This window comes from Onychomys torridus, chromosome 9 (assembly GCF_903995425.1).
Source record: "Onychomys torridus chromosome 9, mOncTor1.1, whole genome shotgun sequence".
Taxonomy (NCBI): Eukaryota; Metazoa; Chordata; class Mammalia; order Rodentia; family Cricetidae; genus Onychomys; species Onychomys torridus.
The window spans coordinates 4,277,146-4,333,753 of record NC_050451.1 but is presented as its reverse complement, the minus strand read 5'-3'; the positions used below and the strand labels follow the sequence as shown (position 1 = coordinate 4,333,753).

Here is a 56,608-nt window from a genome sequence, read left to right as displayed (position 1 = left end):
AAGTGGGACAGCTGGGTCTTGTGGTTAGTCATGTTACCACTGAGGGACGGGCAGCCTGATTTCCACAGTTTTTTTGTACAATTTTAAATTGCTATTCACAACGCATAAGGTCTCTAGTTTCTCCACAGCCTTGCCAATATGCACTACTTCGGTGTGTGTGTGTGTGTGTGTGTGTGTGTGTGTGTGTGTGTGTGTGTGAGCATCCGTGTGTGTGAATGCATGATCAAGTGTTGAGTGCATGTGGAGGCCTGAGAGAGGCTTTTTCCTTGGTTGCTCTCCACCATATGTATTGAAGCAGTGTCTCTGGCTGAGCCCAGAGTTCTCTGTTTCAGACAATCTGCTCGGTGCTGGACCACAGGCGTGTCACCACACCTGCGTAGCTTTCTTGTGGTTTTGAGAGTGGCAAGTGATTTCCCTGCTGACTTATCTCTCCAGTCCCCTGTTTTCCATCTTTTTGGTCGTAGACATCCTAGTGGGTGTGAAATGGTATTGTATTATGGTTTTGATTTGCATTTCTCTAGTGACTAGTGATGTCGGATGACGTTTTATGTTCTCACAGTCATTTGAATATCTTCTTTGGATACATTTACATTTAAATCTTTAGCCCACATTTAAATTCTTCTGATTTTCACCAATATTTACTAAGTGGCTGACTACATCCCTGCATGCCAGGGAATGGGAAGGGACACACAAAGCCAGGACTATGCTTGAGGCATGATGCGTTGCCCTGCTCCATTTTCCCAGGCTGTAGAATGGGAAAGGACAGAGCTCCAAAAGGGGAAGATGTGCAGGTTTCAGAGGTTCTGTCTGTGCAATCCACCCTCCCTGAGGTGGGCCTCACCACACCCAGCACTGCTTCGATCAATACCTTGCAGCTAAAAGCTGATCGGGTACGGCAGCTACCCAGGGAAGCAACAGAGCAGGTGTCCTCTGTGCATACACCCTGGAGAGTCAGTTTAATCCACCATCACCAACTAGCCAATCACACAGCCCTTGGCCATCTCCAGGCAGCTATGCAGACCATAGAGTGCTAGAGACTGAGACTAGAAAGACAGAGGGACCCCATACTGCCCTGACCGGCGTCCCTTTGTCTCTCTGAGCCTCAGTTTTCTCATCTGTGAAACTGGAGAATAATTACACCTCCAGTCCCTTGGTTATGAAGCTGAAAGGAGAAGGTGAGCATGCATAGGTCTTCATGTATGTTAGGGCAAAGGAAATGATCCTGACATAGAACTTTTACTTTAAAAAAAAAAAAAAAAGATTTATTTATTATGTATACAGAAGAGGGCACCAGACCTCATTACAGATGGTTGTAAGCCACCATGTGGTTGCTTGGAATTGAACTCAGGACCTCTGAGCCATCTCTCCAGCCCGAACTTTTACTTTTAACCATATAAAAATTTAAAGAGACCAGAAAACTACCATGCCTTATTAAGAAAACAAGGTAAGAGCAGGCAGTGGTGGCACACACCTTTAATCCCAGCACTCGGGAGGCACAGGCAGGCAGATAGATCTCTGAGTTCCAGGCCAGCCTGGTCTACAGAGCTAGCCCAGCCAGGGCTATACAGAGAAACCCTATCTCCCAAAACAAAAACAAAATAATAAAAAAACAAGGTGATAAGGGGGCATGGAAACCCAGGTCTGGTGGAGGCAGCAAGTGGGTGGGGCTACCTTCTTCAGCTACAGCTGCTTCTGTGAGGGTGACCTAAAAGCTCCTCAGAGGCAGCAGCCCTAGCAGAGGCTGCCAGACTATCCCGACAGCCTTCCTGCCTCTGACTTTTTGGTTTCCATCCTGGTGTGACCTTAGCCCTCCCAGCCCACAACAAGGCAAGTAGGACTCTTCTCACTGATCTGCCAAGCTCATGGCCAAGGGGAAACATATTTCCAGATAGGGTGAAAATAGATCCCTCTCCAAATATGCTCATCATAGCTAAGAAAAATAAATAGAACCAAGAGGGAAAAGAGAGCAGGGGCAAGATGCCCATGGTGGGAGGGGAGAGGTCAGGCTAACGCAATAGAAAAGGGTGTGCATGTGTCCGTGAGTGTTAGAGTGTATAAGTGTGTATAGGTGTATGTGACTCAATGAGTTTATGTGTATCTGGATGTCTGAGCATGCGCAACAATAAATGTATGTGTGAGTGTATGTGTGCATGTATGGAGGTGTGTATGTGCTGTATGAGTAGTGTTGCAGGTTGCATATGAGCATGTGAGTGAATATGTGTGTAAAAGGTAAAAGTATGTAAGCCTTTGCAAGAGTGAGCATAAGAGTATATAAGCACTGTATACATGTTTAACTACATGTGTAACGGTCCAGTTGGTGTATGCTCGTATAGGCATGAAAATGTGTGTGATTATATGTGACTGTGCATATGTGATTTTGTGTGTGTGTGTGTGTGTGTGTGTGTGTGTATAAGGATACACATGAGTGTGTACATGAAGTGTAATGGTGTGTATTCATGGTGAGTTTATGTATGTTCTCCTGAGTTGATGTGACAATGTGGGGTGGGGACAGCTACATACACAACGATACAAAAGAGTGAAAATATGTGTGATTGTATTTCTGTGCTCTTGAGTATATGAACATGTGTGAGGATGTATAAATGAGTTTTGTGTATGGGGGAAATGTATGAGTACATTTGTGTGAGTGTTCACTTGAGTTGTGTGGTATGTACTTATAGGCATATGCAAGCAAGTGTAATAAAGACTGTATGAGTATGAGTAAGTTTGAGTTTGAACATGTATATTATTCTCTCTCTCTCTCTCTCTCTCTCTCTCTCTCTCTCTCTCTCTCTCCCTCTGTGTGTGTGTGTGTGTGTGTGTGTCCCAAGTCATATGCTATCAGAGGCTGCCCCAAGGGAAAGGAGAATTCTTCTCTGGGCTTAGTCACTCGTGGCACAGGCACAGACATTTTGAGAAAATATTTCAAAATAAATATGCTTGTATTTGTCATGACAACTTCCTGCTTCACAGTGGCCAACAAGGCTTCCTAGAGTTACAGCCTGGCAGGGGTCCCTTAGAGGCACAGAATATTGGGATCTGAAAGGAATTGAAACTGGGAAGACCTAAGAATATCAGTGGAGAGATTGGGGCCCCAGGCCCCACAGATATTGCAAGCAGAGCTGTGTCTGGAAGCCAGGCTGTTTGCATTCCTATCTGCTGTTCTTGAACCTCCCTCCAGTGTGAACCTTGACTTGTGTGCTTACTATTTATGCACTCAGCAAGTGCACCAATCAGTGTCCCTGAAGTGCTAAGCACCAACCAGACTTCTCTAAGATACATTCAAGGACCCTGGATTCAGGAACTCTCCAGCAGGTGCTGGACAGTGAACCAGTAACTGTCACCAAGTCAATAAGATAATTACAGGTCCAGATAAATGACTTAAAGTCAAGACCGCAGGTGGTGTGATCAGGAGACCTACTTTAGCTGGAGAGTCAGCAAGGCGCTCTGCAGATTGGCAATGGAGCTGAGACAAGGTGGAAGGTGCCAAAGCCCCACAACTGAGTGTCCTGACCCATATCCTGATTGACCTAGTGGAGGAAGTGGAGCTGGTTGAAAGGGCCAAAGGTCAGAAGGCCATGGCCACACCCCTAACTCTATTCAGTGATGGAGAAGCTCTCTTCCCTGTGAGTACTAGAGGGATTCTACCTCAGAGAAAACAGAAGCTAGGGGAATAAGCTCTATGACCTTGCTGGGAGCCAGGAACAACTCTAGGGATTGGTCTGGACCAGCCTTCACAGATACCTCAGAGACCGCAGGTATTACATAATCCACAATCCCTGGCATTTGGTAAGCTTGTGTCAGGTGCAGAACCAATGTTCTGAAAGGATATTACATTTAATCTCGTCAACACATCTTATTAGAAAAGAGTCATTTGTGCCTAGTCACACTGTTAAGAAGACACAGAGATGCTATTCACACACAGACCAGAGCCCTGAGTCAATCCGCCAGTCAATATGGTCTGACCTTCATGTCTCCCTGACATGGTATTCAGGGCCAACCTAGCCCCTTGGGATCACCCTTCTTGTCCTCCCAGCAGCTTGGGCTTCCAGACCTGTCAAGAAATTTTGAATCTTGTCTCGGTTTTTACGGGCCATGGTCATTATCACTGCTCTTGTGTGCCTACTATGTTCTAGAAGTATCTGGAATTTTACATGCCTGAGCACAGTCCTTACTGAGTCCTTCAAGGCCTGGCTTGTGTGTCTCCTCTTACATCTTAAGCAGTAAAGCAGTTAGCTTAAGTTATGTGATTATAGAAAGGGGTCAAGTGACCTGACTCCAGAACCTGACTGTCCCCTATGCCTTCCCAATGGGGTGCTGGCCAAGAGCTCAGCCTGGTTCTTTTCATTCTAGCTTCAAAATGTATGACTCTCTCCCAACACCAGTCTTGACATAGACAGGATTCACATTCTACTGCAACAATGCTAAGACAGAAAATACCTGATCATTGAGGTCATTCTCAAACACTTGAAATCCCAAATGTTGACATGGTGAATACCAAGGGCTCTCCATGTCTGTGCCTTAGGATATGAGAGAAGAAATATAAAATTGCTCAGCTGCATCTTAGAGTAACTTGACTCTGTATGGCCTCAGTTTTCATATTTGTAAAATGAAGTTAACATAATAGTATTCACCTTACAGAACTGGAGTCAAGTAAAACTAAGATAATAATGTTATGCCTGGTGCACTGTAGACTCTTAGTAAAGAACTGTAGATCCTGCTGGGCTGTGGTGGCACACGCCTTTAATCCCAGCACTCAAGAGGCAGAGCCAGATGGATCTCTGTGAGTTCAAGGCCAGCCTGGTCTACAGAGCGAGATCCAGGATAGGCACCAAAACTACACAGAGAAACCCTGTCTCAACAAACAAACAAACAAACAAAACTGTGGATCCTTTGGATGGCTGAAAGTTGGCCTCAAGATTGAGTGGAGTGGGCATGGCGGTGCATGCTTAGGATCCCAGTATTTGGAAGGCAGAGGCAGAAGAGAAGCAAGGTCAAAATCAGTCTGGGCTGTACTATGAGACCCTGTTTCAAAAGACTGAATGGCTGGTGTCGGCCTTCAGACATAGGATAGAGATTTCAGTTTCCTGGTTTTCCAGGATGTTGCTCAGAGGGCCATGGTCCTCAGCCCTATCCTTGAGTTCCTGGTGCTAGGGTTCAGCAGCCCCTGCTCTCTCCTTGGGTACAATAGGGCAGAGGAGCAGTGATGCAGGCCCTAGTTTCTCCAGCAACCCCGCATGAGAAGCAATGGAGTTTCCAGCCAGTTGCACCTGTAGAGCTACAGCTGATGGGGGAGTTTGAGGGGGGGAGTGAGCCCTTGCAGGAAGTCCCCTCCAAAAATGCTGTTGAGAAACATGGCAAGAAAATCCCCTAAGCTGCTGTTCCAGACCTCTGGGCTAATTTTGCACAGGGCCCTCACCTCCTTTGTTCCCTTCAGACTGGATAGTTTCCTCTCTGGGCTGCCTTTCTGCTTCCGAGAGCTTCTTCTTCCTTCTTGTACCGCTCAACTACCGTATCTAAGAACCAACCATCAAAGAGTGGCTTCTCTTCTGTTGGCACCTGGGTGCAAAGGCTGGGCACCCTTGCCATAGACAAAGATAAAGGAAGGGAAGGAGAAGAACGATTTGAGGCAAACAGGGTTGGAGTGGGTACACTCTGGGTGCCAAGCTGGGGAACTGGGCCAGGTGATTGCTGAGGGTCTTGTTAACTAGAAGTCCACAGATCAAAGACTTTTAGAGGTCGGGCACAATTTACCTAATTTCTGGTTCCAATTCCAATTCTTTTTTTTTTTTTTTTTTTTTTTTGAGACAGGGTTTCTACAGGTTTCTACACAGTAGCTTTGCTCCTTTTCCTGGAACTCACTCGGTAGCCCAGGCTGGCCTCAAACTCACAGAGATCCGCCTGGCTCTGCCTCCCGAGTGCTGGAATTAAAGTCGTGTGCCACCACCACCTGGCTTCCCAATTCCAATTCTATATGTCCTTTTGATCCCTCCTGTCTCTGGTCTTAGTGTTCTCAGTGGAGATGCTGATGAGGTGGTCCAAGAGTGCTCTGGGAGCCGGGGGGTGGTGGCGCACACCTTTAATCCCAGCACTCCGGAGGCAGAGCCAGGCGGATCTCTGTGAGTTTGAGGCCAGCCTGGACTACAGAGTGAGTTCCAGGAAAGGTGCCAAAGCTACACAGAGAAATCCTGTCTTGTCTACATCCAGAATGGGAAGCTCTTTCCAAGAATCTGTAGACTTCATCATTCCTGCCCTCTTGATGTCTTTTCTATCCTGCTGACCCATGCTGGAGCCCACAAGTCTTGGGCTCACTTTCTCCTGGTCTCTGTAAGTCTCTGAACCAAGAGCCTGAGTCCCCACTTTCTAGGAGGCATCAATTCCAGCTGTGCAGAACTCCACTTTTGTCTAGATTGAGAAGCCCTCTCCTCTCAGAGAACTAAGAGGCACCTCCTAGCCTGTGCTTCCCTTTGCACCCTTAGATTCCTGGCTTTCCCTGGAGTACCTTGGGTGAGAGCTACAGGTATGCTAGAAGAGCTTGGGGCTGTCTAAGGGCCTGGCCTGCTGGTCCACTTGAACACCACCCTATCTCCCTCTCATGAGTGGATTACAAGTCCAAGGCCTACCTGACTTATAGAATGAGTTCAAGGACAACCAGACAACTTAGTGAGACTTTGTTTCAAAAAACGGACTGTGGTGCTGGGAGAGGTGCTCAGGTGGTAAAGTGCTTGTTATGCAAGCTAAGAACCTGAGTTTGGATGCACAGCATCCCTAGGAAAGCTGGGTGCAAGTTTAACTCCATTGTTGGAGGAAGGAGAGTATGGTGACTCCCTGGAGCTCAATGGCCAGCCAATAGGTGAGCTCAGACTTGAGGAGACATCTTGTCTCAAAAACTAAGGTGGAAAACAACTAAGGATCAACCTCTAGCCTTCACACACACACACACACACACACACACACACACACACACACACACACACACCAAAACAAAGAAACTACCATTATATTTATTGTTAGCCCCATTTTACCATCATGAAACCAGGATGAGAGGATGAAGTTCAGTTGTCCAGGGCCAGCATCAACCTCTTGCCTTCACACACACACCACCACCACCAACAACAACAAAACAAAACAAAGAAACTACCATGCTATTTATTGTTAGCCCCATTTTACCATCATGAAACCAGGATGAGAGTTCAGTTGTCCGGGGCCACATGGCCAGGGGGTACCACTCTGTCCTGCTCTGAAACAGGCTTCTCCCTACAGCCTGACCTTGGTCTGTGCTTCTCCTTGCACTCTTGGATTCCTGGCTTTCTCTCGAGTTCCCTGGGTGGGGACTTCAAGCCTGCTAGAAGAATGTGGAGTTAGGAGCTCCCTCCGTGCCAGTGTCCTGAGTCTCCTCCCATGGGCAAGCTTTAGGGCTCACCATTTACCTGCCAGGACCCAAAGGTAGGAAAGCAAACACCATAAATGATCAGGAAGCCATGTGAATATTTTATAGCCAAGGCAGTAAATAATGCAGCTCTTTGGCTATGCCTGACCCATTTCGTCTGCCCCACATTCAGGATGGTCTGTCTGGGTTCTGACATGGATTATTTATTTGTTTGTTTGTTTGTTTATATTCTTTGAGTCAAGTCCTCTCTCTGAAACCCAGCCTGGCCTTGAACTTGCAGCAATCCTCCTGCCTCAGCCTCCTGAGTGCTGAGATTACAGGTTTGGGCCTGCACCCAGCCTGACCTGTCGTTTTTAAGCAATTGCTGTGTTCTTGGCTGAGCTCCTTCATATACACCAGGCTTAAGTAAACCATGAGTTCTGATCCATATGTTTGAATGGCTGAAACAGGTAGGAGAAAAGGCAGCTCTAGTCTTTTCCTGGGAGTGGGCAGAGGGAGCTGCTTTGTTCAGGAGGCTGGTCCACAGCCCTGCAATCCTCAGGTCTCAGAGCAGCTTGACTTCCATCAGCCAAGGGCCCAGGATGGAGACAGGATAAAGGCTGTGAAAGTCCTCTGACACCGTCGTCTAGAGGTACTGTGCCACTCTGGGGCCGTGTCCCCAACCAGGCTATCATAGCCTTGCAGGAACCTGAGACAAGAAGACAGATGATCCTGTCTGCCTTTCCCCATCCTGGGTCAGGCAGTGAGAATGAGGACAGAAATCAGGGCACAGGCACTGTGCGGTGGCACAGCACAAGGACAGCATTACACAAGAAGCCCTGGCCAGAGCCTGGCCTCAATTTTTGGTGGGGTGGGGTGGGGTATAGAAAGGAGGGTGAATAGGTTCCCTACTTTCCTGAGAACTCTCACTGGTGACCCTGGCACCTGGAGCTGTGAAAAGATGGTGAGCTATATCCCTGAAGGACTGGCAAGAGGGGCAGTGATCAGTTTGCATGGTAGCCCACCTAGACATTTCCACCCACTCCTTCCACTAAGCAGTCAGCACAGAGTCGAGACTCAGGAAGAGTGGTGCCCCTTGTTGCTTAGTAACAAGGTCAGTGCAGAGGTCATTGGGAGACATCGTTTAGTGTGGAGATAACAGATATGAACATAGGATCATTTTACTATAACATGACTAAGAGCCAGGAAGGGAATAAGGAAGAGGAGAATGGAAGTCAATGTCATGCAACAAGAATCAGTCATTAATAGATGCTTATAAGAATTCGCTAGTAGTATGGACAGAAATCCTGAGCCCAGGGACAAGGGGACAAGGGCGGTCACAGCTTGGCCCTCACTCGTCAGTGGGGACCAGGAGTATTTCAAAGCAAATTCCAGAGATAAGTCTTGGCAGAGGCACAGGCACTAGGTCCCTGTGCAGGAGGGGGGGGGCGGGGGGGGCTAAGTCTCTATCTACGCCTTTCAGACTTAGGCATCCCTGTTAGGGCCGGGACAGTGTGACCACAGGAGGGCTAGGAACAGGTGGGTGGTAGGCTCCGATGGGCTAAGAAACTCTGGGCATGCTCAAGGGAGGTGGCATGGCAGAGAGATCAGGCAGAAAGGAAGCCAAATGACTGTCCACTGTAGTGTCTATCTCTCTGTCTGCTCCTCTGGACACTAAGTCTTGATGCCACTCAAGCCTTTACAGTTGGGGTATACTCCAATAGGCCAAACTTTCCACACACACCCCCACCGCCCAGTTGTGGACACTGCTTACTCCATCCAGCCCAGTTACCCTGCTCACTTTTTCTCCAGCAGCTTTAGTGAGAAACTAGCCTCACGGTTATAAACTCTGGCCTGATACTCGGCACACATGAAGACGTGAGGCCCCCCTCTGCCTACCTATCAGCTGTGTGACAACAGATGTGTCATTTAGACTTCCTGGGTCTCAGTGTTTCCTACAAGATGAGGCTAATGATGGCACCTACAACACAGGAGTTTCATGAGTGAGTGTCAGCTCAGAGCCTGCCAGGTCTTGGGCACCGTGTGAGTGTGTGTGTGTGTGTGTGTGTGTGTGTGTGTGTGTGTGTGCTGGAATTTTAAAGAGTTATTTCTTTATTATGTATACAGTGTTCTGTCTGCCAGAAGAGGGCACCAGAATTCATTACAGATGGTTGTGAGCCACCATGTGGTTGCTGGGAATTGAACTCAGGACCTTTGGAAGAGCAAACAGTGCTCTTAACCTCTGAGCCATCTCTCCAGCCCCGGAATTATGGTTTTTAGTAGGGATTCTAAACTCACATTCTCCATACCTTCTTCAGAGTCTAGAATTCACCCAGATGCCCAGGGGATCACCAACAAGATCAGGGGACATGTGAGCTGATAGAAAGCATCAAAGCTGAGGATATTAAAGGCCTAGGGCAGAATAAGACAAGGAGAGAGCTCCATGCGGTCCCTGGCCCTGGGCCCAGCAGCACTAAACTGTGGATAGAGTTGGCCAGCCCTGGCCACCTATAATTACCTTTCAGCAGAGTTCTGCAGTGCTGGGCGGGGGCAGCATTTTTCAGGTTTTATTTGGGTGCACAGACTGTGCCCTGAGGCAGTCTTGTGCCAGCTAGCTGCTCCCAGATGGGAACAAAGGTTGTCTTTTATTTTATTTTATTTTTTTGGATGGCTGACCTCTGAAGGCAGGGTTCAAGGTTTGCAAATCATAGTCTGCATAGAGACCCTGCTGCCCTGTTTTTGCAGGGGTTGGGGTTAAGGGGCAGTCCTCTTTGGAGGGAAGCCTGAAAAGCCAGTAAGAAGCACACCAGGGCTGTAGGATACAGCACAAAGCAGCAGAACCAGCAGCAGGGCAGTGAGCTTTCTATCCTAGCTAGCCCCAACTCTACCCCTTTCCTTCTTCCCTCAAATGTACAGGTCTTGGCTCATGCTGGCCAAGTTGTTTTTTTGTTTTTTTTTTTGTTGTTGTTGTTTTTTTTTACAGGTTATCACTAACCCTGGCTGCCCTAATGCCTCAGCTCCCTGAGTGCTGGATTATAGGTATGCATAACATCTAGCCAGCACAAGTTTCACTGGAGTGACTTGGAGCACCTCAAGGGCATTTCTAGAGGTCATGTTTGTACCTGGCCCTTCTCTTGTCCTCCCTCATTGCTTTTCTCATTTGCCCTTCCACACCTTTAATCCCAGAACTCCGGAGGCAGAGGCAGGCAGATCTCTGAGTTTGAGGCCAGCCTGGTCTACAGAGAGTTCCAGGACAGCCAGGGCTATGCAGAGAAACTCTCTCAGAAAACAAAAAAAAACAAAGCAAAACAAAACAATGCACAAACATGTGCACTGTCTTTCCTACCCACTTATGTCAGGGAAGAGAAAGATGAAGACTTGCAAATGTAAATGCTCTATTCCAAAAGCAGTGAAAAAGGCAGAGAGCCCAGGAGGCACATTCTGGGGGCCAAGTATCCTGTTTGTGCTTCTGCCTTTTTTTTTTTTTTTTCTTTTTTTTTTTTCCCCAGAGCTGAGGACCAAACCCAGGGCCTTGTGCTTGCTAGGCAAGCGCTCTACCACTGAGCTAAATCCCCAACACCACTTCTGCGGTTCTGGACACTCACAGACATTAGCACAAATAGGCTTTCGGTACTGTTGCTCCCTCAGTCCCTTGACTACTTACCTGCTTGCAGCACCTGAACCCTTGGCAGAGCTCTGATGTCTCTGGGTCTTCCAAGATAGGGCCTTCCTGCACACCTGCATACAGAGACCCACAGAGATGCAGACTAGCCCCATCCATTTTGACTTCCATGGATAAGACCCTCCCTGGCCAGTTCTATACAGACTCCCAGCATGCCAGGGGAGACAGCGAGCATGCTGAGAAATGTTGCTGGGAAGCCATCATGGGAAGCTGGTCAGTAAAGTACCCACTTGTATACTCAGCCCATATAGGGTGGGAGACAAGTGGGTGGTGGCAATGGGGACAATCAGAAGGAGAGGATGTGACTCTCAGGCTTGGGGCTGGGCTGTAGCTAGGGCATGAACAAAGGCAGCTGGCAGGATACTGGCACCTGGGACCCCAGAGACTCTTACTCAGTTTTAGAGCAGTGGCCAGAAGCTATACTGCTCAATGGTAAAGTGGGTACATAGAGCTGAATTCCACTCCCAGCAAGGAAAGGAAGGGAGAGGAGAGAGATGAAGAGAAAGGGGGACAAAAGGAAGAAGAGAAACTGGAGAAAAAGGAGAGAATTGACAGTGAAGGAAAGGAAGGACCCTCACAGCAGCCCTGGAGCTCCACATTCATGTCGGTGCCCTATCCATGAGTCACCAGTTGGCCTCCTTGCCAGATTCCCAGTAGCCCATCATTAAGGGCTGAGCCAGCTAAGCTCTCTGAGCAAAGGTCAGGAGGGCAAAGACTGAAAAGGGCTCCTTGGACTCATTTGTGTGTGCCCTTTGATGTGGGCAAGTGCCCTCCTGAAGCGGGCTGTACTCAGCCTCGGTGCTTCCTTTGACGAGGCCAACTAGGTATGCAGGCAGGTGGAGGAGTCGGCTCTCAGTTTCCAGTCTTGCTTGGCACACAGGCATTGTCTATGAGGCAGGGCACTCGTCCCAGCTCTAGTGGCCCTAAGCCCATAAAGTATAAAAGCTGGGGTTGGGGATGTAGCTCAGTGGTAGAGCACTTGCCTAGCAAGCGCAAGGCCCTGGGTTCGATCCTCAGCTTAAAAAAAAAAAAAAAAAGCTGTGCCTTCAGTCAAGGGCTCAGTGCACTCACAAGTGCTGGGCTTACCCCTCCCTTTGACCTTTGTCTGGGAAACCCCTTTTCCAGAGTTTCACTTTTCAATCTCTTCAATACATGCCCAGGCCTCTGCATGGCATTCTAGGCCACTGAGGGTGCTCTCCTCGCTGACGTTTGGGGTGAACTACACCCTTTGCCCTGGTATCTGGAATGAGCAATTCCACAGTGACTATACTGCTCTCATGCCTCTGTCAGGGCTGTTTCTTCCACCTGGAGTGTCTTCTCAGCCATACCACTTCTGCCACTAAGGAATTCCTTCCAGATCATCCTGGCTGGTTATCCTTCCAGAGAGTTATCCTTCCACAGAGCCAGTCCAGCTTGGTTAGCCCTAGCATAGAGGCTGGCATTTAGTGGATACTTATTCCTGACTCCAGTGAATGAAGTCTATAATTGGAAAGTTGCTTTGCTTCTTGGGGCCTTAATCTCCCTATCCTATAGGTTTTGATGGGGTCTACATTGGCAGGATTTTCAATAAGCTTCTGCAAGCCTTAGAAATTAGACAAAGTACTTCAGGCCATGTATATTTCCCTGTCTCACTTTAAAACTCACCTTGGGAGCTAGGTGGTTGTGGCGGCGGCGGTGAACGCCTTTAATCCCAGCACTCGGGAGGCTGAGCCAGGTGGCTCTCTGTGAGTTTGAGGTGAGCCTGGTCTACAGAGTGAGATCCAGGACAGGCACCAAAACTACATGGAGAAACCCTGTCTCGAAAAACCAAACAAATCAATCAATCAATCAATCAATCAATCAATCAATCTCACCTTGCTAATAACAAAACTATATGAAAGCAGCCAGCATGCCTTTAATCCCAGCATTTGAGAGGCAGACCTCTGTGAGTTTGAGGCCAGCCTGCTCTGCAGAGAGAGTTCCAGGACAGCCAGAGCTGTTACATAGAGAAACTCTGTCTCAAAAACAAAATAAAACAAGACAAACAAACAAAAAGCCAAAACTCTACAAAAGCACAGTAACAGAGTCAGCAGCGATCCATGGAACACTTAACTCTGATGTAGGTGCTGGGCTAAATAAACCTTTATCCTGTCTGACTTGGGGAGATTTAGGGGGAGCTACAATAGCCCCATCTACAGATAAGGAGGCTGAAACCACAAAGGGAGGATGACTTATCCAAGGTCACATAACTGAGTGCTTGAGCACCCCTATAGAAGAGTAGCACCCCACAGTCCTAGGGAACTCTTGACCTTGGCCATTTCCCTTCAATAAAACCTGTAAGGTTGGGGCAAACCCTCTGCATACTGACTTCTAACTCCTTCAGGAAGCTGAGACTATGGGGTCTGGCTAAGATACCTATAGACAGAGGAACAAGCCAAGGACTCCATAGACAAATGCAGGACCTGGACTTTAGCCTTAGTCCCCTGTAATATCCTGTGTGGCCTCAGGCAAGGGTTTACCCAAGCCTTGCTTTCTTCATCTGTGCCATGAGTGGGAATATCTGATGTACTCCAGGAGCAGGCCCTTAATTAGACAGAAGCTAGGTCTCTTGGCTAGCCATTTGCAATCCCCTCTCCTGAGGACACTGCCTGAGTCACCCCATGGGGCTTGGAGAGGCTCTTTGCCAACGGTACAGAGGCAAGAGGAGCTGCAGGTAGCTGCTCCGGCTCCCATCAGATCCAATGCACAGCTGAGGAGGGGAGAGAGGTAACAGAGAGGGGGCTGTAACCCTGCTCCTCCACACCCTCACTCCATCATCACACCTCATGACCACTGACAGTTGGGACTCTCATGCTGCCGTCATCTTGTAGGGAAGCTGAGCTACCTATCTGAGGTCACATAGTAAGGGGGCGCTGAGGGGTTACATACAGTCCAAGCATGTTCACCTCTGAAGCCAGCAGGTCTTTGTCCTGATACCTGGGAAGTGTGGCCTTCCTAAACTGAGGGGATGTGGCCGGGCCACCTGATCTACAGAATGGCTTTGTGTACACCTTTCTGAGCCTCGGAGTCTTCAGGGCTGCTCTGACTTTGCAGGTTGTCCTGAGCATTGAACAAGCTGAACAACCTGATGTAACATCCACTATCTACTGCTCATCTAACATCTATTCACCATCATTCTCTAGGCTACCCAGGATTTGCTTATTGTGGGAAGCATCCTCGGGCACTCTGAGCATCCTCTGCCCTCATTTCTTCCTGATTATATTCACACTTTATCAGTAATCTGGGGTTGAGGTGGAGCATTAGGCTGGGGCTTGGCACCTGGGCAGGGATGGCGAGAGGCAAATGGACATCTGACCTGGAGGAGGTATCACTAAGCCGGCGCCCACTTAAAACACAGAGGGCTTAGCTAGGAGTTATATCTCAGGCAAAGCAAATGCTGTGTGCAAAGGCCCAGAGGAAAGACTTTGTGGGGTCTGTGTATCCATCTTCCTGGAGTTTGGAGGCTGACAGAGGAGGAAGGAGAGGCTAGGTCACATGGGCGAATGGCAGGTCAGAACTTTGGACCTCACTCTAAGAGGTCCAGGATCAGTCCCAGGGCCAAGGAGTGAGTCCTGAATGCTTTATATGAAGATCACGTAGCTGCTGTGAAGAAATAAGATTGTCAGGGCTGAGGGAGGCAGTCTCTTAAGCAGAGGGGACTGCAAAATGGACAGACAAGAGACCCAAGGCAGTGTGGCAGAGGCAAGGACCGATGAATGAATGGAGAAGTCAGGTTGGGGGTACTGAAGCATGAGGATGATAGAGATTTGTACAAGCTCCCACAGTGAGTGGGGCCTGGGACAAAAGACTGATCAAAGCGTGCCTACTGCTGTCTGGCTGGGGCCTGGGAACCTGCTCCACCAGTGCCTTCTGACTTGGAGAAGGCTCAGCCTAAGGAGGAAAGGTCATCTTGTATTTCTTAGGGCTGTGGCTCTACCATGAATGTGTGGCACCTCCACAGAGGCTGAGACTGGGCTGGCACTGGCCTTCTTGACTCTCTGGGAGAGGGAGAAATACTCCTGGGACTTCTGGAGGACTCCAGTGTCTGATATGGTTGGTGTGGAAGGGGAGGTTTGGAGACACAAGACGGCAGGTGGAGTGCTCCCACAATCTCTATTCCTGCTAATTTTCCCATTCACAGGCACCTGCTGGCACCTCAATCCACATGCATGAACTCACTCTTACTGCAGCCCTAGAGGCCAGCCCTGGGACCCACTGACCCCTCTGTATTCCCTCCTCAACTTTCTGGCCTCCACATAGCACCCCTCCCCCATCCTGGCCAGCAGCAATCCACACCCAGGGATCTATCCTCCCATCCTACCAAGCCAGGAGGCTTGGTCTGGGAACATGAAGGAGCTAGGGCAGACCTCAGCATGAACTTCCTAAGCATCTAGGTTATAAAACCTGAGGACAAATTAAAAGTCTAATTCATCTTTTTCTCAGTGCTTTCAGCTGGGTACCAGATCTCCTTTGCACCTGGAAACTCCTGTGATCCTGGGCCTGGTACCCATGGCTGAGGCCTCATTTCCAAAGCACAACTTAAGAAAGCCTGGTATGGCTGGTATGACTGGATGTCAGAAGCCAGCTGAGTCCCTACCCTATATGTGGCCTACTTGAGAACTTAAATTCTGTACTCCAGTCATTGACCCAAATTCTACCACATATCCAGAAATTATAGCCTTTTCCTGGCACCCCATTTGCCCTGTAGTCATAGGTCCTGGGGTGCCAGCCTGAGTATTGACTGGCTTTGTTGTTTTATTTTTTTTTTACCTCAAGGGCGCACAATTCCTCCTGCCCAAGCCTGTTCAACAACCTGGCTGCCTGCCTAGCCACTGCGGCCAAGATGGCCACAGCCTATGCCCACAAAAGGCTGTGGGCAGAAGTTTGGCCCAGACCTGTGAAGGTGGTGGGTTGGGTGGGTAGCTGGAGGATGGGACTCATCCTACACTGTGGAGGTGCCTCCCTTGCCAACTACTGCCTACCACAAGCTGCTGGGATTGGCAAATGGGGCAAGTCTCTGCCAGGGGAGGTCTGGGGTAGAGGGATGGACAAGCCCAGCTGTTTGTTTCTAGTGCTGGACACTAGCTCTCTGTGGTTAATGTTAATTTAGTCTCGAGGCAGCCCCAGGGACTGTGAATCTTACAGCTGAGGAATATGAGGCTGAGAGAGGGTTGGCACTTGCTCCAGGTCACACAGCCAGCCAAAGTGCTAACTGCATACTGGTTCTTCCCAGCCTGGGGCCTCTGCCCAGGGGCTATGCTTCAGGAGAGGCCCTGGGCAGGAAGTAGTGGGGGTGGGCTCATGAGAAGTAAAGCCTGTCGGCAGAAGGGCCATTTGTGTGGGCCTTGTTGGATGCTAAGAGCTAGATGGGAAGACATTCCAAGAGCAAAAAAACACCTACTGAGCAAAGCAAGGGGGGGGGGGGGCGGGAATGACGGGACGTGAGACTGGGAAGTGGAGAAAGAGCAGGAGCTTGGCAGAATTGCCCCAGGGCTTCTTGTACCTCTGGAGGACTTGACTGTAGGCTGCTGGGTCGGGCTCTGCTGGTCCAACTGGCCCAACCACTTCTCTTGGGCACTACCCACTGCCTCTGCACAGGGCCCTTCCAGGAGATGCCAAGTGAAGTCTGCCAGGGACCCCAATTCCACTTCCCACTCTCAAGGCAAAGATAAATAGGTCCTGAGCTCCAGGCTGCTCTGTTCAGTCTGGAAGAGTAGAGGGCAGAGTCACTTCCTTCTAAAAAGGGATGTGGGTAGACTGCCTGGGGAGATCTGTGCAATTCTACTTTCTTCTTTAAACGGGCCTGTTTCATTTGCTTTAAAGGACACATCCCTTTTTCCATCAAAGCAGCCAACTGGTCTTTGTTTTTTTAGGTTTCTGTAATTCTCCCTGCCTATTGGTCATCTCTAGCTTTGGGTCCTCACCAGGCTAGGTCCTTACCAGCAAGGCAGTGCCCGGGCAGGTGTCAGTGTCTTGGCAGCCTCCAGGTGGCTATGTGACCCAGGAATAGAGCTGGATCTTCTATAGTCTGGGCAGAATCACGTGGAGGGCTGGCACCTCCCCTCCTTGCTGGAAAATACTTCCTTAGGGCAGGGAGGGGCAAGGCAGCAGGCCTGTGCATAGTAGTGCACAGCACCAGTGCAGCAAGGGGAGTGTGTGTGTGTGCAAGGGTGGTGGTGGTATGTTAAAGGTTAGGGGTGGAAGGTGAAGGGTAGGGGTGTGGTATGGTTCGGGGGTGGTGGTAGGTTCCGTTGTAGGTGAGGGCTGTGTGGCCTGAGTCTCTGGAGGGATTGTCTACAGCCCTTGTCCCCTCCAAGGACCTTCTTCCATCCCAGGCTATCTCATCCCCTGTCCTCAGCTTCCTGTCAGCCACCAAATGCTCAAACTAGCCATTGTCTGGAGAGGAACTGAGGCAACCACACAAAAGCAAGCGAGGGACTGGTGAAGCCATCCCCGTGAACTCTGTGGGTAGGCACACTAGTGTGAGCCCCAGCAGAGGCAAATTGAGTTGATTCTGGGCAATCAGTGAAGAAGCCCAGGATGTTCCTTGCAGTCCCCAGCTGTCATTGGTGTCTAGCCCCAGCTCCACGGCCCATCCCTGCCACTCCCAGGTCCCTGTGAAGAACCAGGACAGAGGAGCCAGCTCAGGAGACGGCCTGGCAAGAACTGTGTTAGGATCAGTGCTGGGCTGCACCTACAAGAGCCACAGGAAAGCCTTGTGCTGTTCTATCCCCCAGAACTTTCCCCATTTGTCCCCAGGAGTTCCTCAAGTTTCACCTAACAAATTTATGGAAGAGGAATCTCGGAGAGGATTAGCTCAGCCTTGCTGACTTTGTGTTGACAGTTGGAACCAACCCAGACTGAGCTTGCTCCTCTGGTCTCAGAAGCTCCGTCTCAACCAGCAGATGTCGTTATTTGCATCTGCTTTCCGCAGATGAGGAAGCCTACGCATAGTAAAATCACAGGTCCAGGGCAGAGTGAGGTAATAACTTTTCAACACTCCTCTGCCATATGGCACTACCCATAAGACCTTCCTAGTCTGACTTTGCTTGCCCTTCACCTAGTGCCAGAGGCTGAAACCTCTGTGGCAGCCTTGGTGGCCTGAGGCATAGGCATGTCCCATGCACCCTTCCCATCTCACTACCCCTAACAAAACCCTGCCAGGCTCCGGTATCCCCAGCAGCTGCCCATTCAATATACCATTCCTGCTGCCTGTGTTGTCCCAGAAACTTGAGTCCACTTTCTCTTGAGCAGGTCAGTGCTCTGGGCATGGCGGAGATGGCTGCCCTGGCAGCCAAAACTTCAGGGCTGGAATAATGGCACAGGCAGAAACAGCAAATGGTACTGAGTATAGGACAAGAACTAACTGCTGACCGGGATGAAATGGGGGACCCTGTCCCGTCTTCAGCTGATGGCCTCATGGACAATGGGTGCTCTTTTCACGGTGCTCCTTTGGGTCCTAGACTTCCCCTTCAGAGGTCTAAGGACCCGATTTTGCTCATGGTTTTGGATAGTGCCAGGGTGGCAGGAATCTTTGTCCTCTCCTCTGGACAAACCCTCCAGAGAACCACAGAGGAACAGCTCTGGGTGGTTACTGCTCAGTTCCACCCACATCTGGTCCCTTGGCTTTTCCTTAACCTGGAGGAGGAGGGGTGAAGAGGAGGAAGGGGGCAGGTAGAAGGGGGAGGCCTTGAACCCAGTCTTGCTGGAGGATTTATACCCATGTTATGAGAGACAATCCAGGATCCTTTCAGGGCCGAGAGCCTGTAACTTAACACAACGGCCATTCCCATAACATAGAGACCAAGTCCTTAGCAGACATCCACCCTGGCTGAGACTGTATTCTCTCTCTCTTTCATACGTGAGAACTTAGGTTGAGAGAGGTGTGGTCATGATGATACAGTCAGGGTCATAGAGTCAGCATGTGATAAAACTTCCTTCGAGGCCTCAGTAGGCCCTTATTAGGTTGGTTAGGGACAGCTCATCTGGACCCTGCCCAGGACTACCCAGTGTTGTACCCAGCTTCATAATGCAGGGATCCTAAGCCAACCTGGGCCTGAAGTCCCTGACTTCAACACAAGCCTGTCTTCTCTAAGGCCCTTGGGCCGGTCTCTGGAGAGAAGCCCACTTGCATCCAGAACATGGCCAGATCAGTCTTAGCCTCTCTCCATCTCATTAAAACACAGTTCTCCTTGTTGGTCACTGAAGATGCCATTAATAGTGGCCCTCACTTCTTGGGTGCTCAAGGACCATATACACATCCAGCACGTAGGACAGTGTTGTCCTATAATCGATCATCATTATTCTTCATCTTCCTTTTCCAAGACAGAAAGCAGCAGGTAGGAGGAAAGAGTTGGTGGCTGGCCCTCTCACTGTGGTCCCTGGCACAGAGGCAGGTCCATTGTTGATGTTGAGGGGTGAGGCTGGGTTGGCTACTATGGTTCTGGAGGAGGAGCCAGATAGGGTGAAACCTGATTCCAGGTGGGCAAAGGTCACCTGAAGCTTACCTTGCTTTCCTTCAGCCCAACCCCAGGGGAGCTAATTAGGCCCCTAAGCTCAAGGAAAGGCCATGGATATGGATAACAACTGGGCTTCAAGGAGGAGTAGCATGTGAGGAGACACAGTCAAGACAGGTAGAGAGGAGTCCGGGAGAAAATAACTCAGGGTAGTCAAAAGCCTGATGTGAGCGGAAAGGTGGCTGTCTTTCCAGAAAGAATCCAATTTGGCCAGAGTCAGCTCTGATGGAACGGGACAGTAATCAGGGCTGGGGACCTAAATACTTATTTCCAAACTGGGCCTGCCTCTCTTCCAGGGTAGAAGGACCCGGAAGCTTCCTCTGTCTACAGCAGGATGAGTCATTGTGGTTTTTCTCCCTAGCCCAATCCCCACCATACATTTAAAATAAGGTTTGGAGACCTACATCTTTGTCAGGTTCCCCTATCCTGGGAAGTCTCAGGCCTCTGGGGGTGGGGATGGGGGGGGGCACTTCTGTTGAGCATCAGATGACAAAGAGCCATCTGGACTTTTATTCCTTCTAGGTGGTCCCCCAGAAAGAGGTCAGGGACCTCAGGATCCTAGAACCCTCTTTTAGCCTCCTGGGAAAGGTCATCTATTATTTTGTTTTTTGAGATAGGGTCTTACATGCCCAGGCTGGCCTCTGCCTGCTATGTAGTGTAGTTAAGGCTGAACTGAACTCCCTTCCTGCCTTGCTTCTTGAGTACTGGAGTATCAGATCCTCCATCTGTGGTTTACTCTGTGGTGGGGATCAAACACAGGGCTTTCTGCAAGCTAGACAAACACCCTATCATCCGAGTTACATGACCAGCCCGGGAAGTCATTTCTTTGAGTAAGTATAATGTAACATCTTAGTGCTCTGGGCTTTGGGGACAGAAAAATGGACTCCCTGGCTCCCATTGGTGCCCAGACTTTGGGCCCAGGAGACCCTTAATGAACGAATGGATGAATGAGTTACGGCTGATGATTGAGTCCCACTTCTGGAAAGAAAGCTTACGCGCTTGATTGGGGCGAGGGGAGCTCTGGATCGTGGGCACAGGAGAGACGGCGGAAGATGGGGGTAGAGGCAATTCCCAGAACTGTCTGAGGAGCAGCGCCGCCGATTCAGACTGGCTAGAGCCTTTCGCCCTGGAGACCTCCCAGCTCCTTCTCTCGGGTAGGGCTGGGATCGGCAGGCCTGTCGGCGGGCACTGAGCCCATTCGTTCGCAGCCCGGCTCAAGCCAGCAGGAAGAGGAGTGAGGCCAGGCGAGGCTGGCCAGCTGGCCAGTGGGGAGTCCCGGGCGTGGGCGCGAGGAGTTGGGGAACCCCCGCCGGTGCCTCCCAGGCTCCATAGTGTGTGCTGTGCCCCCCCACCTTGGCCTCAGAGCCCTCCTCTATAAAATAGTCCCCTGAGATGGGACTGGCAGGCGAGGCGCGACGAGAGCCAGGGCAGGTTAAGAGATCAGGGGACTGAGAACAGCAGTCAAAAAGGCTGAGACGCGCCGGACCCCCTCTCTCGTGGGCGGAGCTTCGAAGGGGCGGGCGCCCGTGGGGCGGGTCCTGAGTGAGGGCGGGGCCGGGGCCGGCACCTGGGTGAGGTCGCGCAGCCCCGCCCCCTTGCACTTCCGTGTGCCGCGGCGCCCGAGCAGGAGGCGGCGGCCGCAGGATCCCGCGAGCCGCCCCTGGACATCTACCCTCCGTGCCGGGACCCGGGTGGTCCCCCGTGGCCGCCAGGCCCGTCCTGATCAGTCCGGTGCTGACCTCCCCGTCCACGCGCATCGAGGAGAGCCGCGCCACGAGACAGACCCCGGCCCGCCGGGACCCCTGGCGCCTGGCCCTGCGTCGGGAGGTGAGTGTGAGCTGGGCCCGGGCGCGGGGTCCGAACTAACTCGAGGGCTCAGCGGCCTTTCCCCGCCTCTTCTCTCTCCGGTGGCCTCCTTTCTCCTCTTCCTTCCCCGGATCCCGGTTCTGAAACTGAGAAACTGAGCCCTGAGCAGCCAAAGTCCCGCCGAGCACGGAGACCCGCCGGTGCCTCCGTTCCCTGGTTGGTCTGACCCTCTCTTCGACGGCGGGAGCCCAGGCCCTACTGCTCCCGGCATCTTTACCCTCCTGGGTGTCTTCAGCCCCACCGAGGGTCCGTGCAATCGTCCGGAATCTCACTGGGGGCCCTCTGCACGTTCCTCGGTCCCCACACCCCTTGCCTGGTCCTCCGCTCCCAGGCCAAGTCTGCTGCCCCTCGCCGCCCAGTACTCCGTCTCCCCCCCCCCGCCAGGCCCGCCGCCCCCTCGACCCATTCCTCCCGGAGCCGCGCCCCCGGCCCACGCGCCGAGGCCCCTGCCAGTCCAGCCTCCGATCCTTCCACCACCACCGGGCGGAGGCCGGGCCGCCCGTCGTCCTAGCCTCCTGCGCCTGGATCCCAGGCGGGCAGACCCGCGCGGCGCCGCCTCCTCGCCCTATCTTTTTTCAGTCTCGGTGTCTTTCTTGGCTCCCCATCTGTCTCTGGGCTGGGCGTGGCTCCAGTCTCTACCGTTTCCCCTGCCCTCTCCGCCCCTCTGAGCCCCCTCTCCCGGTAGCCTCTGCCTGGTGCTGTCAGTCTCTGTCCCACTGGAGAGACGCCACTCCCTCTGGGGGGCCCAGTGAGGTGATGAGGGCAGCAGTGATGGGAGTGCCCTGCCCTGCTGGCTGGCCGTGGAGAGGGAGGCCCAAAGCACCACCACTGTCCCCACTTCCCCAACTCCCTGGGTGTAGGGGAGGAGAGAGAAGAGGCCTCCCTAAGCAACTCCACTTAAACCTGTCAAGAGGATTTAGAATGAGTGGGCGGTATTCCTTTCTCCTCTGGCCCCTACCCTGGGTCCTTGGAGGAGCTTGGCTTCTGCTGCTGGAGTATCTGTGTCTGGGCCTGTGGGTATGTTGTGTATCTCATCTTCTTGTGTATTGATTGTCACTGTGGGACTTTCCCTGTGAATGTGTCCTTTTCCACGTGTGACTTGCTTGTTTGTATATATGGCTGTGTCCTGAGGCTCCGTGCATGGCCCTTGCAACTTCATACATCGTGTCTTGGTGAATTGTCATTGGTCTCCCCTCTATATTTTGTGATATGTGTCTTTGCTTGCTCATGTATATGTATCCCTATGTGTCCCAAAAGTCCTATGTGCACCATGTAATGGTGACCATCTGGCCATGAGTACATTAGACCCTTTAATTGTGGGAGCCACACTATTGGCATGCTTGTGTGAGAGTGTGTCTGTGTAAGAGTGCATGCAGTCATTTTTGGTTCTTCTCCCTCTGCTGCTGATCTTCTGTGGCCGGGCTGAGCTGGTACAGAGGGAGGGGCTGGTCCTTGGGTTTCCTCGTTCCTGCTTTGGATTAGCCTGGGGTGTGGTGGACAGCCCAGCAGAGGGCGGCTGTGGTGTGTGTGTGTGTGTGTGTGTGTGTGTGTGTGTGTGTGGTGTGTGTGTGTGTGTGGTGTGTGTGTGTGTGTGTGGTGTGTGTGTGTGGTGTGTGTGTGTGTGTGTGTGTGGTGTGTGTGTGTGTGGTGTGTGTGTGGTGTGTGTGTGTGTGGTGTGTGTGTGTGTGTGTGGTGTGTGTGTGTGTGTGTTTTATGTGTGTATATGTGTGGTGTGTGTGTGTGGTGTGTGTATGTGTGTGTGTGTGTAGTGTGTATGTGTGTGTATGTGTGTGTGTGTGTGTAGTGTGTATGTGTGTGTGTTTTATGTGTGTATATGTGTGGTGTGTGTGTGTGTGGTGTGTGTATGTGTGTGTGTGTGGTGTGTGTGTGTGTGGTGTATGTATGTGTGTGTGGTGTGTATGTGTGTGTGGTGTATGTGTGTATATGTGTGTGTGGTGTGTATGTGTGTAGTGTGTATGTGTGTGTGTGGTGTGTGTATGTGTGTGTGTGGCATATGTGTGTGTGTGGCGTATGTATGTGTGTGTGGTGTATGTGTGTGTGGTGTATGTGTGTGTATGTGGTGTATGTATGTGTGTGTGGTGTATATGTGTGTGTATGTGTGTGTGGTGTGTATGTGTGTGTGGTATATGTGTGTATATGTGTATGTGTGTAGTGTGTATGTGTGTGTGGTATATGTGTGTGTGTGGTGTATGTGTGTGTATGTGTGTGCGGTGTATGTGTGTGTGTGATGTATATGTGTGTGGTGTGTGTGTATGGTGTATATGTATGTGTGTGTGTGGTGTGTGTGTGTATGTATGTGTGTGTGATGTGTATGTGGTGTGTGTGTATGTGTATGGTGTGTGTGGTGTGTGTATATGTGTGGTGTGTGTGTATGGTGTATATGTATGTGTGTGTGTGTGTTGCATGTGTATGGTGTGTGTGGTGTGTATGTGTGTGTGGTATATGTGTGTATATGTGTATGTGTGTAGTGTGTATGTGTGTGTGGTATATGTGTGTGTGTGGTGTATGTGTGTGTGTGATGTATATGTGTGTGGTGTGTGTGTATGGTGTATATGTATGTGTGTGTGTGGTGTGTGTGTGTATGTATGTGTGTGTGATGTGTATGTGGTGTGTGTGTATGTGTATGGTGTGTGTGGTGTGTGTATATGTGTGGTGTGTGTGTATGGTGTATATGTATGTGTGTGTGTGTGTTGCATGTGTATGGTGTGTGTGGTGTGTGTGTATGGTGTATATGTATGTGTGTGGTGTGTGTGTGTATGGTGTATATGTATGTGTGTGTGGTGTGTGTGTATGTGTGTGTGGTGTGTGTATGGTGTGTGTGGTGTGTGTGTGTATGGTGCATATGTATGTGTGTGGTGTGTGTGTATGGTGTGTGTGTGTGTGGTGTGTGTGGTGTGTGTGTGTATGGTGTATATGTGTGTGTGTGTGTGTGTGTGTGTGTTCCCTCAGTGACAGTCTCTGTACGATGTTGTGAAGGCTGTGGTATATGACATGGCCGTGCCGAAGCTGACACTAGCAGTGTGGAGCTGGAGAGAGCAACTGGTAGAGACTCACAGTCTGACTGTGAAGCTGCAGGTGTGTGTTGAGGAGTGAGGGGTTGTGGGTAACAGAGCGATTGAGTGTGGGTGACAGCAGGAGGGTGTGACAGGGTATGTGGCTAGGAGGGAAGGCGAGTGCCTAGCTGTGGATGAGCTTAGGGAGGACCGGAGGTGCTGGGTGTGTGCTCTGCATGCACAAGCCCAGCCCTGGCTCCCCGAGAGATGGAGAAAGCTGGAGACGAGACCTGGGGTCCGCAGCAGTTCTGGACCGAAAAAGCCATGGGCTCCAATACTTACCATGCCCTTTAAGGTCAGGAGTGCCAAGCCAGGCCTCTGTGCGCTGAGTTTTCTTTGTGGAACAGAGCAAGTGAGGACTCAGGGACTAGTGATTCTTCAGCAGTCCTGGCCACATTGAGAGTGAAGGCCCACTGCACGTGTGAAGTCTTATGTGGGGAGCGTTCCTGGCTGTGTGTGCCATTCTTCTGGAATCTGGCATGAATGAAACCCTGATAGTTCCCAACCATGTTTCCCACATGGCATGTCACTGGCCTCTTCCTGCCTCCCTGGCAGGAAGGATTCTTCACAGAGTGCCAGGCCCCAGACCTGCTCAGCTCCACCCCAACCAGCCCCCAGTCTCTGTAGCTATGCTGTGGGGAGTGGGGGTGAGTCAGAATTGTGATGATCGAGGGTTCTGACACCATTTATCTGGCACAGCTAATCGGAGTTTAAATTTAAAACTGGAAATAATTTGAAGTACTGATGGAAAGATAAAGCCTGAGGCGCTGTTGCTTCCAGGAAGTAGGGATGGGGTCTCTAGCTGGGGGAGTGGGACTTGATTGTTGTTTCCAGACAGTGTTTCTCGGTGTAAGAGCTCTGGCTGTTCTGTAACTTGCTGTGTACACCAGGCTGGCCTCGAACTTTCAGAGATCCACCTGTTTCTGCCTCTGGAGTGCTAGAATTAAAGGTATGCACCACCGCAGGGGACCACCTGGTTTGCAGTGGGAATGCCAGGATACCTAGGCCAGGGCTGCTTTTGCTGTCCTGTTCAGGGGTGTCTCTAGGTCTCAGTTTTTTTAGCTGTAAAATGGTGCAATAGCAATGTGAGAATCACTTGAAACTACAAAACAAGGACTAAGATGCATCCTTATCCGTCCATTCTGTTCTCCTCTCTCACTTTTTTAGTGGTACTGAGGATTGAACCCAGGGCCTTACTTGGAAGCATCGATGAACTACATCCTAAACTCTTTAATTTTTGAGTCTCATTAGGTTACCCAGGCTGGCCTTGAACTTTCCATGTAGCCCACACTAGCCTTGAACTTTGGATTTTTATGCCTCAGGCCCCTGAGTAGCTAGCTAGGCTTACAGGTTGTGTTTCGCTGGACTCCCGGTCATCCCTTGTTTTCACTGTGAATCCAGCACGAGAGCTGGCAAGACATGTTTTGAAGCCTCAGAGCCACCTGGGGCATTGGAGCAGTAATATTTCCCCCACTTAAAACATAGGCTTACAGCTGGACACAATGACATGCCTCTAATCCCCGCACCAGGAGGCAGAGACAGGCGGATCTTGCAAGTTCGAAGAGACCCAGTCTCAAAAAACAAACACAAACAAACAAAACAAGGGTAGGAGTGGGGGTGTGGAGAGGCTCACTCAGTTTACATAGTGAATTTTGATGCCAACCTAGGTTACATGAGACCCTGTCTTTATTTTTTTTTAAAGGGCTCAAAGGAATTGTCTGAGGTTGGTGCTTGATTGTACCCTGCAACTCCAAAACCTTTAGGTCCACCTCCTTGACAGGAGCAGGTGTTCACCCTCCACCCCAGCCATGTTCCATGGCCTCTTTACCATGCTCAAAATGTTCTAAGGGCAAGGACACAGTGTTCTAGACCCTGACATGGGAAGGACACATAGCTGGTTCCTGAGAGAACTGGAGCCATTAACAGAAGAGCAAGTCAAGCCCAGGGAAGCTTGAACTCCTTCGCCCAGCAGAGCTGAGCTGGCTGGTGCTGGCTGTGCCAACGCTGGTTGGTGCTGGAGCCTGTTCGGCTGGGCCTCCCAGCTCAGCTGTTTTCTCCTGTTCCTACAGGTCTGCTGGGAATTGGCCCAAGCAAGGGCGTTGGGCCTACTTACTCCTGGTGCTTAGTGAGTGGTTACAGCACTGGAGGAGCCAGGATAAGCAGGAGCTGGGAGGCCCAGATGGGATGGGTCCTCTCAGGCAGATGGGCAATGTGCCAGGGTATCCTTGGTCTTCGAGACTTGTCTTCTTCCACTGGGACTGGCTGCATCCCAGGGTACATTCAAAAGCTGTGATCTGGGTGTGAAGCAGAGTGTCCAGCGGGGCGGGGCGGGCGGGGGGGGGGGGGCTATGCATGCCCATTGCTTTGTTCATAAGGGACTTCCTGCCAGATACCTGGCTGTGGCTGTGACCTTGGAGCTCAGAGGACGGGAACCCACTGGTAATGTGGGGGAAGGAGCAATGACATTGTTTTTGGTCAATTTGAGGGAAAGTTGCATGTAAGTCAAGGGTTGGGGTGAATGTGTCAGCTTCTCCATGGTTCCTCAATCTGCCCTCATATCACAAGGAAACAGGCTCACCTGTGCCCCATGGTGAGTTGAATGCTGGGCTGGGAATAGAATGGGGTCTCCCAGAAGGACTGAGTAGTCTCTCCTCTGCCTCCTGATTCAGGGCTAGGCTCTGCTGGGCATCGTCTTTGAGGAATGCCGGGGAAGACTGTAAGTCTCTGAAGTTAGCAGTGCCCCCTTTGGCCAGCCTTGCTTCCTTGAGCCCCTGTTGCAATAAAGTCCTGTGCATCTGGTGCCCCAGCTCCGTGATAGTGTGCTTAGCGTGTGTAATGCTCTAGTAGAAACCCCGGCACCCAAAACAAACAGAAAGAAGGAAGAGACCGAAAGGAGGGAGGAAGTAGTTCTGTGTGTGACTAGAGGAGCCCCATGTGTATGTGTACATGTGTGGGGAGTATGAGTGTGTGTGCAGGAAGCCGGGGAGTGACAGGACAGGCTGGCATGTGTGGTCTCCCTTGATCAGCTCCCATTCCCACCCTCTGGCAGTTAGTTGTTGTTGGTGCAGGGGCCGTGGGTGTGTTTGAAGCTTCCTCAGTGTGGAGAGGGAGGAGGTTGAGGTTCTCACTTCAGTGGGGGAAGGGAGGACAAGGGCAGGATCATCTTCTATCTCATCATCCTACCCCAAACCTGGTGGGGAGGAGTTGATCTGCTTGGAGCTTTCTGCTGCCTGAAGTCAGGGAAGCCAGCTCCTCCCATCACTTAGCTGCAGGTTTGTTAGCCACAGAGCCCACCTACTGCAGACTCTCAAACATCACCTGGCTGGCTGGCAGAGACACGCACGTGCTCACATAGGTAGACAAAGCCAAGCTGCGCTGGGCATATTTGCCCCAGGCACACTCCGCCTACACCACATAAGCACAGTTGTTCACATGCATCTCCTCAAGGGACACACTCAGACACTCATACAGAGGCTTACTTCCTTCTGTGACTGTCTACACACATCACACATGCCCATGCTAGGTCAGATGGGGAGCCCTCATCTGGATCATTGCTCACTCTGGCAGCCAGAGTCTATCACCTGACAGTGAGCTTCCAGATATGGCTAAGATCACCAAGGCTAGCTGGGCGGTGGTGGCGCACACCTCTAATCCCAGCACTCAGGAGGCAGAGGCAGGTGGATCTCTGTGAGTTCGAGGCCAGCCTAGTCTACATAGTGAATTCCAGGACAGCCAAATCTACACAGAGAAGCCCTGTCTCAAAAAAAAAAAAAAAACAAAAAAAACAAAAAAAACAAAACAAAACAAAACAAAAAAATCACCAGGGCTGCAGGAAGTTAGGCCACACTGAGAGAGGGATCTGCCCACATGACCTAGGTCCGCAGGCTGACTAGGGTTTGGTGTTGGAGATAGGGGCACAAGTGTGGAGGAGGGGTCCAGTCAGCTGCTGCAAGCTGTGGCTAGTGCCGCAGAAGAGGAAGTGAGTGGGCTGTTTGGTCATGGGACCAAGGTGATCATAGGCCAATGGTGGACCTACAGCTGCTCTGTCCTTGCACTATGTCTGGAGACGGTGGAGTTGCTGAATTCTGGGGCCTGTCCAGCAGGGCATTTTTCTCCTGGGGTCTACTCTCTAAGTCTTGGGCCTAGGGAAGAGACCCAGCTGGTCCATGATGTTTCTGGAGACTCACTTCCTCTGGGCTGCCCAGGAAGTGGTTTCAGAGGAGGACTGACCAGCTCCTCCTGTGGCTTGCTTCACCCCAGCTCTGCCTGTAGAGGGGAGTAGTGTCTGGCCTGTGGGTTAGGCCAATTGACTAGGCTTTCCATACCAAGACTGTCCAGGCTTGTCTGGAACTCTGGTGGAAGTCACTTGCAGCCCTACAATCCCACGTCCTTCCTGTTCCAAGCCTGTAGGTCAAAGGGGCTTCAGCACCAATAGGCATAGCCCCTTGGGGGTGGCAGGGCCCCTTCTGTGTTTCAAAAATTAGGTAGCACCAAGCAGCTGTGTGAATAAATCTGTGTAAGTGGTTTTCACACTCAGTACCTTGGTTTTTTTTTTTCCTCTGACAAAATCATGTTTATATTCATTTTTATGAGCTATTTGGGAAACAGCAGATAGTGTATGCAAAATAGCAAGAATTGGCTGAGTAGGGGTGGCACACACCTTTATTCCCAGCACTTGGGAGGTGGAGGCAGGTGGATATCTGTGATTTCGATGGCAGCCTGGTCTACAGAGTGAGTTCCAGGACAGCCAGGGCTACACAGAGAAACCCTGTCTTGGAAAAAAAAAACAAAACAAAACAAAACAAAGAAAAAAATGGCAGGAACAGAAGACATGTCAAGCACTTAGTGCCTGGTGCAGAGTAACTATTCAAATCCATCAAGTGATACTGATAGTGTGCCATTCTTGTTTGATAGGCTGAGACTGGCCTGGTGTCACAGCCACATGGCTGTGGAAGCCAGCTGAGAAGTCAGGTCTCTGACTTCCTCCATTCTGTTAACTCTGCTGCCACTCACGATACTAGGCCTCGGGGAGGGCTCTACTGATTCAATGGGTCCCATGTGCTCTTCAGAAGGGGCCCCAGGGTAGAGTAGCTATGCACAGTCAGCAGCACAGCCTGCTCCTGTTTGTGTCCCCCTCGTTCCCTTTCCAAGTGAGGAAAGTAGATCTCACAACAGTGTATGAAGAGAAGGGAAAGGCAGCCCACAGCTAGCCACTTCAGGCTCCTCTCTGCTTCGGCCCCTGCAGGACTTTGGGTTTGGAATGAGGAGGTGGGTGGTGAACCCTCTAATCAGGCCACCTATCCTTGGGACCCCTGGAATTAGCCTTTGGGTCAGACAAGGGTCAGGCATCTGGGACTGATTAGGTTGGAAAGTGGGGCATGTATATCCATCCATGTTATGTGCCAGTTGGTGGGAGGAACCTTCATGTCCCAGGAATACAGAGAAGGTAAGGATGGGGGTGTAGCATACAGGCCCAGGAGGTTGGAGGGCTGGAGATCAATGGGAACCTGGGCCAAATGTAAGGGAGGATATCCCGAAGGTCCAGGGGTAAGACCTCCACCACATCAGACATTCTCGGATGTAGTTGTTCCTGCCTGTGTACCCACGCCAAAGACTAGACCGCTCTCAGCCTCTGTTGCCTCATCTGTGAAGTGGGCAGAGCAGGGATGGCCATATGAGGTGTGAATGATGGGAAGGAGCCACTATAGGGTAGGAGGGTATAGGAAGACAGAACACTGCACTCAGAAGCTCCTTATAGAGTGAACTTGGTTGTCGGGGAACGGAAAGGGTTCCCTGTAGCCAGGGCACAGAAGTGAGGAGAAGGCAGTTGCCTAGATCAGGGAGGTCAAGGCTGAAGGTTGATGGACTTGGTGGGAAACACTAGGAGCTGAGTCAGGGATGGCAGGGTTTGCTTTACTGTCTTAAAAGTTTTGAAAGCCCTGTTTGGAGCTGGGGCATACATAGAGATTTGTGGGGGCCAGAGTAGGGGAGGGTGAGCGGTAGGCAGCAGGTGTTCAGTCTGGGCTCAGCAATAGGGACCATGTTGGGGAGGAGGTGGAGGCAGGAAAGGCATGGAGACTCACTACAAATGCAGGCTTGGGAGTGGGCTGCATGGGGGAAGGCAGGAAAGCAGACAACGGGCCCCAGGTTTCTGGCCTGATGACTGTAAACGTGGGCACTCCTGGCAGATGAAGACACACATGAAGTGGGACATTAGTAGGCTGCTGTGGGCTGATTTGAGCTTCTTTTTTTTTTTTTTTTTTTTTTTGACTCATTCATGTGGTGAGGTTGGAGAGCCAGGTGGGCATGTACGCCTACAGTATGGGGTTCTAGGTCCAAAGTGAGACCAGAGCGTCTAAAGCTGGGTTGGTGGGAAAGTTTGAAAGGCCTCAGATACAAGATAGAACAGCTGTCCCTCAGAGGCACCTGCCTGGGGGCCAGGAGGGCAGGCCTGTGGTCGCTGAGCTGCTGTTTTCACAACAGCAGAGGCTTTGGATCACATCTGTAGCTGTGTTGAGTAAACAGGCCAGCCATTAGGCCAAGGTTGGATCAGATGTCTGTGTAGTATAGACAGCAGGGTTGTTGGGGTCACGGTAGGAGGATCTCTGGGGTCCGCCAGTGGCAGAGCCAGAGAAAGCTTTGCGGGTCTAGGTTTTCAAGACACAGAGACAGTTAGGCCATCAGGGGCTGCTGCTGACCACAGACTCAACTACACTAGCCTAGATGGGATCCTGGCGTAGCAGGCAGCCTAGGGCATCCATCCCCTAGCTGGAATACCCCAAGAAGACCAGGGACAACTGGAGATGGGGTAGTGGAGCAGGTGGGAGAGAGAGGGCCAGGCAGGAAGATAGCAGTGTTCACAACTTCTGTGCATATCTCTGCCTTATTCCAGGCCCCACGTTCAGCATGGGATATGGGTATGATCATTCCCATATTGCAGATGGAGATACTGGAGAGGCTTAGCCACATTCTAAACTACATTTCCAGCCCATTTAGGCCTGAACTCACCAGTTTCTCTGTTTATTACTTATGAGGGGGATGGCCCACCTGTGGGTGCTCCTAGATCTTCCTGCTTTCTCCAGATCCCTGAGGTCCTGCTCCCTGCCCTCTGCGCACTGCCCATCTTAGAGGTTATAGACAGATAGCAAAAGACCAGAGTGGCCATTTTACCTTCCCCCAGACACAAAACAGTTTATTGTTATAAATATGAACATTCTGGGGACCCTCTTTGAGCGATGGGGGAGGGAGAGAAGGTATAAGACAAGGGCTTGGGACCACTAACTATGGCCAACAGAACAGTCCCTACCTGCAAACATAGCCCTCACCCTACAGTTCCGGTGGGCAGGTCTAAGAGTTCGAGCTGGAAACTGTCCCCTCCCCGCTCCTGGCCCCCTTGGCTTTGTGGCTTTGGTTGAATTGCTCAGCCTCTTGGTCATCTTCTGCAGTTGTGAGCCTGGGGCTCCTGGAAGGCATGTGTGGCCCCCACCACAGCACTTAAAGTCCTCCCTCACTCACCAGGCCTGTGACCTGCCACCCGTGAGCTCCAGCATCGGCTCACTTCCCCTCAGGGCCCTGCAGGCAAGTGAGCAGGCTAAGGCCTGCCTTGGGATGTGCCTGACCAGCTTGTCCCTTCTCTTCCATGGTTTGGAATTCTCTTTGGACCTCCTGAAGAGGCAAGCCCATCCTGGCCTGGTTCCCTGCTCTCCTCCCCATTCTCTCCTTTTCTCCCCAGCCATTATGCCCAAGGATACTGTGACAGGAAAAGCTATATTTGGTGCCAGAGCCTAATCAGCTATGCGAAGTCCTTCCAGGTCCTTGAGTTCATCTCTGCCTAGGGTGTGTCTGTTGTCCATCTGTATAATATGGCTTATCACACTGTGTGTGTGTGTGTGTGTGTGTGTGTGTGTGTGTGTGTACACCCACGTGCCTGGCTGTGTTGACATGTGACAGCTGTGGGTGTGTGGGAGGTGTTCCTCTTTGTGTGCCGCTGTGTCATCCTAGGGCTGTGTGTGTACCTGTTTGTGTGTCTACCTTCGAAGGAGACTCCTCATGCCTGACTGTATTTAGGCTAGTTGGTGTGCCCATGTGTGTCCATGTGTGTGGTTGTTTTTGAAGAGTCCTGGATGTTCCTCCTCCACCTGGCTCCTCACAGAGAACCTCTTGTCCTCAGAGAAGCTGGCTTCTGGCTTGGGCCTTTGTTTCTCCCCCACGGGTACCTGGAAGTCTCCCACACATTGAGCTCAGAGGTCCCTGATCCAGGGGCCTGCTAGAGGACTATAGTTCCGTGCCTGGTGCAGCAGGCTGTGCCCTTGAAGTGTTCCTAACCCCATGTGTGTTGGCAGAAGGTTTGTGAGCCAGTTGACAGTCAGGAACCTGAGTCCTGGCCCTCTGGTGGGGCGGCTGTGATATCCATCAGGCCTCAGACCCTGCAGCCAGCCCAGCCAATAGATGTTTTGTAGGTCCATTTCTACTTCAGGCCTCTCACTCACAATACTCATTGCCCGAGCAAAGCCTGCTTCCAGCCGACTCAGTTCTCCTTGGTCCTCCTCCAAACCGTGCGTCCCATTAGCTTGCTCTGTCTGAGGCACTCACTGGTGGGACTGACCTGGGGCTGAGGCAGACTTTTGTGGCCCTTGCCCCTACCCTGTTCTGTGAAGAATCATGTCACTGCATGCATATTTTCCTGAGAGAAGACCCCCAGCTTTCACTTGATTCTTAGGGTAGCCCAACCCTTGTGCAATTGGAAAGGAATAATTATGCCACCCGAGACCCACTTCCTATTCCCATGGAATTCTCTTTGGTATTGAGGCAGGGTCCTTCTATAGCCCAGGGTGGCCTGGAATTCCCAATCCTGCTGAGTGCTGGAATTACAGACAGTGCCCACCACACTGGCATGTAACTAATCTAGGTGTTCATGCTTTGTTTTGTGGTTTTTGTTTTGTTTTGTTTTGTGGTTTTTGTTTTGTTTTGTTTTGTGGTTTTTGTTTTGTTTTGTTTTGTGGTGCTAAGGATTGAATCCAGGGTCTTATACCAGGCAAGTAAGTATTGTACCACTGAGCTCCATCACCATCTCTTAGTAGTGGGATTGTTGAGTTGCCATCATGTGGCCAATACTGAGATGACTGAACTTGAGGTAGAGACAGCAGCCCACCTACAGCAAACCCCAAGTTCTCAGCACCTAAGACGGTGGCACAGGTACCAATAGGGAAGCAGCTGCCTTCCCCAGGAGTAGGGAGAGATTACCAGAGCTGGCTTTTGGAACTATCGAGATGGATACATGAGAAGAAGGCCATTCTGGCTAAGGGCCGTACACAGGTTCATGGGGGCTGGCAGGTGAGGTGCCCAGCAGCCTGAGGGATTTGAGGGGGAGAACAGGATGGGGCCAGTGTGTGGGAAGCCTAAAATAGCAGGTTGAGGTATCTGACTTCTTCCAAGAACAGTGCTAGCTGAGAAGGTTCCAAGAACAGTGCTAGCTGTGGGCGGAGTCACAGCTGAGAGAGGGCTGCTGGGTAGGGGGAGTGGGGAGAGATCAGAGTATTGAAGAGTCAGGGGGAGGGCATGTGGGCAGTAACTGGTCCCATGGGGTGAGGGAGGGGTGGCAGGACGTGAGGTCAGTCCCGTGAAGGCATCTGTTCTGGGACCTGGCTGTGACCTGAGACCATGGGCTCTGGTGGAGGTCTTCCCTCTGCTCTTCCTGCTGGGCCTATTTCCTGAGTTATGAAAGCCCATGGCCTTCTTGGTTCTGTCTGGGAATTCCACTGTGGAGGTCAGCCTCCTAGCTGCGTCTGTTCTCAGACTGGCTGTTCTTCATACCTGCCCGGCTCTTCACGACTGCAGGGCCAGCTTCCTCTCCCCTGCTAGTCACATCACCTTTCAATCTATCCTGTCCCATGACCAGACCTATGTCTGCTCTTCTTTCTTCATCCCTCCCAGGCCTATACACCAGGCAGGGTGGCAGCCCCAGGAGGGCATCACTTTGCTGCCATCTGCATCTAGTCTTGCCAGCAGATGGCACCTTCTATAGGCAGGCAGCAAATGCTAGTCTGAGGTTAGACAGGTATGGGTGGTAGAGGGCTACATGAAGTAGGCGTAGGGCTCCTCAGGGACTGCTCCTAGGTATCTGTTGAAGAAGTCAGGTGACCCACCAGCACCTTCAGCTCATGTTTTCGTGTGCCTGTTCACACTTGGCCATAGCAGTCTAATCAAGGTCTCTCTCCTCCAGCCCCATCTTTCCCTGCTGTCCAATGGACATGTCCTATGGCCTGTGAGACAGAACCAGCCCAGGGCAGAGGGCGACTGTGAGAGCTGAGGCCTTTCATGAGGAAGCCCGGCCTTAGCTCTCGCTCTGTACTGTAAGGAGGTGGACATGCCAGTCTCTGCTCCCTTTCTCACCACACTTGGAGCCACCCAGTGGGAATGCCAACAGTGCCCTGAGGCTAGCCTCTCTCAGAGCCTTGGGCTGGCTGGAAACAGGTTTCTGTTTGCTCTGGAAAAGGTGAGCTCCTGCTGTGGCTTAGCCACTGCCTTCCTTACTGCAAGGCTTCTGGTTTCTGGCAAGGATAGGGACCCAGGCCATGTTTTCAGAAATGGAGGGAAAACAATAGTTCAGGGCTCTGTACCACCCTTGTTGTGCAAGAGGAGACGAGTGCCCCTTGAGGGCAGGCCTAGGACCAGTTGGGATTCAGGACGAGGGTAGGTGACTAGATGGGCCGAGCCCAGGGCTCTACATTCTCGCTTTTCAGCCTTCGTGTTTGTGCTGTTCCTGCTCTGTGTGCCTGTCTCCATGTCTGCCTTCGTTCCTCTCTTTGTCTTTCCTTGGTGTAGTCCATTAGAAAGAAGTGAACTGCAGCACCCAGCAGGCCTGCCAAATCTTCCCACCACTCACTTACCACTTACCAACTGTGTGACCTTGAGTAAGTCACATACCCTCTTTGAGCCTTGATTTCTGTATCCAGAAAACACTTCCTGGGGCTACACAGGGGTAAAGTGAGCAAATAGAACTGCAAGGCTAATGCCGTATGTTGTCTTGTTGGACAGGACAGTCTTTCTCAGAAGCGGGTGAGCTGAGATTGGCAGCTTGGCTGTTTGTCTCTTTCCCTTGCTCTCTTCTTCATAGATGGAGGGGCAGGAACATAGAGACTCAGAGCTCCCAGCAATGGCTTGCCTGCACACACACACACACACACACACACATACACACACACACACACACACACACACACACACACACACACACACACACCGTGGAATGCTGTGAGGATAGCTGCTGTCCCCTGGGCCTGCAAAGCCTGGGACTGAGGCAGTGGCCTTCCTTTGGGGCCTGTGGCCCTGGGCCTATTTGCATGGGGTTTATAAATAGTGGGCACACCTTGCCCTGCGCTTCTGTCCCACCCCTTCTTCCCACCACTGCTCCACACAGCAAGGTTGTGGGGCACACTGATTCATTCTGCAGATGGACGCCATTGCCCAGAACCTCTCGCAGGGTCACACTGAGATGAAAGCAGCTAGCTCGTGTATCATGTTGCCCTTCTAGGGTCTGAGTGCTCCAAGTGAGGGCCAAATGGGTATTTGCACCAGCAGGGGCCTTTGCCTTCGTTTTTGTCCCAGGAACTTGGGGGCAAGGTGATTTGACCCCTGAATGACTCTTGGGTAGTCTCCTGGCAGCCCACAAAGACCACTGCTCCCCAGTGCTAGTAGCACTGCGGCCTGGATGCAGGTTTAGGGCTGGGGCCCAGGCCTGCTGTGGTTGTGGTTTTCCCTCCAGTGGCTTGTAAAGTAAGCTGCTGTGAGTGGGAGCTGAAGTTCAGGCCGCAAGGGCAGCCCACGGCTCGGGTCCTGAGCCCGGCATTACCCTCCTGTGGCTTCTCTGACTCCTTGTCTCTTCCACACAGCTCTGTGAGCCCAAGGCAATCAAGGGAAGCCTTGGGCCTGCAGAGCCAGACGCCAGGGGGAGCTGTGGGGAGAGGCTGGCCAGCAAGTGTGTGGGGTGCTTAACAGTCCAGGGTGAGCTGACAAAAGTTCCTGCAGACATGATTTTTCTGTCTCAGAATTGGGGGCAGTTTCCCAGCTCTCACTGACTTGTGGGCAGGGAGAAGAGACACAGTGGGGGATATGAGCAGACTTAGAGAGGGTGTCCTGCATTAACAGGAGGGCATGTCCTCAGTCTGTCAGGCTGACGTCGGCCCTTATCTAGTGGGCTAATGAGATGCCAGCACAACAGCTTAGAGACCAGGGACAAGTCCTCATCTGGAATATGAGGTTGTAGAGACTCAGAGCTCGGGAGGTCTGAATAACCACATAGCCAAGACAGCATTGGTGTCAAGAACCTGTGTCTGGTCAGCCTTACCATTTTGCCACTGGGATGGTTCTGATCTCTTGTCCCCAAGGAGCCGAGGCCCCTTCTCCTGCTTTTTCTCTGGCTGTTTGACTTTACCCTCTGAGGTACTAAGCTCAGTACCCTGCCTTGTTCCTGAGTTATCTCATTGAGACAGAGGCCGAGCTGTGCCCGCTGTGATCTGACCTTTGGTATGTGGCTATGGCAAGTGTGTGCTAGGAGGGGCCCTGCTTATTACTTCAGACCCTGAAAGCACTCACTGGGGCACTTGATGCCTTGGACTCCAAGGTCAGTAGGAGGTCCAAGATGTCTTTTTTCCTTGGGGATTTGGGACATCCATCCAAGGTTCCTACATGTGACCAACGCCAGGCCTCTGTAGCTTGCTTTTCATTCCACCATTTACTGATCTCTCATCATACTTTCCCACATGGCCTCCCAGTCACTTCCATGACTATGTAGTCCTTGTTCTTGTTAGTTTTTTGTGAGCTTAACACAATCTGGAATAGGAACCCCTATTGAGAAGATGCCTTCAATGGACCTATAGGCAAGTCTGTAGGGCATTTTCTTGATGGGTGTGGGAGGGCTCAGCTCACTGTGGGCAGGGGAGGTATAAAGAAAGATGGCTGACAGCCTGGAGAGCAAGCCAGCAAACAGCTTGGTCTCTGGGCAGTTCCTACATCCAGGTTCCCGCACTTTATGATGGACTATAAGCTGTAAGATGAAACAAGCCCCTTCCTCCTCGAGCTGCTCTGCTCATGGTGTTTATCACAGCAGCGGAGAGCACACCAGGAGTCTTATTCTTGCAGACCCGTGCCTTTCAAGCCCACCACCATGTAGGCTCATGCATACTCCAGGCCTGGAGCCCGCAGCAACTTCTCCTTTTGGCCTCCAGATTCTCATGGGCTCTGGTCTAGCACTCAGCATTTGCCCACCTGCTGGTTTCAGGCCTGAGACTGGGGGCTGTGGGCACAGGCTGGGATTGTTCACCTGCTCTCACTTTTACTGAGTAGGAGCCAGACCTGGGCAGGATTTGGTGGGATCAGCCTCTCTAGTCCGTCTGCTGTGCTCTGGCGTGGCCTGGAGCTCTGGCTGGGCACTCTGGGCTGGGCTCCAGGCTGAGGTCAGTGTTTCCTGTTGAGCTCATCTGGACTGGGAGCTCTGGGAAGACCGGGCTGCTCTTCTGGTTGCCCTGCTAAGGACTGGAGGAAGCTGCTTCATGCTGGGCAACTGGGTTTTTGGTTTTGGGGTGTGTGTGTGTTCATATTCCCCCCAACTGTGTTCCTTTCACACCTCCTTACCTGCCTGGAAAAGATCTTGGTCACTGCCTCCATTCTCAGTTTGAAAGGACAGGAAATCTAAATAGGTAGGAGACACGTGACCCTGCGGGGCTTGTGTTGAGAAGGGTGGGGTGTATAAACAAAGTCAGGGCAGAGTTGGTAGAGCTCTAGTCTTCCATCTGGCTCAGCCTGAGTCTCAGTTTGCCTATCTAAAGAGTGGGTTCTTTGGCTGAGGAAACAGGACTCAGTTCGCCATGCTTCTCTGCGTAGGTGGTTATGAGCAAAATCAACCGAGAATCAAGAGGGGCTTCACGAGCCAGTAGAGGAGAGGTCAGCTGCTGGCATCGAATGGAGAGCCCAACACATACTAGGTCTCTGGCATGCTTAGGTGGTCAGTAATTGGCCATGAGAGGGGCATTGAGTGACTTCCCCAAATGATTGCCTCAGGATCACAATTCACATGCCTCCAGGGCCCAGTTCAGGAATGGGGACAGTACCCTGACCTGGTAGACAAAACAGCGGCCAGCACAGTGGCCGTCACTCAACAAGTCTGGTTCCCTGTCTTTTACTTTCACCAGTGCTGTCTCAAGTCCAGACTCATGTTAGACTGCCCAGCTCTCCCCATTGGCACCAGAGACTAGTGCATTTGATGTGCCACGTGGGGCAGTTCCAGTGGTGTGAGCTCTGTGGAGAGTGGGGGCCTGAGTATCCGGCAGTGGTCTCCACTGCCTCTGCGTTGCTGTCTTGCTTCATCCCTTCATGTGCACAATCTTCCGCAGGCTTCACCATGGCACCATTCCTGCGCATCTCCTTCAATTCCTATGAGCTGGGCTCCCTGCAGACAGAGGATGAAAGCCAGCCTTTCTGTGCTGTGAAGATGAAGGAGGCACTCAGCACAGGTAGAGGGGGGAGCTAGTCCAGAGGGGCATGGGACCTTCCCCCAGATTCTTCTTGTCTCCCCGGGCTACCCAGCTGAGGACATAGGAAGACAGAAGCCACCAAGTTCTCTCCAGGCTTTGACACTGATTGAATTGGGCCTCCTACATCTTGGGTTTCACCCCATGATTTCCACATCTTCTTGGGCCAGGCCCTGAGCTATTGTGTTCCAGAACTGGCTTGGCCTTGCCCTGTCCCCCAGCAGGGGGAGCTGGACAGGTCACAGGAGATGAGTCTTGTGCCAAGTGGCTTTCTGGAGAACACACCCTCCACTCTAGTCTCACCTTCTGCTCCCTGCTGGCTACCGCCTACACCTATTAGGTTCTAGCTGAGCTGCCCCTTCCTCCAGGAAGTCTCTGGATGTCAGGGTCAGGCAACTTGATGGCAGAAAGGTTTAGAACCACAGACTTTGTCCTCAATCCCATACAGCTGTGACTTAGTGGTTACCTGAGGAATACAGTGGTTCGTGTCTCTGTCTGGGACCTGAGACAGGGCCAGGCCATGTTCCTTGCCAACCAGTCTATGGCTGGCATGTGGCCACCCTTACATGTGTTCACTAGGTGAATGCAAACAGAAAGGGAAGTTGAAATGGAGCTGGAGCAAAAGGGTTACAGGAAAGGGAACAGCAGGAGCAAAGACTAGAGGTGGGGCCCACCAGAGTACCCTAAAGACACGGGAGGCTATTGGGTGCTTTGTGGGATACTGGAGAGCCATAGCAGAGCCTCGGGACTGGACAGAGAATAGGTCATGTGGCAATGAGGGAAGGAAGGACTTAGGAGTCCTAGCCTGACTTCCCATTGCAGAGCGAGGGAAGACTCTGGTACAGAAGAAGCCCACCATGTATCCCGAGTGGAAGTCGACATTCGATGCCCACATCTACGAAGGCCGCGTCATTCAGATTGTGTTGATGCGGGCCGCTGAAGACCCACTGTCTGAGGTGACCGTGGGTGTGTCGGTGTTGGCAGAGCGCTGTAAGAAGAACAATGGCAAGGCTGAGTTCTGGGTGAGAGGCCGTGGTCTTGCATGTGCATTGTGTGCTTGCGGGATGGGACTTGGTGAGTGAGCACAACATCAGGACCAATCACCAGTATGACTTTGTAGCCACTGTGGTTTGAATCCTGGCCCCGATTTACCTCAAGGTCTCTTGTCAGAATGAGCACAGATACCCAGTGCTTTAATGCAAACCAATTGTGGTGTCTGTGGTTTATGATCCTATGTACTTGGGAGGCTGAGGCAGGATGGTCACAAATTCAAGACCTGCTAGGTAACATGATGAGATCCTGCTTCAAAATGTGAAAGTACAAAATTAGAGTTGGGTATGTAGCTCAGTGGTAGAGTGCTTGTCTAACATGCACAAAACCATAGATTCTGTTTCCAGCACCACAAAGTATGGAGACACTGCAGAATATGACACCTTGTAGGTGGTGACGGGAATTATCTTGATTATTGCGACTTCTTCTCTCCCCTCTACCCCTACATCTCCCCACCCCGCCCCGTTAATTTTGGAAAGGCAGGATATGCACTGTAAAATGGTGTGCTCCTGCTCCAACACTAGGCTCTGTTTTGAGAGGCACCTGTTGTTCCTAGTTGGAGGTGTTTTAAGGCTATTACAGGTCTAGCCAGGCATGGAACCAGCATCATGATATTTAGCAGCAAAGAGGGAAGAGAAGAAAGCTGGCAGCCTGCCCACTCACCTGCTGAAACTAGGACTCTGCACATGCCTGTGCCCACGTGCATCTGCGGTGGTGTACTTGGTGGCAGTAGAATGCCAGGCCCATACAACCCTGCAGGCTTCTGCAGCCTAACCAAAAAGGCTCAGTGACCATTGGAAGCACTGGTCAGCCTTCAGCGAGGAATGAAGGCGCCCAGATGGAAGAGAGGGTGTGACACAGGGCTGCTCAGACTCTTAGCCAGTTAGGCAGGGACACAGGAGCCCCCTGGCCATATGCTCCTCTTGAGGAAATGCCACTGGGTCTAGGTCCTGGAGTAGAGGCTTGGGCCCTTCCCTCTAGATGGTCTGGGCTAGTGAAGAACCTGTCCCAGAGTACACAGTGTGTGTGTTTCAGGGATGGTGGTGTGGTGTCTGAATGTGCATAGGGGGTGGGGTGGGGAGTTTCCCTCCATACTGCTCCTGGGCCACAGGGCCTAGCAGGGTGTGGGCTGAATCCTTTCACTTCCCCAAATGTAATAATACCCTGGCTGCAGAGTGGGGCGGGGCTTGGGCGGGGCCCTGCCCACCCTGGGTAGGCAGGTGTCTGGCCAGGCTATAGGGCTCCCCCCCTTGGCCTTGGGGGAGAGCCATGGGGTGGGTTCTGAGTCTCACCAGGGTCAGGCCCGCCTTCACTGATTTAACATCTCCCTCCCACCCCTGCAGCTGGACCTGCAGCCTCAGGCCAAGGTGCTGATGTCTGTGCAGTATTTCCTGGAGGATGGGGGTAAGACTCCCCCCTGGGCAGGGGCAAGCTTGCACTGGTGCCTAAGGAAGCAACTCCCATGGGATTATGTTGGGACCATCTTGGGAGATTTGCAGGGGGAGCATCCATTGTGGACCCTGGGGCTGACTTCACCCTATGGCTCATAGATTGCAAACAGTCTATGCGTAGCGAGGAGGAGGCCAAGTTCCCAACCATGAACCGCCGTGGAGCCATTAAACAGGCCAAAATCCACTACATCAAGAACCATGAGTTCATCGCCACCTTCTTTGGGCAGCCCACCTTCTGCTCTGTGTGCAAAGAGTTTGTCTGGTGAGGGCTGGTGACACCTGCTGGGGGTGGCATGGGAAGGAAGGGACTGAACTGAAGTGTCCTCACTCACTCTGCTGGGGCATTGCCTTCCAGGGGCCTCAACAAACAAGGCTACAAGTGCCGGCGTAAGTTTTTCCTCTGTTCAACGTGTGCGGGACTGTATCCCTGGGTCTGGATGTCACATCTGGATGAGAGCCCTGTGTACACGCGTATGTGTGCTCAAGTCAGTTAGTGTACATGACTCGCAGTGTGGAGCAGGCTCTGCAGCCTGCAGGTGTGAGCAAGCACAAGCTGTTCTATCATTTGCTCACTATAAGGCCTTGGTCAAGTTCCTTAGCACGGGCCCAGTGCCTCTTTCCTTGTCCATAAACTGGGGATAATAGATTCAAATGTGAAGGCCACTGGGGTAAAATATGTAAGCTATGTTTTAAGGGCTTAGCGGGTAGTGAGCATTCAGTCTAAGAAGCCTATTGTTATGATTGTGCAAGCTTTGTATGTATGTGCAGGTGTCTTTGTATTGGGGCGTGTCATGTGTACATGTGAAAGAGAGCTTACTTAGCAGCTATTAGCTGACTTGGAATACAGAAATGGGAAAGAGAGGCTCTCCGGCCCCCATACATCCTCCCTTCTGCCCACCTCTCACCCCACCCCACCCTACCCCAGGAGTCCTTGAACCTTCTCTGTTTTCCACAGCCCTTTAGATTGGCCCATCTCTTGCCCATCCTTTCCAGGCCCCTTCTGGAAGGGCTGGCAGGAGGAGGAAGAAATAAAGGCCTGGGCTGAGGCCTGTGTAGGGTGAGGGTGTGGGCGGCCAGCGAGAAGGCTGGCTTTGTGCAGAGGGTTGTCCTTGGCCAGCAGTGCCAGCTCAGACTCTGCCTCTCTTGGTGCCTCCCCCTCCCTGGCCTGGGCCTGTGCCCCTTCAAGAATGCAATGCTGCCATCCACAAGAAATGCATTGACAAGATCATCGGCCGCTGCACGGGCACTGCCGCCAATAGCCGGGACACCATCGTGAGCTGGGCCCTGGGGTCTGGGGACTGGTCAGGCGGGGGAGGGAGGGGCTGTGGGTGCCCCAGACTCTCCTTTCCTTCTTCGGCCTTTGGGATTCCCAGACCTCAGGGGAACCCTGTTAAGGATCTGACACCTCACAGGGTTGGGGGGGGAACTGGCATGTGACCCCTGACCCTTTCCCTCTAGTTCCAGAAAGAACGCTTCAACATTGACATGCCACACCGGTTCAAGGTTTACAACTACATGAGCCCCACTTTCTGTGACCACTGCGGCAGCTTGCTCTGGGGACTGGTAAAGCAGGGGTTAAAGTGTGAAGGTGTGTGCTACCCAGATCCCTGCTGCCCCCAACCTCCTAAGCCCCAGCACCCACCATGATGCCTCACCTCTTTCCCTGATACTTCAAAGGACTCTCATCAGTCTACCCTTCACTTGGGGGGACCACTCATTTGTGGGGAACCCCTCCTCACTGGCCTTCCTGACTGTTATGAGACCACAAGTCTCCGTCTGTCTGTCCCTCTGAGCTCATCCTCAAGTGTGCTGCTGGGGATCACTGAGGAGCAAGTGACTGGAAGTACTTAACCAAGGCTTGCACACATTAGTAGGCCCTGCTCTCAAACCTCCCTTATCCCAGGCTTCCCTTCAGGGGCGTCTCAAGGCCTGAGGAAAGCTGCCTATCTTGCTTGTCCCAGATGTTAAAGGGGTTATAATGAGCTACCATTCTCCCTCCCTCCCCCTCCCCTCCCCTCCCCCTGTCCCTCCTTCCCTGCCCCCCTCCCCCTCCTTCTCTTGCTCTTTTCTCCCTCCCTCCCCTCTTTCTTCCCATCTCGCTCTTCTCTCATTCTCTCTCTTTCTTTGACCTCGGCCTCACACTGTAGCCCAGGCTGACCTGGAACTGTGTAGCTCAGGCTGGCCTCAAATGCAGAGCAGTCTTGCTGCCTCAGCTTCCCAGTTGCTGGGATTATGGGTGTGATTCACTGCCTCCAGATACTTTCTTTTTCTGTACTTAAACCATGACATACTCAAAATGCTCGTGGTGGTTTCAGATGCCCTCACCCCTGGAAGCTCAACAATCCAAAAGTTCTCTCCTCCCCTCCCTCCATGTCCCTCTCCCCCTCCCTCCCTCCTCCTCCCCCTCCTTCCCTCCTCCTCCCTCCTGCCCCCTCCCTGCCCATTTCTGAGACCTAACACTGACGGTCCACTTGTACCTCTTGCAGACTGTGGCATGAATGTGCACCACAAATGCCGGGAGAAGGTGGCCAACCTGTGTGGCATCAACCAGAAGCTCTTGGCTGAGGCCTTGAACCAAGTGACCCAGGTAGGCAGGGGCAGTGGGATCTGGACACAGGACGGTGCAAGCAGAGAGTATCAGGGCTCACAGAATGCCCAGGGAGCCCTAAGGTCATTGAGGAATTTAAGTGGCGCAGAGGGAGCCTTGTAATCTTGGGAAACTCATCATTCAGGCAGTTCTGAGGGGAGATGGCGGCTGCAGAGCTGGGCATTGGGACATTTGGAATAAGGACAGAATCGGTTATATGTGTTATGTGTGGTATATATGGTATATGTAGTGTGGGTGTTATGTGTGTGAGAGATGTGTGCGTGTATATGTGTATGTGGTATTTATTTGATATGTAGTATGTAGTATGTCCAGAGTATGTTATCTATGGGTAGGTGCTATATAGAGTATGTGGTATGCACATATGTATGCTGTATGTGCATAATCTAGGTTTGTTTACATGGTGTATTTATTGTGCGTTACATGTATGCAGTATGTGATATGTAGAGGTGGGTGGTATATAGCATGTGAAGTGTATGTTGTATATACATGTCTGTGCATAATACATGTATATGCATAATACATATGATATGTGTAGGTGCATATGGTGTGTGAATGTGTAGTGTGTACATGTTGGGCATATAAGAAAGGGGTTCTTGGGGTTGGGGATTTAGCTCAGTGATAGAGCACTTGCCTAGCAAGCGCAAGGCCCTGGGTTCGATCCTCAGCTCCAAAAAGAAAAAGAAAAAAAGAAAGGGGTTCTCATGGTGTGTGTGTATTTACATATGACTGGAACTTAAGGGATAATAAAACTTTAGAGTAAAATTCTAAAGCCAGAAATGAAGTTAGTGGCTGGCAAGATGTTTCAGTGGGTAAAGGCAGTTTTCACACAACCAGACAGCCTGAGTTCCTTTCACAGAACCTACAGAACAGGAGAGAAGCATCCCACAAGTTGTCCTGTGGTATATGCACGTGTGCACATGTGTAAATACACATACACACCAATAAATGTAAAAAAAACTGTTAGAAAAAAGAAATGAGATTAAACAATTTATTAAATGCTTAGGAAGGTATGGTTCAGTTTACTAAATTTCTGTGCCTATAATCTGTGCCTTTCAGATGGCAGGGCAGGGGAAGGAAGGAATGTGGCCTGGGAGCCCTAAGCTCTGGCCCTCTGACACCATTGGAATTGAGGGGGGATATTGTGGTGGGGGTCCTTTTCCTAGCCTAGGAGTTCTAACCATTTGACCTCCTTCTTTTGCTCTTTCTCTAGAGATCTTTACGGAAGCTGGATTCAGGATCACCAGAAAATGTTGGAATATATCAGGGATTCGAGAAGAAGACCGGAGTCTCTAAGGATGATGCCCCAGGTGAAGCTGGGCCAAATATCCCCTTTAAAGCTCCTATTCCTCAACAGAGCAAAGAAAAGGGCTGGTCTTCCTTGAGTGAGTCCTGGGTTGAGGTACTGAGCCCCTTTCTTTCTGACCTCTTCCCCAGCCTACCCTTGGGACTCCAGTAAGTCTTTCTGTCTAGTAAGTTCTGGGAAGAGGTAGCACTCCTGGGAAGTGAGCCTCTTTTCTCTTCTCTGAGACCCTGGCCTAGTCTCTCCTGTGCCCTGGGAAGAAGGGAGTCATGTCTCTCTCTCTCACAGACAACAATGGGACCTATGGCAAGATCTGGGAGGGGAGCACCAGGTGCAGGATCGATAACTTCACCTTCCACAAAGTGCTAGGCAAAGGCAGCTTTGGCAAGGTGAGAGAGAGCAGCCCGAGGACCGGGGCTCAGGGGGTTCCTGTTGCACACCAGAAGGCTGGATGCTGGCGACCTGCAGGGCCTTTGCTCAGCATCCTGCCCCTTGGTAGGTCCTGCTTGCAGAGCTCAAGGGCAAAGACCAATACTTCGCAGTCAAGTGCCTGAAGAAGGACGTGGTGTTGATCGATGATGATGTGGAATGCACCATGGTAGAGAAGCGGGTGCTGGCGCTCGCCTGGGAGAATCCTTTTCTCACCCACCTCATCTGTACCTTCCAGACCAAGGTTTCTGGCCTTCCCCGTCATTGCCCATGCCCCGACCTGATTATCCCCCACAGTGGGGCTGTGTCTGTTATGGTCACACCTAAGTTGTCACCATCAGCCCAGGTCCTGTGTCCTCTACTTCCTTTTGGGGCTCTGTGATCTTTTGCCAGGGTACCTCCTACTTGTCCCTTTACCTCTGCTTACCTCCTGCCCCTCTCCAGGACCACCTGTTCTTCGTGATGGAGTTCCTCAATGGGGGTGACCTGATGTACCACATTCAGGACAAAGGCCGCTTCGAACTCTACCGGGCTATGTATGTGGGGGCCCTTTGTGAGGAGAGGGACTTTGGCTGAGTGTACTGCCACTCTGCCCTTTATCCTTCCTTCCCTCCCCTGGAAAAGCTTGAGTCAGGACAGAGCTTGCACTGGGGAGACTGGACACTGTGGGAAGCGAGCTCTGGCTCTGGGGCCAGCACAGGTTCTCTCGGTCCTTGTCGTCTCTGGGCGTCAGCCAGGACAGCAGAATGGATAGTGCCCTGCACTACCTGGCTCCTGGTGTGTGGCCCCTAGACAACAGTAGCAATGTCTTCAAGCGTTTGTATATCCCTGAATTAGGACATGTGTTTGTGCACTTGTGTCAACCAACAGAAATGCCCTCCTACAACACAGCGTTGGCTTATTTAGCTTTCCCTTCACATTTGCTGCCCGGGCTTCCAGCTCCCACTTACCAGATTTAAAAATGTGCTTGGTTGGGTTCATGGTGTGGGTAGAGTTGTTAATAGCATTTCCTGTCCTAGGGTGGGGTGATGTGACTGGTAGGCAAAATCCTGGAACATTGTTTCTTGCTCAGGTTTTATGCTGCTGAGATCATCTGTGGGCTACAGTTTCTACATAGCAAAGGCATCATTTACAGGTATTGGTGGTACCGGGGCCCCTGGGACTTCTGGGAAGGGTAGTGCCTAGCCTGATCACAATTCCAGCTTAGACTGAGTGAGTGGCTGAGTATTTGCCTAACCCCCTAACTCGGTGTGAGAATTTTTCTGCCCCTTCAGCTGAGGCTGGTGCAGCTCCAGGAGCTGGGAGCTCACTGCCCATTCTGTTGGAAGGGAGGTAGCCCTGGCAGGTACAGTGTCTCCCTACTTTATGCTCATTATTCTCACTTTGAAGCCCCCAACCGAGCAATCTAAGACTTCACCAATATGAACTGGCTTCTGAAGTCTTCATCCAATACATTATGCTCTACCCTATGGTGGAATGCCATACACTCACCAGAAGGGCTGAGGCTGCACTCTCTATGTCTTGATGTGGGATGATATGAAACTATTTATCAAGCTGGAACTAACCTGTGGAGCCAAATTGTGATTTTATATCTCTGTAATCCCAGCACTCGGGAGGCAGAGACAGGCAAATCTCTGTGAGTTTGAGGCCATCCTGGGCTACATAGGACATCTAGAGCTATACAGCCAGCATGTGTTTGTGCACTTGTGTCAACCAACAGAATTAAAAATCAGTGTGGGCTGCATATTGAGACCCTATCTCATAAAAGAAAAGAAAATCAACCAAACCAAGCCATGTGACAGTGTGTATCAAATACTGGTGTTGCAGTGTTCTGGGATGGAGTAGGGAGCTAGAGAGACAGCAGTTTAGAGCACTTGCTGCTCTTGCAGGGCTAGGTTCTTTTTTTTTTTTCCCCCCCCCCCCCCCCCCCCCGAGACAAGGTTTCTCTGTGTAGTTTTGGTGCCTGTCCTGGATCTCACTCTGTAGATCAGGCTGGCCTTGAACTCACAGAGATCTGCTTGCCTCTGCCTCCCGAGTGCTGGAATTAAAGTCATGTAACACTGCCGCCCGGCTAGGGTTGGGTTCTTAGCATCCATGTCCAGTGACTCACAACTGCTTATAGTTCTAGTTCCAGGGATCTGACACCCTCTTCTGGCCTCTGTGGGCACCTACACTTGTGCACTTACCCACCCACAGACGCACATATATAATGTGTAAATAAAAATAAATAAATAAGTGAAACTTGGGAGTGACATACATATTCCAATTTGCTGTCCATACCTAGCATCACTGGAGGCTGTCCGGTGGTTGAAGCAGAGATGAACCTTGTACTGTTGGTACATTCTATTACATACTCCCATTCAGATGACTAATGAGGGAAACCAACATGATCCCTGCCCTGGTTGAGTTAGATAAACCTGAGCTGGGTAGAAGCAGGATGGGATATATCTCTGCCAGCCGGTTAGGTCACAAGGGGCAAGTGATGTCACTCGGGGCTTCAGGGAGTAGGGTATTGTGTATCCCACATTTTGCACATTTGGGTGGCGGCCAGAAGGCACTTGGGTTTAGCATCCTGAGCTTCCCTTTCTCCTCTGTGTTCTCTTGTGCCCCAAGGGAAAGTTGTGGACTTGCAGGGCTGAAATCCAGCATGTGTACAAGGCTAGGGAAGATTAGAACAGGTACCCAGGGCTATTCTGTCCTTTCCTCTACTCAGGGACCTCAAGCTGGACAATGTGATGCTGGACCGGGATGGCCACATCAAGATAGCCGATTTTGGGATGTGCAAAGAGAATATATTTGGAGAGAACCGGGCCAGCACCTTCTGTGGCACCCCTGACTACATCGCCCCTGAGGTGAGTAGAGGTCTCTCACTCAGCTATGTATTTGGCCTTGTTAGGGTAGAGCCAGGGAGGCTTCCTGAAGAAGCCTGGTACCCTACTCTTACAACTGTTACCCCCAGATCTTGCAGGGCCTGAAGTACACATTCTCTGTGGACTGGTGGTCCTTTGGGGTCCTCCTCTATGAGATGCTCATTGGCCAGTCACCCTTCCATGGTGATGATGAGGATGAACTCTTTGAGTCCATCCAAGTGGACACACCACACTATCCCCGCTGGATCACCAAAGAGTCCAAGGACATTATGGAAAAGGTGAGCCTGGCTGGGGTTTGGGGTTTCAGGGGGACCTGTCTCTGGAATAGGGCCTCCCTGGGGCTCCATGCCTGACATACCCCAAGCCTTGGTCTGTCCCTGTTTCTAAGCATTCCTTTCTGAGCACCCTGTCTGGAATCAACAGGGTGTGGTGACTAAAAGGTCAGGAGAAAGACAGACCTGAGGCCAAGTCCTGGCTCTGTCTGTGACTAGCTGGTGAACTTGGGCAGGTCACTTAACCTCCCTTTGCTTATCTTCAAACTGCCTCAGCGTTAATAGAAGCACATAGAAACACGTAACACTCAGCACCTCAGCTGACAGTGAGTGTCAGTAAAGCATAGAGCTTATTACCCTCAGCCCCAGAGTTCCTGGGCTGAGTCTGTCCAGCCTTGGGGCCCTTGGGCTGTTAGCAGTTTGCAAAAACTCCAGTTTCCCATGGCCTTGAGTCCTGACCGAGGCCCCTGTGGATTGCAGCTGTTCGAGAGGGAGCCAGTGAAGAGGCTGGGCATGACAGGAAACATCAGGATTCACCCCTTTTTCAAGACTATCAATTGGGCGCTGCTGGAGAAGCGGAAGGTGGAGCCGCCCTTCAAGCCCAAAGTGGTATGTCCCCCCACCCCTGTTCTAAGCCGGTCCCCTGCTTGCTCTGCCCCCTTCCTGCATCGTTCCCACCCTCGCCCCCTCTCTCTCTTCCAACAAGCCTGCTTCCTGTTCTCCCCGGCGTGCTGTACCGAGCCTCTGCTCCTGCGTTCTCATAATCTCCTCAGTCCAGCTCCAGCAGTCTCTCACACAGTTGGCACTGGGGATTCAGCTCATGGGCGAGCATTTCACCTAGTATGTACAAAGCCGTAGGTTTGACCTCAGCACCACCAAGTAAGAAGCAGAAGCTGAAACAGGCCTGATAGAGCATACCTGTAATTCCAATACTTGGGAGGCAGAAGCAGGAGAGTGACCATAAGTTTGAGGCTGGCTAGGGCTACGTAGTGGAACCCCGTTTCAGAACAACAACCGAGAAGTGGTGGTAGTGGTGAGGCACCTGGTGCTCGGGTAAGAGCGCCTTGTAAGTCCAGGTCAGCTGGGGCTGCATGGTGAGACCCCATACAAGAGAGACAAGGGCAAAGAGACAGGTCCTCACTGGTGTTCAGTCTGACTCATCTTGGGACTGCAGCTGCCCTCTTCCAGGTGCATACCACCATGCCTGCTATCAGCCATCTTGTAACAGATTTCTTCAGTACTCTGTGTTCTGGAAACTATGTTCTGATCACCAGAGTTAGGGCTTCACCTCCACCTTCCATCTGTCTAATCATTAATCACACCCATTTTCCAATTGATGTTGGACATGCCAAGTCCTTGTTGGGTGCACTGTGCTGGGCTTTGGTGAAGTAAGAAAAAGCCCCAGAGCTAGAGGAGCCCAGACAAGATGTTTGCACACTGATGACAATCTGTGGTAGAAGACAGCAGTGTGGGAGAGGTCACAGGCACACATCTATGGGTTGCTTTTGAGAGGGTATATTAGTAGGAGCCTGGGATGCAGGGAACAGAATGGTCTGAAAGGCTGCCTGGAAGAACTGCTGTGTGTGAGTAGGGCTTGGGATGTCAGTCCAGGCAGAGGGCAGCTAGAGGGAACTCCCGGTAAGTGAACAAAGCTTGCATCAAGGCCCCAGATCCTCAGAGGCCACTGGGACTGGTTGAGATAAGAAGCAGATTGCGGGTTGGGGAATTAGCTCAGTGGTAGAGTGCTGGCCTAGCAAGCACAAGGCCCTGGGTTCGATCCCCAGCTCCACAAAAAAAAAAAAAAAAAAAAAAAAAAAAAAAAAAAAGTGGATTGCATCACTGGGAACTTGCTGGGTATGATGATGTACACGTGTAACCCTAACACTCAGATGGACACAGGAGGTCCTCAGCTTCAAGCCCAGGAACCATGCATGATCCTGTCTTCTGAGAGAGAAGTTAGGACACTGTGTCTCTTTCATGATCACAGCTTCTTCTCTGCCTTCCTCTTGATCGCTCTCTGTCCTCTGCTGGGACACACTGTTCCTACTGGGCAGTCTCTGTGACATGCCCCACATTTGTGCTTTGAGACAGCAGGCACTTGCCCTTGTGGAGCGCATATCACAGGCTCCCTGAGCAGGGTGACAAACTGACCCAGCTGTAGAGCAGCACATGGCTCTTGCTACTGAGAGAAGTTCCTTCCTACACACACCAGTCAGGTGTGATGCCCCACTAGGGGCAGGACAGAGCGGGCATAGTGAGCAGAGCAGTGGACTCTCAGTCCCAAGAATGGGCCTACCAGGAAGTGAGCTAGCTCAGTGGCAGAGTGCTCACCTAGCATGTCAGTGCCCTCCCCAAATAAAGGTAAAAATAAAAAACCAGAGCCAGGCATGGTAGCACACAGCTGTAATCCCAGCCCTTGGTAGGTGGAGGCAGGAAAATCATGGGTTCAAGGCCAGCCTCAGTTGCACGAGACTTTGCTTGAGAGAACAAAAACAAAACAAAACCAGGTAGCAGCCTTTCACCCATCAAAGCCCTGGCCACAGAGCAGGCCTAATGTCTCCGAAGTGTTTTCTACAAATAGTAACATTTTTCTCTGGTACTGTGAGGTGGGGTCAGGTGAAGAAAGGAAGTAACCCTAATCCACCGGTTTTCAAAAGAAGCCAGAAATCTGGATTTCCATGTTAAAAATGTTGCTGGCAGTAGGGGCTGGGCATGTAGCCAGTTGTGAAGCACTTGCTTCACACACACACACACACACACACACACACACACACACACACACACACACATACACACACATACACACACAAACACACACACAAACACACACACACACACACACACACACACACACACACACACACACACACATACACACACACATCCCTGGATGTGAGTCCCAACAATCTACCAAACAAAACAGTGCTAGCTGAATGATCTGTCCCTCTACCTCAGTTTGGCCCAAGGGTTACCAGAGACCTGTTACTATCTTATCCAGGCCTTAGGGGCAGTGAATTAGGAACTTTTCTTATAGACAGACTGAGAATAAATATTTCGAGCTTTGCAGGCCAGGTAGTCTCAATGCAGCCACAATCCATGTGTCAACAATGAGTGTGGTTGTATAGTCATAAAACTTGATTTGTGGGCACAGAAATTTGCATTTGACTTCATTTTCATATGATATTGTGGCGCTTGGCAGATGATTCCAGCGCTTGGGAGACTGAGGCAGGAGGATCATGAATTTGTAGACAGCCTGGGCTACATGAGACTTTGTTTCAAAAATACTAAAACCAAAACCAAAACTAGCTAAACAAAAATAGCAGAAGCTATTCTTAGCTTATAGGCCCCCATTAAAAACAGAGCAGGAGACATGTGGCCCATAGGCTCCCCTGTTCTGGAGCATGTCCTCTGTCCTTACTAATCCAGAGCTCCCCACCTGCCTTCCTCATCCCTTAAGGAAATAGCATTCCCCTATGGTGGGACTGCCTGTAGGTGACCAGTGGCATCCTCTTTCCCGATGGAGTAGACTGCCCTGGCTTGCCTCACCAGGACCCAGAGGCCTGGGTGCCTGTCATGCCTTTGAGGACAGACCTTGGAGATACCCCGACAGTCACAATCACCCCTGCTGCCTTCCTCTCACAGAAATCCCCTGCAGACTACAGCAACTTTGACCAAGAGTTCCTGAGTGAGAAACCCCGCCTTTCCTACAGTGACAAGAACCTCATCGACTCTATGGACCAGGCAGCCTTCCATGGCTTCTCCTTTGTAAATCCCAAGTTTGAGCAACTCCTGGACAAGTGAGCTCCCAGACCTGCTTTACACGCCAGCAGAGCAGGCCAGTCTGCCCTGGTTCGCATCCGCATGCATGCCCATGGACAAGAGCGGGTGACTGGGTGATTGCTGCTGCTGCCCTCGCACCCTCAGAGGGTTCAGCTCTTGTTGGCTGGGCTCACAGTACTCCCTCTGTGAACTGTTTGTGAATTTCCTTTCCCTTTGCCATCCTAGGGAAACTGTAAATCCTGTGTTTCATTACTTGAATGTAGTTATTGAAATATATATTATATATATGCACATATATATAATAGGCTGTATATATTGCTCAGTAAGCATGTAGGGGACTGGTAACATGTTGACCTTTTTAAAAAAAAAATGTACATATATATATGACCAAAAGGAAAAAAAAAAAAAGCACAAGCTGTCTGAACCACAAGGTTCTTTTATGTGTGTCTAAATAAACACTGAATGGTACAAACCTGGCTGTGGGGACAATTATGTCCCAGGAAGCTGGTAGCAGGTGCTCCTGCCACTGTTGACTGTAGTCACAGACCCCTGCGTCTTCATGCAAATGTATTTGTATTTAGGGGTTTCCCTTTGCTCCAGGGCCCTGGGACTGCAGGAACCTCAGATGTCTCTGAGGGGTGATGGTAGGAGGTGAGACCGGCTATAATCTGTCGCTGGGCAGAGAAGGTCAGCCCAGAAGTTGAGAGAAGCGGAAAGCCAGGCCTGAAAGCTGGAGCAGAGGCTTAGAGTTGGGAGTGTGTCTCAGGGATGGAGCACTTGCTTTAGCATGCATAAAACTCTGGGTTCCATCTCCCGCTTGATCAGTGTGCACGCGCGTGCACGTGTACACACACACACACACACACACACAGATGGTAAATGTAAAAAGGGCACATGGAATGTAGTTCAGTTGGTAGAGCACTTGCCTAACATGCATGAAGCCCTGTCCCCAGCAGTGTATAGACCTGACATTTGGGGGATAGAAGCAGGAAGATCAGGACTTCAGGTTTATTCTTAGCCACACAGTGAGTTTCAAGGCCAGCCTGGGCTATAAGAAACCCTGTCTTAAAAATAATAATAATTTTGGGGCTGGAGAGATGGCTCAGAGGTTAAGAGCACTGGCTGCTCTTCCAGAGGTCCTGAGTTCAATTCCCAGCAACCACATGGTGGCTCACAACCATCTGTAATGAGATCTGGCGCCCTCCTCTGTATACATAATAAATAAATAAATCTTTAAAAAAAATAGTTTTAAAAAGATTTAGAGGCTGGCCCCAGATTAAGCAGAAGATAAAGAAAGGAAAAAGCTTTTAAGCATATCTGGATTCAAATCCCAAATCAAAGTAGCTGTCCAATAAATGTCATGCCCCTTGATTGTTTTAAGCATCAACACCCTCATCTGTGAAATGGAGACAGGGCAAGGGAGGTGACAGCTGTAACTGCATGTCTTTTTGTTGTTTTGTTTTCTTGAGCTTGCTATGTAGACCAGGCTGTCCTTGAACTCAGAGATCCGCCTGCCTTGTGAGTGCTGGGATTAAAGATGTGCGCCCCCATGGCAGGCTGTAACTGCACATCTTATTGCTTATCTTCATTCTTGAGAGATGAATCAGCGTCTAAGTTCTAGAATTATTCCACAAGAGTCCCTTGCCTACCTGGAGGAGAGGCGAGGAGCAGATGGGAGAGAAAATGCCTAGCTCCTAGATGGTGTGGCGAGGCATGCTCCTGTATGCTACCTCACTGCCTGCACAGTCAAGGAGCCTGGCTCCAAGACACAGCACCTGGCAGCTGCCTGTGAGCCAGCGTGGCCTTGGTATGCAGAGTCACTGGCGGGCTCTCTTCACCGCCTCCATGCCCCCATTCTACAAGCTTCCGGTTTGTCCCCTCCCTCCCTCCGGCCTCTGGGGCACAGGTCTCAGACAGGGCCCTCCCTTGGGCCCCTCTGGTCCAGCCCCTCGGGCCCAGCTGGCCCTTTGTCCTGGAGGTGGCTGAGGCAGTCCTAGCGTCTGATTGGCTGGTCCAGGAGCCTTGCTGCTGACTGCCAGCAGTTCATTCTTCTGGGCTGAGGTACAAATTTCCACAGCCTGGGAAGGCAGGATGGACTGGAACCGACCCAGGGAGAGCTGTAAGGATGGAAGCTGTCTGTCCTCTCCATCCTCAAGAAGCACTCCTGTCTTCCACTATACCTGTGCCAAGCTAGCCTGGACACTGGGGGGCAGTGACACTCATGCGGCTTAGGCTCACAGACAATGTGACGTGGGGTGTGCTGGAGAACTCCCCCGAAGTCTAGAGGAGATCCCTAGGGTCCCCAGTCTGCTTCTGCTATGACGTGCAAAGGTCCCCAAAACCCCCATGAGGCCATGGGCAATGGCCATAGCACAGAAGTGGTGGTGTTTACCTTTAAGGCCACCTGCCATCCTGCCTCTCTAAGTCAGAGCCTTGTACACAGCAGTTCATGCAGAGATGGGGTTCCTCCTCTGTGGAAGGGAGGGCTGAGTGGTTTATCAGCTTCGGGCAGTGAGGCGTGGCTGGAACACAGTATCTAGAAACTAAGCCTAAGGTTTGAGTTTCTCTGTACTACCCACGCACTGGATCATTTTCTCACAGGCTCAGTCTCCTCGCCTGTAGACTGGAGCCACTAATCCGTGCTGCCTTGTGGAGCAGCTGGTTCAGGAAGGTTTCATACAGGGCCAGTTGGTGCTGATGCCTGGTAGTGCATTGTAGGTCTTTGGGACCTGCCTCAGGAAGCCTGATTCCCTGTGGGAAGTGGCTCCCAGGGACACTGTCACTGCCTGATTGCCCAGAAGGGCACGTGTCTCTAGACTTGTTCCCAGCTTAGCTTTTGAGTAGATGCCAGGCCAGACTGTGGCCTAAGGAAATGTCAATCATGCTAGACTCAAAGCCATTTTTCTGGCATCTATGGGCCAAATGAGCAGGCAAACAGCAGGAACTCAGTCCTCAGTGTAAAGGACAGAGCGAGTACCCCCCACTCAGTAAGGACAGATGAACACAGATGCTCTGGAGCCTGAGGACAGGAGTGCATGCTCCTTGGTCAAATTGCCCTGGTTTCTGTGCTAGTGACCTCAGCAAGTGACTTAATCTCCCAGAGCCCCACTTTCATTTCCTCCACTGGAAAATGGGCTGACCATGATGTTGCTGTTGGCTATGATAACACAATGGTGTTTATGTGTGTTGCATATAGACTTAGTAAACAGCAGCCACTGTGCCCCGCCCTTCAGTGAGAGGAAACATTCTACTCCACACTGACTGCACTGCAGGTAGGCAACTAATATGTAGCCATCCATCACTCAATGCTTTCCCTTCAGACAGGGGTGCTTGAGAACTTCCTGCCCAGACTTGCTAGGATGCCACTTCTACACATGTTAACGGGAGGAAACTGGGAGTGAGCCGAAGTCTGGGCATCTGAAGAGCTGTGTAAGGATGTCCCCGACAGGTACAAGGAGAAGAGCTTGCAAAAAGAGTTCAGTAGAGAACTAGTGCTTCGATGGGACTCCACCTGGTTGCTTCCATGTGCCTACTTCAAAATATATTTTTTTTCAGCTGGGTGAGGTCACCCATGCCTTTAACTCTGTGAGTTCAAGGCCAGCCTGGTCTACAAAGTGAGTTCCAGGGCAGCCAAAGCTGTTTCGGAGAGAAACCCTGTCTCAAAATAATAACAAAGTTATTTAGAGTTAATTATTTTGGCGCTCTTGCCCCGTGAGGAACACGTCCGGAACACGACAAATCCACAGAAGAGCTGTTTATTAAAGAGGATAGGAAGAGACGTGACAGACCTGTGTGAAG

General features: G+C 51.3%; 1 protein-coding gene across 2 annotated transcripts; it reads left to right on the top strand.

Annotated features, from left to right (window-relative positions):
* Positions 1–21,077: 21,077 nt before the first annotated feature.
* Prkcd (protein kinase C delta) lies at positions 21,078–53,282 on the top strand. 2 transcript variants are annotated; one of them, XM_036199797.1, is made up of 19 exons: positions 21,078–21,409; positions 38,913–39,032; positions 39,873–40,072; positions 41,444–41,504; positions 41,651–41,813; positions 41,907–41,938; positions 42,738–42,823; positions 43,010–43,139; positions 44,038–44,138; positions 45,370–45,466; positions 45,594–45,611; positions 45,748–45,848; positions 45,959–46,132; positions 46,333–46,424; positions 46,961–47,023; positions 48,602–48,740; positions 48,848–49,036; positions 49,511–49,639; positions 52,673–53,282. In XM_036199797.1, exons 2-19 carry the CDS (start codon positions 38,921–38,923, stop codon positions 52,829–52,831), a joined length of 2,046 nt encoding a protein of 681 aa, XP_036055690.1. In that variant the 5' UTR covers positions 21,078–21,409; positions 38,913–38,920; the 3' UTR covers positions 52,832–53,282. The 2 variants fall into 2 exon arrangements, with proteins under 2 accessions (XP_036055690.1, XP_036055691.1); XM_036199798.1 differs by lacking the exon at positions 45,594–45,611 and having other exon boundaries at positions 21,080–21,409.
* Positions 53,283–56,608: the final 3,326 nt, after the last annotated feature.

Excerpts from the sequence above, each read along its gene's own strand:
- Prkcd (XM_036199797.1), top strand. The coding sequence starts at position 38,921 with ATGGCACCATTCCTGCGCATCTCCTTCAATTCCTATGAGCTGGGCTCC. Across the intron at positions 46,425-46,960 it reads TTCGAACTCTACCGGGCTAT|GTTTTATGCTGCTGAGATCA; the intron begins GTATGTGGGGGC and ends TTTCTTGCTCAG. Across the intron at positions 49,640-52,672 it reads CGCCCTTCAAGCCCAAAGTG|AAATCCCCTGCAGACTACAG; the intron begins GTATGTCCCCCC and ends TTCCTCTCACAG.